The 70,918-nt window shown below is 38.9% G+C and overlaps 2 protein-coding genes and 1 pseudogene across 2 annotated transcripts; 2 read left to right on the top strand and 1 right to left on the bottom strand.

Annotated features, from left to right (window-relative positions):
- Positions 1 to 4,758: 4,758 nt before the first annotated feature.
- LOC137291262 (receptor-type tyrosine-protein phosphatase mu-like) lies at positions 4,759 to 32,071 on the top strand. The gene is made up of 28 exons (XM_067822564.1): positions 4,759 to 4,774; positions 9,017 to 9,061; positions 13,318 to 13,452; positions 14,330 to 14,536; positions 15,198 to 15,425; positions 18,112 to 18,246; positions 18,428 to 18,574; positions 19,975 to 20,115; positions 20,411 to 20,560; positions 21,935 to 22,099; positions 22,328 to 22,403; positions 22,753 to 22,811; positions 23,258 to 23,562; positions 24,371 to 24,458; positions 24,914 to 24,990; positions 25,718 to 25,754; positions 26,017 to 26,114; positions 26,433 to 26,558; positions 27,946 to 28,091; positions 28,271 to 28,406; positions 28,572 to 28,715; positions 28,989 to 29,022; positions 29,144 to 29,208; positions 29,788 to 29,913; positions 29,998 to 30,123; positions 30,548 to 30,687; positions 30,993 to 31,128; positions 31,992 to 32,071. The coding sequence occupies exons 1-28, from the start codon at positions 4,759 to 4,761 to the stop codon at positions 32,061 to 32,063; spliced, it is 3,360 nt and encodes a 1,119-aa protein (XP_067678665.1). The 3' UTR covers positions 32,064 to 32,071.
- Positions 32,072 to 45,326: 13,255 nt separating this feature from the next.
- Positions 45,327 to 60,176, bottom strand: LOC137290337 (solute carrier organic anion transporter family member 3A1-like). The gene is made up of 9 exons (XM_067821186.1): positions 59,561 to 60,176; positions 59,258 to 59,344; positions 58,799 to 58,975; positions 57,003 to 57,167; positions 56,324 to 56,513; positions 52,571 to 52,694; positions 51,144 to 51,298; positions 47,240 to 47,304; positions 45,327 to 46,595 (listed from the first exon to the last, which is right to left on the bottom strand). Exons 1-9 carry the CDS (start codon positions 60,162 to 60,164, stop codon positions 46,354 to 46,356), a joined length of 1,809 nt encoding a protein of 602 aa, XP_067677287.1. The 5' UTR covers positions 60,165 to 60,176; the 3' UTR covers positions 45,327 to 46,353.
- Positions 60,177 to 61,984: 1,808 nt separating this feature from the next.
- Positions 61,985 to 69,356, top strand: LOC137291261 (uncharacterized; annotated as a pseudogene).
- Positions 69,357 to 70,918: the final 1,562 nt, after the last annotated feature.

Raw genomic sequence — 70,918 nt, 5'->3', positions numbered from 1 at the left:
CTTCAAAAAGTGCTTCATCATACAATGTAAATAATTTCAAACGATCCCGCAAATTTGCTGGATTATATTTATTTCCAAAAACGTTTAATTCAGTTGCACAAATCGGTCCTTGCGCTGTGACGAGGAAAAATACAGTACTTTAACGTACACTTAATAAAGTCTTTGCGCTAAGATGGCTTTGAACATGTGGGCCCTGTACAATTAACATACTTTCCAAGGTTCAGCTATTTTGTGCATTTGAGCAATGTCAAAAGTCAAATTCGTTGAGTGATCATTCCCCACTTTGTTAGCTGTCGATTAAAAACTGTTTCCTGCAGTATATAATTTACATTTAGAACGTAAGCGTGCAACGTTAGACTAATATATTGTCCGATAAGACTATTTTTTCTTCCCTGAACATCCATGCATGGTTCAACCTAACTTCTAATGTGCTTATGATCTGACAAACGAGGCATTTCCAATTAACAAAAGAGTCCATGACTTTGTGGCCTTCAACTTTTGTTTTGTTACTGTGATTTCAAAACTGGCCTGTCAGAAACAACTTGTTACTCATGGGAAACCTGTGTTTACGGTTGTACGAATCAGCTTTGGCAATAAACATCATAGAGTTTGTCACAAATCATTGGAGTTTATGTTTGTTACATTAACAATAATGTTTGGTCACAGTACAAAACCTGTATTTTTCCTCGAAGCAAAATATCATGGATTATATTGTAAGACCTCAACAAAAGTCAAAATATCCATTTTACCAATATAGGCCTCAGCGTTTATATATGTACAGTAAGATATGATATTATCAGTAGGTAATAAACATCCGTCATTAGAACTATTTTCCTTCTTTTTTCATAGTTGTGGCAATATTTGCCCACACCTATCCCCGATATACCCTTTGGATATGATATGAATGGTTTTGACATCTTCCTGAAGACGAATTAGGAAGAAAACGGATGGTGAACTCAACCCGACACAGCCATGATACATATCTCTTTTTGTTGATAATGAAACTAACATGTACATAATCACACAGGAAATGATTCTGCCATTGTAATCATGTATTTCGTTGATTTAAATTTAAACGTAATAATCTGGTATAGTGTTATGTGACTTGCAGCTATGAAATGAGTGCAAAAGAATAACTAGCTGACTACCTGCAGAAATGTATGTCACTGGTCATTAGGGGCTAAATGACTGGGAGAATGATAAGAAGTATGTATTAGTGATGACACCAGGTGCTCGCAAAAACTCGTAAGCATGTCCATGTCCACCACATAAAATCAATAACAAGACACCAAAGGCCTCTTCTTATGACAACACTGCTACAAGCAAGGAAGTCAAGATAATAAACTTATTGGTCGTATTATAAAATAAGAAAGGCTTTTATCAAGTAAGGAAAACTTGTCGACTATGTTATTACAATCATGGGATCATACGTGACGATAGCAGAGTTACCTGTTTGCCATATACAACGTTACAATGCATGCACATGTAACACTGACACATGGTTTCCACAAACGATTTAAACTATACCAGCCTAAACGTAAAGGACCACCCATGTCTGATGTACCCCGCTGTAACACTGCAAGAATATTGCTAAAAGCGGGGTAAAACAAAACTCACTCGAACTCACTCATATAACCGTACATAATGCCGGTGAAGATGTGAATACATTTCGATGTGTATATGAAACGAAAGCTGTTGTCATATTCACTTGTTCAACAGCAACTGATCCACTAACATTATATATATATATATATATATACATACACACACACATATTACTCGTAATCCTACACAGTGTCTAGGATATAGACTGACAAGTTTAGTCGAAGAAATTTAAGTTGCAAAACTCAAACAGCGGTTCACGGTTAGCTAGTATTTCAGATAATATTATAGAACTGATGTCTTCCTGTATTAAGTACAGGGATATTTACCCCGCCCTTGACAGTGCACCAAGGAAACCGAATATGCAGGAAGCTGTTTGCATTTAAACCGTTTGTTCTTTATCACGTCAGGTGCATAAAAAGAACAACTTTCATTGGCAGTTAATGCTGCCACAAAAGTCATTCAGTGAGGGCTGTTCACCATTACTGGCGCATAGATTAGCCGTCATGGAATGGGTGCGACTGATTGTCCTGCTCTCTGTACATGTGCTACACATTACATCAGGTTGGTGTTCATCTTATTACTTTGGGTTTGAATCGCAAACACTGACATTTGGTAGGGTTCATTATTGGGTCTGCATCTGTGCAGAATCAAATAAAATATGCCATGCTTCTTTTATTACCCAAAACATATCACAAAAGCGTGATTCAAAGAACTTAACACTAAAATTTATATTATATGTTTCATAACCTACAAAAACAGCGTTAAAAAAATACATGACGATGCTAAAACAAGCTTGTGAATATATCGTGATAGCATGTTGTGAATATGTGCCCTGCTATCTTGCACTTAGCATGTGTCATGATAGTCTGTAGCGAATATATCCCTCGATATCTTGCAGTGAATGTGTGCTGTGATAACTTGTAGTGATTATGTGCCTTGATAGCCTGTACGGAACATGTGCCGTGATAGTCGGCGGTGAATATGTACTGTCATAGCCTGCAATGAATATGTAACGTAATAGCTTGTAGAGATCTACACTTTTAAAATCTTTCGCCAATACTGCGGTGGTGTTGCGCAGAGGTTAAAGCGTCACGATGAACGCCCGGAGTCAATTCCGCTAATGGGTAAAATGGTGTCGTGATATTGCTGGGAGTTAAACCATATTCACTCCGGCAATATATCATGAACGCGCATGATGTGATATTGCTGGGAGTTAAACCATATTCACTCCGGCAATATATCATGAACGCGCATGATGTGATATTGCTGGGAGTTAAACCATATTCACTCCGACAATATATCATGAATGGCGCATGATGTTTACCAAATGATGTTTCATATATTACCTTACATATACTTCCAGTATAATGCGACATAATGCGATACATTCTTTCCTGGGTAACTGACTTTATAGAATGAAATTTGTTTAGTCTAATCGCCGAGTGCCACGCTACATCATTTATTATGATCTTAGAGCCATCATTTCTGACCATAATTACATGCATTTTATACGACAGAAAGAAGTCACTGAGTATATGGATACTCACCATTAAGGTGACAGTGACAAATCAAGCACCTTCCAGTTGGGATAATCAGTTGTTTAGAACACACTGGCATCAATATTATATCGGGTCATGATATGAAACAGAAAAAATACATACCTGGCAGTTTAAATCTATAAATGCATTTTGTGCAGCTATTGTCGGCATTACAATTGTTCTATCTCTCCTTATTGTTACTCTGTATATTGTTTTAGTCTCGATATGGCTGAAATATTGCCAAAGTGACTTTTACCTCTCTCACACACACATTACAATTGTAATACTGTAACTATAACCATAAACTACTTCCTGGGAATCTTTCGAGCGCAGATGAATTGACAGGTTAGAGGAAGAGGACGTGATATGGATGAAAGAGCAGGCCTGGTGCAGGGGTCATTACTACACTTTGTGCATGGAGAAAACAGATGTAGCAGTTAGCGATAATGTAGTTTCATACTAATATGATCATTTAAAATACATTTTGGAAGAGCCTAAACAGGTTTAAGAACACTGTAGATTACGCCTGACTCCACAGTATTTTAATTTACAAACCAATCACTACGTTGGACAACCAACATTTGTCGAAACAAAAATCACTTCCACTTAGGAAGTAACAGAGACAATACAATCAAATTTCACAGTACATATTTCACTTCAGACGAACCAGCGTGGCAGTCAATCCTGAAGTGTCGACGTAGGTCGTCAATTACGTTGCACTAATGTTTATAACAAAGGCTCACATAATCGTTTGTTCATTCAGACTGAATCTCTTAATTACTATGCCCAGTATAAGATATATCACTTGCAATAATCAGAAGAGTAAATCCGATAAACGAGAATGTTTCCATTTTGCATCCTTGAAGGCAGTGGAAATAATGTGAAATGGTTATTACCCAAAGAGTAGGTGTGAGCGTCGAAGGTAATTAATGTTTTATATTTGGGACTATAATTGGCCAAATATATTTATCGCCTCAAACGATTGTGAAAATCCTGCTTGTATCCAAGCAGAGAGCAAATGTACTGTCCTAACCTTCAAATGCCCGGTTTATTCCAGTATAGGTTTGTTTAGTCATGTCCTTTTACGGTCACATAGTTTCAGGAAAATGTCTGTAATCGTCAAGTGGTTGTGCTTTTATTTGATAACAAGTTTTATATGGTTTATATGTATATTTGGCAATGTATACCCTTCATAGTCATGACTAAATACTTTCGATATGAGTTTAGATTTTAATTCACTTGCACATATATATTTGTCAATAGGTAGTGTGCAACTGTGTTGCTACAAGTGAAGCTTTTGTTATGTACTGATTACCTGCAGCGCAGAAACGCGCAGGCAGCAAATAATCAGCTGTTTCAATCTGCGAGAGGTACCAAACCAAGGGCACCAAGAACAATGGGGACAGTGTCTTGGGATGTAAAAGAGACATGTCAAAGGCGAGATCCTCATATCGAGCATGCTGTTTCTGCATCTAGCCAATTGCACTGCTGTCAATTCATTGGTTTTATCAAAAAAGGACAAGATCAGGTTTGCTAGCTGGAATTCTATTGAGGCCATACGTAGGCCTATTCGAAAGAAGTTTGGAATTCTCTATGACACCCTAGACGTCGTACCATGGACGGACTTCGTAGTCAAAGCCACAGGCATTTCGAAGATGGCAGCAGAACAAACCAGCCATGCCATCATGTGATTTAAGATATGCTCTTTGTGCGAAGGAATGGCGTCCACTGACAAGATTTGGACAGACTCTGTAAAGCTATTACACAGTCGGCATTCCATATTAATATTTTCTATAAAATCACATTCTAGCGATTGCAAGTGGGAAGTGACTGGTCCTGAGCAGTAGAAAATAAAGCCTTCACTTGGACATTTAAGACCAGCCGACTTCATCCAGACGATTGAATCGGTTCCATTGCTGGTCTTTTCCAAACACCTGATATGGACAGAATTAGTGAAGGACTTCATCTGGTTTAGCCCAATCGCTGTACCGTCCAGCAGCACATCGCAATCATAGCCGGGTGGACTGGGACACCAAGGTTTACTGCACATTTACTGTATATTACAGCCAGTTCCCTTATGGGACTACTGATGTCATTGTCTATCTAAAATATAATCCATTCATATTAAATCAGATACCCCAATGGTAAATGCGACTGCCAGTATCATTGTCTGTCTGTGGCATAATGCCTCTATATTAAGGGCAGCTACCCGGATGGGAGTGAGTGAGTGAGTTATAAGTTAATGTCACATCGGCAATATTTCAGCCATATCGTGACGGGAATAAACATGATTATACAGAACATGTGGATATTATAAAACCCGTCATCAAAGTACGCTACCCGGATGGAGCATGTGGCTGTTGGTGACACTGCCTATTTAAGCTATAATGTTTATATGTTACAGTGAGTGAGTGAGTTAATATTTAACGTCACATCGGCAATATTTCAGCCATATCGTGACGAGAACAATTTAACATGAAATGGAATACATTTATATCATAAAAAACTGTCAACAAAGGACAGTAAAACAACTAGAATATCACAGAGAATATAAAACTAGTAATTAGATCTAGAACAGTTCAACTATAAGAGGACAATACAATATAAAACTGGGCTATGGATTGCCAACAACTGAAGGTAGATCACCATGCTAGGGACCATGGGGACTTACATCACTTTTGCTACCTGCATGGACCCTAGCTGGATTCACATAATCCCTTCAGTCATTGGCTTTTATGCGGAGAATTAGCCATACATTAAAATAACAAAAATACTGCGATTAAAAACCTGGAAACCTTAAATTTAGATCAAATGTTTCGGGACTTACGTACCCTCTCAGGAGGACAATAATGTTACAGTACTTTAACACCCTTTGAGGGTACAGCCACTAACAATTTGAGTTACTAATTTAAACTTCCAATTATAAAATATATATTTATTTACAAATCAGCTAATAGATCTAATGCTTTTAAAAATCCTATGATTAAATGAGAACTGGTACTGTTAAAAAGATCCTTCATTGTTCTTGAATTGAAATAAGTGTCCCTTGTGATGGAATACTCAACACAGTCAAGCAGGATATGCTTGACTGTGATTCTTTCATCACAAGGGATACAAAACGGAGGATCCTCACCTTTTAATATATATTCGTGCGTGTATCTCGTGTGGCCAATGCGACATCGTCGCATAATGACCTCTTCAAATCTGGACTGACAACCCAAGTAGGTATAACCAACAGTGGGTTTTATCGCATGTAATTTGTTTATACCCACTTGGGTGTCCCACTTCTTCTGCATCAGATCACGGATATAAGATCTAATGGTGGCTTTATAATCACTGTAAGGAATAAGAAGTGGTGTCACAGATTTGTTGAGTGCTGCTTTAGCAGCAAGGTCAGCCAATGTGTTACCTGAGATTCCTACATGGCTGGGTAACCAACAGAAGACAATGTCGTATTGGCCAGTAGCAAGATCATTACACAGTTCAATAATTTCTACTAAAAGTGGATGTCTGCAAGAAATATTTTTAATAGCCTGAAGGCAAGAAAGAGAGTCTGAATAGATTATGTATTGTTTGTGTTTAGGATGTCTTTGAATATATAGAGCCGTTAATATGGCGTTAGCTTCAGCAGTGAAAATAGAGTTGTTATCCGGTAATCTAGAAGATATTGTTCTGGATCCAATGACAGTGGCACAAGCCACTGTGTCACCGCCCTTGGACCCATCTGTGTATATAGATTTATAGTTGCTGTATTTACTTTTTAATTGATGATATTCTTGTTTATACTGTAATTCATTAGTTTCTGATTTTTTAAATCCAGTTAATGTTAGGTCAACTTGTGGCCGAACCAATTGCCAAGGAGGAGAAGAAAGAAGACGGGAAGGAGTTATACTTTCCAGCTCAATGCCGGAAACAGCAATAAATGGCTTAATTCTCAGTCCAAGAGGCGGAGCAAGAGAAGATTTTTTGTTTTATAAGTCCTCATAAAGGGGATTGAAAACACAGTTATAGGCAGGGTTAGATTCATTTGAGTATAATTTGGTAATGTATTGTACAGACAATTTTATACGACGTTGTGTAAGAGATGGTTCATCGGCCTCAACGTAGAGACTGTCAATAGGTGAAGTTCTGAAAGATCCAAGACAGAGTCTTAAACCTTGGTGGTGGACAGGATCAAGAAGTTTAAGGTTGCTTTTACAGGCTCCACCATATACAATGGAGCCATAATCAAGCTTTGACCGGACCAATGATCTGTAGAGGTGAAGGAGGGTAGCTTGGTCCCCTCCCCATTTTGAGTTGGAAACAACTTTTATTAAATCCAGCGCCTTCAAGCATTTATATTTTATATATTTAATATGCGGAAGAAAAGTTAAACGAGAGTCGAAAATTATACCCAAGAACTTGGCCTCCTTGACCACTTTGATGGGAGTGCCATCTAGAAACAGTTCAGGGTCCTTATGTGGCTTATATTTTCTACAGAAGTGTAGACAATTAGTTTTTGACCGAGAAAATTTGAATCCATTTTCGAGACACCATTTATTTATTTTGTTTAAACATAACTGTAGTTGTCGTTCAATAGTGTGTATATTTTTACCACGACAAGAAACATTAAAATCATCCACGAAAAGTGATCCATCTATTGAATCATTTAAAACCTTGGACAAACTGTTAATCTTAATACTAAACAGTGTGACAGACAAAATATTGCCTTGTGGGACACCCTGATCCTGATTATAATGGTCAGATAAGGTTGAACCCACTCGGACTTGAAATTGTCTATCGTTTAAGAAATTTGATATAAATTGAGGCAAACGGCCCCTTAATCCAAAATCATGTAAGTCTCTTAAAATACCATATTTCCACGTCGTATCGTATGCTTTTTCCAGATCGAAAAAGATCGACACTGCATGTTGTTTATTAATGATGGCATTTTTAACAAAAGATTCTAAACGTACTAAATGATCAATGGTACTTCTGCTTTTACGGAAACCACATTGTATATCAGTGATTAGATTATTTGTTTCCAAGTACCAAACTAATCGGTTATTGATCATGCGTTCCATGGTTTTGCAAACACAGCTAGTGAGTGAAATTGGTCGATAATTGGAAGGATCGGTATGGTCACGTCCAGGTTTAGGAATTGGAACAATTATAGCATCACGCCACGAAGAAGGAAATTTACCAGATGTCCAAATACTATCAAAAATATTTAAAAGGGTCTCTAAACACGATTCCGGTAAGTGCTTCAGAAGTTGGTAATGTATGTTATCAGCTCCTGTAGCAGTATCGTGAGCCTGGTCAAGAGCAGTATGAAGCTCATGTATCGAAAAAGTTTCGTTGTAATCTTCCCCATTATCTGAACTGAAATTAATAACCTTCTTTTCTTGCTGATTTTGGTATTTTTTAAATTGGGGTACATATTGTGATGAGGAAGAATGTTTTGCCAATGTCTCACCAAGTTTGTTCGCAATGTCTCATTTATTAGTCAATAAATGGTTCCCATCTTGGAGATGGTGAATGCTAGATTTAGAACCCTTACCCTTGATTTTCTGGATCATATTCCACACCTTTCATATCGGTGTGCGTGAATTTATTTTTGATATATAGGTTCGCCAAGAGTGGCGTTTACTTTGCTTGAAAGTACGCCTTGCTTTAGCATTTAAAATTTTGAATTTATCTAAATTGTGGACCATAGGATGGCGACGGAAATAATGTTCCGCTCTCTTCCGTGCTTTCCTAGCCTGTTTGCATTCATCATTAAACCATGGTTTTCGCACATGTGGAACTGCAGAGGACTTTGGTATACACTCGTCAGCAATATTATTCAATTCATCAGAAAAACATTGTATGGCATCAGGAATATCATTAAAAAGTTCAGGTTTTAGTTTGTCTGCACAGAGTTTTTCATATAAAGGCCAGTTAGCTTTTTTAAAATTCCATCTTAATGATGGTGTAACGTCAGATGGCATCACAGGGTTTAATATTGTTGGGAAATGGTCACTTCCACATAGATCGTCGTGGACTGACCATTCAAATTCACTCAATAGGTTTGAATCAGTAATAGACAAATCAAGAGCTGAATAAGTACCTGTGCCAGGATGGAAATATGTATTTGAGCCATCATTATATATGCATAAATCATTATTTGAAAGAAATTCCTCTAGTAATTTATCTTTGGTGTTTGTATTAATGCCACCCCATAGTGGACTGTGGCCATTTAAATCACCCATGATTATACAGGGTTTAGGTAGTTGATCATAAAGGTCTTGCAGATCAGTTAGTTGGACAGTCGATGAAGGCGGAATATATAAAGAGCATAAAGTAAAAGCAACTTGTAATGTAAGTCGGACTGCAACAACTTGAAGATTTGTTTTTAGTGGAACTGAGCTATGGATAATATTGTTCCTCACCAGGATTGATGAACCACCAGAAGCTCTATCACCCGGAGGAGAAAAAGAGTGGTATGCATTGAAGGGACGGAGCTCAAAATTATCTGTCTGTTTCAGATAAGTTTCTTGGATGCAGAACGCCGACGGTTTAAAATCTTGGTTTAATAAGTGTAGATCATTTAAATTAGTCCGGAGTCATCTACAATTCCACTGAATTATAGCAGAATACATTATTTCCTTGGTGGATGTACAGGAGATCTACCCCTCACTTTCCTTGTGGGTGACAAGCTATGAGTCCGACCTTGGATGTGGTCGGACACATCCATGGCCTCAAGTGATCCAAACTTATTATATAGTTGGGCCTGATCATTAGACCCCTTAGGAGGCCTGTTACGTTGATTTTTCTTCGTGATTTCATTGCTCGATCTGGATGTAGTGTTCACTTTTGACTTCACATTGGAGTCTGATTTAGATGCCTGTTTCTGAGAAGCAGATGAATCCTTCCCAGAGGATACCTTAGACTGAACAATAGTTTGTACGCTGGAAGTTTCGTTTGAAGAATTCGCCTGTATTTCAGCAGACAGCAATGTTGGAGCTGATGTACTAGCCCACGTGTAATCCGTTTGACAACCGACTGAACTGCATGAAACGTGTTTTGGTTTAGAGGCCTGAACAGAAGCAGAAACAACAGCAGCATAACTCGGGCCCGACTTTTCTTGTGCCAGAACGATCTGTTTTGCTTCAAAGAACGAAACGTTTTGCTCATGCTTCACCCGTGAAATCTTTGATTGTAACTTCCAGGAAGGACATTCCTTGGATGAAGAGGGATGGCAACCAGAGCAGTTTACACATACAGGTGTGTTATCACAAAGGGTACTATCTTTGCACGCTCCAGCGCATCGTTGGCATGCAGCTGGATTGTGGCATGACTTGGATCCGTGCCCATACTTTTGGCAATTATAGCACCTCAAGGGGTTGGGGATAAAAGTATCAACCCTTAAGTTGCAGTATCCTGCTTTCAGAGATTTTGGAGGCATCGAGAGACAAAATGTAAACAAGTAAGTATTTGTCTTGAAGACATCATTATTCTATTTGACTGTAAAGCGTTTAACATGAGTAACGCCGTGTGATTGTAGTTCAGTAACTATGTCAAGTTCACTCATGTCTGTAAGGCAACGTCCAGTATCACGGACGATGGTATTTAGTGTCCTGTGAGGGGACACCTCTACAGGAACATTTGCTAGCGACTTTGTTTTGAGCAGAATTTTGGATTGTATTTCTTTCCTGCATTCGATTAGCAGGGAACCAGATCTCAACTTTTTAATGTCTTTCACCTCCCCAACCAAACCTTCAATGCCTTTTGACACAGCAAAGGGATTTAACTTGAGAGGGCCCCCTTCAGGGGCACACATCACAATGAAACGAGGCCAATTGTCAGGGTTACTGGACGTTGTATGCAACTCATCATCTGAAGATAACGAATCATCAGATTCGTGTGATCGTTTTTTAAGTGGGGATGCCATGGTAGAAAAATATATGATTCACCCTCCTAGCTCCCCACCCACCATGGAGTGTCAACAAGGACGATGCCTCATGCCTGTGGATCTCCTGCAGACGGCACCAAGGATACTAGGAGGGTATACTCAAGCAGAAAATATATTAAAAAGATATATCCCACCAGATTGGCCCATGAGCCACCGCCTTCTGGGCATAAGACTCTAGGCAAAGTTCACAACATCAGATTTCAAAATCAATAAACAATTTAGATGAGCAATTAGGCCAAGACCGACAGTAAAACAAGTTCAAATCAAATTTGTGCAATGACATATATAGAAAAACCATGCACAGGGCTTGGCATGACCAGCCGATTGGTCGAACCGGGCCCATTCGACCACCCGTCTAGGCGAAGTCAGGGCCAAAGTGGTGTATTGAGCAACAGGAACACGGTTGCAAGCTCCTATTGCCCTCAACCACCAGGGTCCCTTCCTCCGCCGACACAGGGCCGCAACCCACGGCAAACGGGTTGGTGGACCAAATATGCCCCCGGGTCCACTACAGGGGTGTCGGCGAGCTCTTAGCATTACCCAACACCCACCACGAGGAGGTGGCTCGCCACGGGTGCCTTATATGTTACAGGCAGTTATCCAGATGATATACAGTATGGTTCAAAATTATTGAGAATAGCTAAAGCATTTCATATTATTAAACGAGAACAAATCAGATAAAATTGAATGTATTGTGAAAGTGAACTGACCTTTTCATGTTGTGTAGGTAACAATTTAATATTTTATCAAGTCTCCTTGAGCTTCACGGCACAGTCTAAGACGGGTAGGCATACTTCCTATCAGAGAGGTTAGTGTCTCGTGAGTTATGCTGTCCCAGTATCGGACCACTTCTCTCTTCATGTCTTCAGTTTTTGTCAACCCCTTTTGATTCACACATTCCTTCATCATCCCCCAAATGTTCTCAATGGGATTTAAGTCAGGACTATATGCAGGAAATGGTAATGCAGTCACATTTTTCTCCTGAAACCACTGCTTGGCATGTTTTGCGGTGTGTTTAGGATCATTATCTTGCTGCAAAATCCAGTCATTTCCATAAAACACATGTGCACTTGGAAGCAGAAAATTATCTAATATGTTAGTGTAGCGTTGACTTGTCAGATTTCCCTCAAACACACACAGTGGGGTCGTTCCTAATAAGGATATCCCTCCCCATACATGAAACTTTGGGCTGTATTTAGGTCGTCGATACAACGGTGCTGACGCAGACTTTGTCAATATTTTCACATTATTGGGATATACCCATATTGAGCTTTCATCAGTAAAAATCACATTTTCCCAGTCAAAGTTTTCATGTACCAAACACCACTCAACACGCCTGTCTTTATGTTCTTGTTTCATGAGAGGAGAAAGAATTCCAGTCTTTTTCTCCCATCCAAGATCAATCAAATTTCTTCTAACTGTAGATTTTGATACAACTGTTGATCCCCTTTCTATCATTTTATACCTGATGTTGGAGATGCTTGCCCTTTGCCCGACAAAGCCGGACGCGATCTGAGAAGTCCAATTTTCTGGGTCTCCCTGCTCCTTTCTGATGCCCAAAATCCTTTCACTCTTTAAAATTCTTCCTAATCCTATACACAGTAGAAAGAGGAGTTCCTGTTCTCTCTGCCAGTGTATTTACATCATCAATTCCTTGATTACACAACTCAAAAATCAACCTTCTTTTATCTTCAGCAGACATTGTTGACAGTGCTGAGGAAAATGACGTCTGCTAAAAATTCAGGGGAGGTAACTCTAATTGTAATATACTCAGTAGGCCAAGATGAGTTACCTCCCTTACACCATTACTTAGTTTTAAGTATCAGTGAATCAGTTGAGGTGTTAGGATAGCTCAAAGTAAGAAGAAAAATTCTCAATAATTATGAACCAGACTATATATGACTGCTACTATCACTGTCTGTCATATAGTCCATAATCCTGCACTCCTCCCTCGTAGGAAACAGTGAACTGTGTCCGTATTTTCTATTGATAGTTTGTTAAACAACTTAATTATTATTACGACAAAAATCTGCAAAATACCAAATCTGCGTTGGTATGATGTTTTGATTATGATTAGCGTTTCATTGAGTATGTTATGCTTTTAGTTTTCGAGTTACATTACAATTCATTTTCCGCGGTTGCCTCAGACGGACTAAACCTGCCAGTGTGGCTGTCTGTTCACAATGGCCAATTATTACATGCAGCTAGAATTCCCGTTACCTTAATACCTATGTGTTACAGGCCGCTGTCCTCAAGGTAGTTACGGTTTCCAGTGCGGATACAGCTGCAACTGCCTTGATGCTGTGTGTAATTCTACAGACGGATGCACATCTCGGACATGCAGCAGAGGATGGTCCGGACCGACATGCCAGAAACGTAAGACAGTGTCATTTAAATTTCAGTGAATGTGAATTTCTCCCAAATCATGAAATGAACGGCAAATATGTTTTATATAAATCATTAATTCAATTACTTGGAGTCGTCCTTATCGATAAAGTAACCGTACAGTGCTAACGTCAAATTCAAAAGTAATCCATTTACATCGTTACCTCAGCGTATATGAGGTTTGGAGCGAGAAACACCAACAGTGTGGTCGAGCAAGTATTGGTACTTATCTGGCCCAACATAATTATCAGGGCAAGTGTAATTCAACCCAACTGTTAATGTGTTTGGGCTATCGATGCTGCAATAGCATCTATGATCAGGATAGATGATACTCAGGCAGTCCAATTGTTGATACATTGCCTTGTGTTTCCTAGTCTTGATAGTTGTTCTTATGTCTTCCACATAACGCTAATACATCGCATATGCTCCCAAAATTCTGCACTTCCTTAATGAAATTATTACAACACATAACTGTCTCAACAAGTATCGCTCATGTATTCACTTGACATTCACTTGAATTCCTTATGCTGATCATCCAGTGGTGAGGTCTATGTTTTGCAACTCTCTACCTTCTGAACAAACAAACATTGCATCTAAAGATGTTTCCAAGGCTGCTCTGAAAATTCATCTCTTCTATTTCAAGAGGCTTTCATGATTATGTGTAAGTGTGTGCACTAGTTTTCATGTTGCCATAACATATGCGGATAGATACAATGTGCTTAAAAAATCTGTTAATATTTAATATCACATCATTATGTAAATGCTCCGTGTTTTACTTTCGAAAACGAACGTCTCCTAAAATTTCCATATCATTTCTGTTTTGAATCGTGAATCTATGTCTGATCACTGACTTGATATTTCCTGACAGATAACAAAGCGCTCGGAAAGTTGGCATCGGCCAGCGGGGTGAATATTGCAGCAGGTAAAGCTGTCGACGGAAACGTAGCAGCGTCTAACTACAGCAACTGCTTTCATTCAGCTTTCCAATACAAAAGTATAACAGAGGCTTGGTGGAGAGTGGATCTGAATGAGAAAACACTGATACATGACGTCAGCATATACTTCAGGACAGACCGTAAGTATCATACATCCTATTAGTCCATTGTACGCTATCTCCTAACATAAGGGTACACAGAAACAGTGCTCAGTTCGGGACATAGTCTATGTCCGACAAAAACTGTTATAGATGACATCTTTACTGTCTTGCTTCAGTGTACCTAGATTGTTTATGCTCTGTTCAGGGATGTGTGACAAATGATCTTTGAGTATCTGACACTAGCTCATACATTTACACCTGCATCTACTTTTGTTCAAGGGTTCATGCAAACGTAGTATACGACATGGCAGCTTCTTTCCGTAATAATACCCGTAATATGTCCTTACTTAAAACGTTATAACGTAAGTTGGTATTTGCATAATATGCAGTTTGAAGTAATTGTGCACATGTTGAAGGTTACATTTTAATACGTTTAAACTTTCAAGGTCATTACAGCGATGGTCCATTCAAGAGTGTCCGCCGTTGTAAGTGGTCAAAAGCAATGCATGGAGTTACAAAAGTGGTGTAGAGTCAATCGACGAATGCAATGACAATGAATAACCCACCTGTATCCTCCTTATTCCCAACTCCATTGCAGCCCACCCGTATCCTCAGCGACAGTCAGATTACCTATTTGAGGTATAAACGATGTATGATCCTATTCTGATTAGGACACTTCATATATTCTGACATTTTACAGATAAGGTTCGTCGAAATGGTATCCGGATCTACATTGCTGACACTGTCGCCTCCCCAACTGATGGCGTCAACTGCTACAACGTGACAGGGAAAGGAGACGGGACAGACATACCAAATGTTTTGAAAGTCACGTGTTCTGGCAAAGCACAGTATCTGGTCCTGTACACCAATACAAAAAACAATGGTGAAGCAGTACCCATTTTAGATTTCTGTGAAGTGGAGGTTGGAGGTAAGAATTATGTTTGATACCACATATTGATCATATTCAAGTTTGATCAAGAACCTTAAAAATAGTTTTCTTGTTAACAAAAAAATATTTTGGGTTAATATTTAATATCAGATCAGCAGCGTTTCAGCTAGAGCGTAAACGAGCACAAATTTGACGTTGATAAAAAAATAGGCATTTATCATAGAATCTCTCGTCAGTGGACAGTAAAACAACTAGATTATCACAATTAGAGTTAAAGGATTTGCACAAAGGTCTCTACACATTGTTTAAATTCAGTGACCACTTAGATACATATATACACAAAGTACAGTTATAACCAGTAATGTTTCATCATAGGGCATCTTTTTGGGATCTAAAACGCACGTCCCTCGAGAGCATTTCGCCATTTCGAGAAGATAATGGTGTAGGCGGTCACGTGACGTCATACCCGCGAGTGGCTACATCAACAAACGGAAACTACAGCTGGACCGAGCCAGTTCGCTTACTGTGCTCTGCTTCTTGTTTAGCAAATAAATCAATCCAGGAAGTCAAACCTGGATTTTGATGACATACTGGACACAGACAATATCACACACATACCACCTTTTCAATTTAGTGTTGTTTCTAGCGGCAGTTCTGACATGAATATTGACGACGATTCAACCAGTTGATAACATACAGTCGTGGGCCGATCCCGATCTTGATTAGACCGACGTTTTGAATAGGCAGCCCACTTGCCTGTCATATGTCTATTCAAAAGCGATCAGATGCAGAATTAATGCTTCAGCAGTCACGGGAAAAAAAATTGCAGCCATGATAACGGCAATGTTCGATCAATGTGTAAAGCCTGTCTTCCGGTACTACAACCAGTATACATCGGGAAGGTAAACAGTGAAATAACCCCGATGGCGGGTCATGATTTTAAGGGTTTTTGAAGGAACTTTAGATATATTACATAAACTGCGTTTCCTGATAAAATCTATTCGTAAAGGTTTTAGTATATTGATAATCTTTACCGTTACGGAAGTCGACACGTTCGATCTCACTACTGTAATGTCGAGAAGTACCCTAAATTCGTTAGTGTACGTTTCATGAGTAAGTCGATAGAGACTTTATATTGGTGCATCAAACATCAGGTTTATTACACTTTAAATTTCAATGTACGTGTAATCTGTAAAATATATCTAAAATGTAAAATGATAAGGACCTGTAACCTCCTTAACAGCCGATAATAGATTTAATGAAGAAATTCAGACAAATCCTTACAGTACTGTATCGTTCTCTTCAACCGTCAGCTAGTGAAAAAGACGTATCTTCATTGTGTTCTTGTAGTACTGTGTAAAGTGAGATCAGTCCCAAAGAAAGACCACCAATCATATCAAGAAACAAACACACAAAAAATAAAGCAAATAATTTATATACAAACAAACTGTGTATGACAAAATAATGAATACTGTGTGTAGACCAGTATCATGAAGGCTGAGGCGTGCTTGTATAATAACTGGACTGACTGATATAAGCCTAAGAAAACAAGATTGTTCTCCAATAACAGGTGAAACAGTGGTGACTGCAATTTGCAAACATTTACCATCTGAACAAGTGACAGGATTCAAACAGGGAAAATATAGACTTTAAGACATCTGTCACAGTTGGTTTAAGTTCACACCCTAGACACACATATATGATTTCATTTTATGTCTTTATGTCAGTGAATTCATCAGTTCCTGTTTACTAGTTATAAATGAAAGTGTCTGGCAGAATATCCTGGAAAAATAGCCTATTGTGTCCTGCAAGTCTGTAGGAAGTTAATGTGTTTCTTCTCGAGAATGGTCCTGAGTAGGAAATCCACACACTCTATGAATACTTTTTTGACATTCTCTTAGAGACATTTTGTCACCCTTCCCTATTCCTCCAGACGCACAACACACCCGCCTAGAGAAATAGATAACTAAGTATATATATATATATATATATATATATATATATATATATATATATATATATATATATATATATATATATATATATATATATATATATATATATATATATATATATATCTGATCGAAAATAGGACAATTAGCGCTAATCATGACGTACTTTTGCATCAACTATTTCTTCATATAGCAAGCTACTAGAGAGTGTATATTGTTCCAAAACAACTACATCTAAAACTCACCTACAACCAGCATCGCTTCCGGAATGCAACTCTCTCAGTCTCAGTGTCTGTTTAGAATGTCGAAAGGATATATAGTATCCTTCCACAGTTTTGCCTATTTATATCCTTTAATGAGGTTAGGCGAGTGAGTGAGTGCCTTTAGGTTTACGCCGCACCCAGCAATATTCCAGCTATATGACGGCGGTCTGTAAATAATCGAGTCTAGACCAGACATTCCAGTGAACAACAACATGAGCATCGATCAAGGGAACCAATGACATGTGTCAACCAAGTCAGCGAGGCTGACCACTCGATCCCGTTAGTCGCCTCTTACGACAAGCGTAGTCGCCTTTTATGGCGACTGGGTTGCTGAAAGCTTATTCTACCCCGGGACCTTCACGGGTCAGAAAGAACATAAGGGAGCCTAAAATCACAAATAGCAACGTTACAAATATAATCGTTCTACACTTCCTCCTTCTATCATTTTTTGGTAAGAGTAAAATAGTATGCTTGAGTATTTGCTTAATCGACATATTACATTTGAAACAGTTTGTGCAACTGGTACTTTCGGCTCCGACTGTGACAACTACTGCCACTGCGCTGGTGATGTCTGCAACCCCGTGAACGGCGTCTGTCCTAGTGGCGTCTGTCTACCAGGCTGGCAGCACGACGAGTGTGACACAGGTTCCTGTTTATTTTTGACCGATAGTTGACCTGTGGTTTTCTTTTATATAATCTCAACTTCCAGCATCGTACATGAGGCCTTGGTTTCAAACACATATAATCCAAATATACAACAAGGAGGAGGATAACAAGCAAACAAAGAGCTCAAATGAAATTATATTAAGAACCTTTATGCTTTCAGAGTGTACCCTTGACAGCTATGAACAAACGTGTAGTCAAAATTGTTCAGATAGGAATTGCAAGGACGACAACTCCATCTGTGACCATGCAGATGGGATGTGTGTCGGAGGTTGTAAGGCAGGATGGAATGGAACAGACTGTACACAAAGTAAGAACTTATAATATACTTGTAACACATTCGTACCTGGGACAGGATGCTGATACATGTCACCATACATCTCAACCACAAACTGATGTACCAAACCATAGCACAATTTGACTTTCTAATATAACTTTTCTCTGTATATAGGCATTAAATAGATTTGATAAGCTAGTTAACGGCTCTAGTTTCACAGCAGTAGCTAATGTCACATTAACAGCTCTTAAATATGTTTAAATACATCGTAAATATAAACAATAGACAATCATTTCCCATTCTCTTCCATGCTCTAAAATGATATTGCTACTGGTCAATGCGACCTCGTCTTTTGTTAGTTACCCAGCCATGTTGGAATATCTGGTAACACAATGGCCGATTTTGCTGCTACACTTCTTATCCCTTATTCTGATTATAAAGCTGTAATTGGATCATATATCCGAGATTTAATGCCAAAGAAGTGGGACATCCAAATAGGTATCAATAAAGTAAATGAAATATAGCTCTATATCGGTAATACCTGTTTGGGTTGTGAGTCCAGATTTGAAGAGGTCATTATGCAATTACTGGCCATACGCGATATACTCACAAATACCTGTTAAAAGGTGACGATCATCCATTTTGCATCCCCTGCGATGAAATAATCACGGCCAAGCGTGTCCGGTATTAACTTTTCCATCACATGAGATAAATATCAATGATATTGTCAAACCTGTAATGGTTATTTTTAGTAGGGTTTATTATGGCTTAATCATTTAGTTGTAAAAAGAAATAGAGCTCATTACAAATACACTTTGAACGATATGGTTTCTGAGTATATAAATATTTTGTAATCGGTAAGCTAGATCGGCAAATGCGATAGTTAGTGGCTGTATCCTCGAAGGGGGTGAAAGCATTGTAACATGATTGTCCCCCTGAGAGGTCAGTCTCAAAATATTCAGTCCGTTTACCTCTACACACATTTTTAGTCGTAAAATATTTGTTTGTTTGATTATGGCTAAATATCTGTACACTCGCCAATGACTGAAGGGATGGTATACATCCAGCTAGGGTCCATGCAGGAAGCCGAAGTAATGCAACCCCCATGTTCCCTATACTGGTGATCTACCTTCAGTTATTGGCGATCCTCAGCCTTCTTATATGTTGTATTGTTCCCATTTGCAATTATATTTGAGAGTTGTGTGCTAGTTATATTTCTTGATACTGTCATATACTAGGTGGTTTTTGTTGTCCTTCGTCGACAGGTCTTTACAATAAAACATTAATTACTATGTCTATACTTAATTGTTTTGGTCACGATATGGCTGAAATATTGCCGATATGACGATAATGTGTAACTCACTCACTCACTGATAAGCTAAATGTCTTACATATTTGATGATTGGTACTAATATATTCAGACATCGCTTTAGAATGCATAGATTCTTACGGAGATGGTTGTGCTCATCGGTGCTCTGACAGAAACTGCAGTGGGACATCGACATGTGATCATGTTACAGGGAAGTGTGAACACGGCTGCAATCCCGGATGGAAGAAAGTTGACTGTAGACAAAGTGAGACATCAGTTTTGGTTGTCGTAGACGATGTTGTGTGACTCTGGCGTCAGAGTTGAAAATGTCTCAGCTGCTTTATTTTCCACAATACCACAAATACACACATTCAAACGTGTAGATGTTAGCATGCATACCTTAAATGTAATGATGATAAGATAATATGTTAATGCATTCTACAATCCAGGATCAACCCATCAATGTCAAGGGAATTTATTTTTCAGACAAACAGATAACGTAGCGTGCGTGCACTCGAGTCTAAAACCAGATGGATAACGGGAAATTCCTTTATTTACAGAATGCATCAAAGGCGCTGAATATGGATCTGGCTGTGTTGGTAATTGCAGTACCCGGATGTGTGATGGTGGTACAGACCCTTGTCCCCAGGACACAGGCCAGTGTGAATCTGGTTGTCTACCAGGGTGGCAAGGAGAGGACTGCGCACAGGGTAAGAGACAACTTCCGTTGTGGTCAAACATCTGAATAACAAAGTCTGTAAGTGCCCAAAGCTTTCAAAGTCACATTTGTTCAAGCATACTTGATAATCGTCTTATTTTTGTTGTTTTAAATTCTGGCTAAATCGCCCGAGGGATGGTGTAAATCCAGCGAGGGTCCTTGCAGGTAGCGGAAGTAATGTCAGTCTCCATAATCCCTAGTTTAGTGATCTACCTTCAGTTGTTGGCGATGTATAGCCAATGTTTTACATTGTTTTTCTTTCATATCGTGTTATTAATTTTATCTCTCCTCACTAGTATTAATTGAAATCGTTATATCCTGGTTGTTTTACTGTCCTTTGGGAACGGGTTTTACAGGTTATAATTTACGTGTCTTTATTGTAACTTTATAACTTGCTTGTAGTCACGATATATTACCGATGTGATTTGAGATCTTAATTCACTCACTCTGAATAACATTGTAGCAGTAGATTGGCACTGATCTACTGGCCTCAATCTAGCTATCTCGATATTCAGTAAGGACATTAATAATGCCATGTCACTTGAGGCCATATTCCAACCCCCAGTATGAAGGTGCTACATTAGCGGCCACTTAGGTAGAATTCCATGTACAATTATTCCCTGTAATACACAATACATATCTATGATTCACACTGTTACGAAGTTCAATTCATGTTCTCATAATATAAATGAACCTTCAAGTTTTTCAGGCAACGAAGGATCCGTGAAGATCCAGGACAGAATAGGTCTTCAGCAACCGATGCTTGCCATAAAAGGCGACTAACGGGATCAGGTGGTCAGGCTCGCTGACTTGGTTGACACATGTCATCCGTTCCCAAATGCGCAGATCGACGCTCACACTGTTGATCAGTGGAGTCTCTGGTCCAGACTCGACGTTTGTTTTTTTTACCGACAAACTAAACTCACTCACTACTAAGTAGCATAAAATACAACAAACTACCAGTCCATAACTGGTATTTTAAGCATGTTATATATTAACTGATTAAGTAAAAATGCCATTCATTTCACACATTAACAATGTTATGGTGAAACCTTTAGTTGGTCAGTAACAGTTTCAAATTGTGTAAACGAAAAAACTTGGTGTCACTCCTTTTACCGATGTTACTCACAAAAATTCTTCTATTATAGCTTCAAGACGAAATTGTGATTCTCCTTTGTTGACAAACCTGAATATACCCCTTTATACTCTCTCAAATACCCTGATGTTTGGCGCAGCATGGATCATGAACCAGTCGAGATTTCCGGGATATTCGGGCATCCTCGAGGCGTCTTGTCGGAAAACTTGATGTTCCTGTGATTGGATGGGTGTCCGATTCCCTTTGTAAACAAACCAACATTTGTTTCAGTATGTAGTCTAGGTTCATTCGGTGAAAACTGTACGGAAGACTGTGGACAGTGTCTTGACGCCAGGGACTGTCACCATGTCAACGGAACCTGTCTTGCTGGATGCATCGACGGGTGGACGAAGCACACGTGCCTACAAAATAAGTTCTTCCGCGTTAGTTTCGATCGTCTGTGCAACCGTCCCTGGTCTGGGAATGAACCTTAATTGATTTGCGATCTAGATCCCGTGTTTATATTGCATTATATTGCATTGGTCTGATGGAAATATAATTTTAGGGAGTTTTTTTCCATAACTGTCGCAATCCCGTGGCAGAATACACTGAAGAACGATGCTACTATCAATAATACTTGTCCTTTTCTAGAACAAACTGGGGGGCCAACGTCCAATGCTGAAGTCTTTACCTTAGCTGGTGTGGCAGTTGCCATCATCGTTGCAGCAGCCGTCGTTGTTATCGTAGTTGTTTTGGTCAGGTAAAGACATAATATGTTGTTACATTATACGTAAGACCATTTGTAGAAGATGACAGAAAGAAACAAGATACACACACTTCAATTGAATGCGAATCGAGTATTGTCAGTATCGTGATACTTTATAATTTAAATATACACTTTCAGGTATTTCGTTTGACAAATCGTTTTATTACCAATACACAAAATACTATCCAGAAGCAGCATGATAGGTCATGGCAATGTAATTCACAAATAAATATTTACGTTACTTGTGTAGTTATGTACTTGGGTTGTCTTGAAACCTATTCTTTCCTGATCTGTGATTGATCGATAATATGGTAGTAATGCAAACCATTCTTATCTGTTGAAGACGACGTCAAGCAGCAAAGAAAACAGATGATAGGGCAGATATGTCCTTAGAGCAGATAGGTTTGTATAAAAATGACGTACACAATAATGCACTGACATATCGTAAAGTCCACAAATAAGTGATGATTGTGCCGGTTATCCATTTCGTTGGAATTTTATCTAGAGATCAAGAAAATTGAAAAATTCCTCTCACTTGAAGTATCTTTGTTTGTTTAAGGGTTTGTTTTTGAAATAAATTAATTTTGTCATAAAGCTTTGTAAATCAAAATGAACCCCAAGCTTTGGGATAAAGCATCACCAGACCAGTGATTCATCATTTTGTATGTCACAATCTGTGGTACCACTGTTTATGAAGATATTAAGGTCATGTGTGTATAACATGTTAAACAGAGCTGCAAATTATAATAACCTGTACACTTTTTACCACATGCACTTGTTTTCACGAGGCTTGAATGTGGGAGGTAAGAAGCACGTTGGCAATATGTGTGCAAGTGTCCTGTTGGCAGATACAAAGGACGACCCTGAGTGTACCAATGATGTGGACTCGAACGATTACGCCAGTCCTGTATATGCAAGTGGAGTGGTGTCAGATAAGAAGGACGGCCGTGTGCCTGTCAGTGTTGTGGATTCTGACGACTATCTCAACCCCGAGTCTGCTAGTTCCGTCGTGGTGGATGTAGATAAAGACGACAATGACACGTACTATAACACAGCACCTGTCCCTGCAGTTACATTGGTGTCTGTAGATCAACTTCAAGAGCGGATTCTGGAGCTACAGGTGCCCGTAGGGGGATTCCAAGCAGAATATGAGGTACGCGACGTACCGTATGGCAGTTGCACATTAATATGATTAAAAGTGGCGACCCTTGAAGGTCCAGGGTAGAATAGTCCTTCAGCAACCCCTGCTTACCATATATGGTGACAAACGGGATCGGGTGGTCAGGCTCGCTGACTTGGTTTACACATGTCATCGGTTCCCAATTACGCAGATCGATGTTCATGCTGTTGATCACTGGATTGTCTGACTCGATTATTTACCGACAACCTCGATATAGCTGCATTAATGCTGAGTGCGGCGTAAAACTAAAAAAACTAAACTCACGCTCTCAGACAACTAAGTAGCAAACAATCCAACAATGAGTTAGTAAGTTCAGTGTTACGCTGCCACATAGCTGGAATATTGCTGTGTGCAGCTTTACACGGAACTTACTCACTCACTCTCTCACTCACTCACTCACTCACTAAGCGTCTGTTAGTATCCGGGAGAAGATGAATCTAGAAGCATGTACTTCGATCAAACCCATATTTAACTAAGATAGAGCTCGAGCATACATACGTATCTAACATGGAGGAAGGTATAATGGAGTCGACTCTCGCCAGTATTATCCAATGATCAAGGGGGAAAACAGCACTTGAACATTACTAGTAGTTTCCGAAATAATAACACAACACGGATCTTCTCCTACATGTTTCAATCGTGTATCTTCAGAGAGAAGTGATTTCAGTTAAACATTATATCATTAGTCTGTTTGAGATCTGTAAACTCTTCGGTTGTTCAAGTGCCTGGTTTTGCATTTTATTTCCAACCTGTCTAAATCCTGCGGACCGATACACTACAGAAACTATCTACTGACTTCACCCGTCCTTACAAAGACTCCCAGCTACCGGAGAACAAGAGGAAAAACAGGTTCACAAATTACTACCCATGTAAGTCTCAATATCCTCAATATCACATACGGACACTTACGATACAAACAAACATAAATTGCATCAATTTAGTACTTCTAATTATGATATTCAGATGATATTAGGGAAAGGCCTTTGTTATATCGAAATTTCAATGACTTTTTAGTCTGGTATTGAAATCTGGTTTCAGACTGGTTGTAGTTCAGGTGACTGACTGGAGTGTAAGGCATCTACATCAATACTTAAGCACAAAGAACCATTTGCTAAATGCACAAAAAACGTGTTGGGACTAAATGTGGAATAATTAATCAAGAGTCTGTTGAGATCTTCCACTGAAGAGAGTACATCAAGTCCAAAGTCCTCATTTGTTTGAGCTAAGTATGAATATGAGGACTAGTTGAGCGTAATGCCGTATTGTTCTTTATTAATTACCAAACAATACATCTCTTTTCATGCCCGTGCTTCCTATGTTGCAGATGATGACACCCGAGTCAGGTTGCAGACACTGCCAGACAAGCCTGGTTCTGACTACATACATGCCAGCTACATAGACGTTAGTATGAGTAGGTTTGACTGGTGGAATTGTTGGCTCTGTAATGACACCGACGTCGCCAGTTGCTGTACGATGGTCTCGTGAGGTTTGACTGGCGGAATTGTTGGCTCTGTAATGACACCGACGTCGCCAGTTGCTGTACGATGGTCTCGTGAGGTTTGACTGGCGGAATTGTTGGCTCTGTAATGACACCGACGTCGCCAGCTGCTGTACGATGGTCTCGTGAGGTTTGACTGGTGGATTTGTTAGCGCTGCAATGACACTGGCGTCATCGGTTGCTGTACGATGGTCTCGTGAGGTTTGACTGGTGGACTTGTTAGTAATGTAAAGACGTCGTCGGGTGCTGTACGATGCTCTTGTGTGGTGTGACTGGTGGGCGTGTTCGTAATGTAATGACGTCGTCAGGTGCTGTACGATGCTCTTGTGAGGTTTGACTGGTGGATTTTTAGCTCTGTCATGACACTGTCATGCTATGTGCTGTAGGACGTAATGCGATGTCAGTTGTTTGCACTGTACGTGAAACACTTCGATATCACTTTTTTCACTGCTGCTCTCAATCTAGTTCTGATTCCAGAAATGACATCAATATAGACGCCATAAGATAAGTATTGGTCTTGTGACTATTACTTGGTGTGCTTTTTCAAAGAGGTTGGACACCACAAAATGTTATCCAGTATAGCGTTGGCTGTTCACACATACAACTTTACAAGATCTGCTCATATTTCAGGGATACTCTAACCCTAAAGTCTACATAGCAGCACAGGGTATGTTTCCGTCTCTAATGTCTTGTCTTATTCAATGTACTGCACAAACCTATAAGTAACTGAAAAATAAAAGAACTGAAATGAAAGAACTTTCTTTCTGAATGCATTGAAATTATCAAATGATTCCTACATATAATCGCCCATTCCATACCGACAAATGTTCTTGTATATCCTCGGCTCAATTGTTAGTTCATATTTCAATTGTATGATAAATATTCCTAATATTTAATCATAGCAATGCCCGTATGAATCCACCGTGCAGGTCCTCATACGAAAACTCTGACTGACTTCTGGAGGTTGATTTGGGAAAAGAACTGTACAAGAATCGTTATGCTGACAAATCTCGTGGAGATGGGGAAGGTCTGTATTTCCCAAATTCATGCCAAGTTACAGTAAACATATCCTTCATGATAAATATGCGTTAAATAAGAACACTAAAGATGAATGAGTCCCACATGTGAATGTTATAATCAAGGAACATCTGCCTAGATGTAATCAGTAGGTGTGACCTTGAAGGTATGGAAGGAACACCAGGGGCTCCTTTCACGAGGCAGCCTTTGATGAGGTTAACCTTAGCTCCCATTCTTTGCACTAATGTTTTCTTGATGATTTACGATCACCTTAGTGCTTTGTGAAAAGAGACCCAGGTAGCTTAACAGCATTTGGACATTTATGCAGACGAAGTGTGCTGCATACTGGTCGGACAAAAATGATTTGACTGTGGGCGACTTCAGAATTGCTGTAATCAGCTCAAGTGAGAGAGCACACTGGGTTGTGAGAGAATTACAAGTTACAGAGAAAAAGGTAAATATGTCCTTACGTTACACGTACAATCACCGAATATGTATACATTTACATTAGGGTACAGGACAGACAAGCGTGTTTCCGTTATAATGTACAGCGCCACCAGTGAGAATTACTGTAACATTCAAAATTCAGTAGAAGTCTGTCTCACGTGAGGTAGTATTCTTTATGAGCTCAGTGGCATATTTACAGGTCACATGCAACCAAAAATTCAAACACTTGCAAGCACAGTTATCACTTGTTCATGATATGTAAAATACATTGCTGATTTAGACAAAAGCAAATGAACAAAATAATAAGCATCTAATCGCAAATCAAAAGTGCAATATCTTGTACTTGGGTTTACCTTCCTCGAAACGAAGCAGCAGCGATACCGGGCCCAATTAGAGCCGGTGGGTGGCGACGCCTTGTCATTCTCCACCGGTATATTTCCGAATACGCTTAGCCGGCTTTTGGTTCATGGCTAATAAGCCCGATAGGTGTTAATTTCAAATTGCAAATAGTCATTGCAATGGCCAAGTTGTGCATTGCATGGCGTTATTAGCAGACAGGCAGGCAGACATATAGATGTCAATAAACCAGAAATTGAGTTTTCTCTGAGACAGAGTCTGCTGATCACAATCAACATTGTTTTTTTATTTATTTTTTTTTTTTATTTTTTTTATTGCAACGAGTAGATTATTTGCTTGTTTGTGCACACAACCAAGAATAGAATACTGCTCTGGGCCTCACACTCCGGATAGACATTCTGTTTCAAGCTGCGCGAACATATTCACTGCGCATGTATTATGAGCGCAGCGGAGCATAGCTGTTGAAACCACTTTTTCCCCAAGCACTGGGGCGAAATTAGTGACTCGTTTGAACTCCGATTTCGCGGGCTTTATCATCAAGGGTTTTTTTTTTCAAAAATATAGGCTGAACTAGCATTTTTTTATTTGTTTGGGTAAGTGCATACCGAAAGGTATCCAATTTTGCAAGTTTGTGTTCTACGTTGCTCGTGTGCTGCTTCCAATACAAAAGGAATGTTTTGTACAGGACACTGAATTCTCAAACGTTTTCTTTGCTTATACGCATCGGAATATCTGTACTTATTCACATCAGTCGTAATTCAAAAGACGCAAAATGCAGTTTTCCTCTTCATCGATATTTTGATTGTTTATTCGCTAGTCGCATGGCAGTGTGCTGTGAGCAAAATATATTTCAGTTTATAGGCATATTTTGTCGCTAGTGTCATCACTGTTTTTCAGTCAACCATTCATATTTTCACAGCTTTTTTCCGACTTTGGCCAAAACGGATTTTGTTTCTGAGAGAAGCCCAAACTGGGTATTCCTTTGCAATCAAGTCAAGCAATATTTATTAAATTTATGTTATTCCATACACCTTTAGACAAGAACTTGTAGGTGCTTCCATCATTTCCACTTCATAACATGGCCTGATCACTGGATTCCCGAGGAGACGTCATTGGCTGAGTTTCTGTGGCTGGTGAGGACTGCAGCTAACACCCATGATGGTCCTTTACTTTTGCACTGCAGGTAGGAGAATTTACATCCAACTTGGGGTTTCCAATAAGGCATTTTCGAGACGGTATCATCTGTTTATCCAACACACATGTTGGATGTTATGTAAAATTGTACACATTGTACACCTATTGTGGTTGGTTACAGTTAGTATTTAATCGAACAGACATTAATTAGGACAATTTTATCCCCAGCGCTGGGATCGGCCGGACAGGAACGTACATCGCCGTGGACTACCTATTGGACCAGGCTCTGGCTGACGATAAGGTCGATGTGTTTGCCTGTGTCTCAAAGATGAGAGACCAAAGGAAGGGCATGATACAGACCAAGGTGATATCTGCAGTTGGTATTGCACGTTTAAAATGTGTATATATCGACGACGGGCCGTGATGGACAAACACACCTTTTCATATCCCTTTCGTTTGCATGAAACACAATTCTGACATCTCTTCGCCTTTTTCACGAATGTCAACTTCGTTTCATTTGCAACCTCAGGAGCAGTACTCGTGTGTTTACCTCACACTACAAGAGGCGCTGGAGTTTGGAAACACAACCATGGACATGCAGGAGTTCAGTCAGAATCGAAATGAGAAACAAACCTTCAAGATGGGATGTATGGAACCCACACAGTTAATAGAGGTAGTTGTAAATATATTCATATGGTAGACAATACCTGATAGACCGTGACATGTATTTGTTGCACATGCATGTCATATGTTTGTGGTGAGTGAGATTAGTTTTACGCTACTTTTAGCAATATTCCAGCAATGTCACGGCGTGGGATACCAGAAACAAGCTTCACTCATTGTACCCATGTTGGATTTGAACCCGTGCACACTGCAGACCATTAACCAATCCTCTTCCCACCGCCCCGTCATGTGTGTAACTGATGCCTGTCTTAAAACGTTTTAGATCCTGAATGTCAAGAGAGAGACTTCAAGAATTGGTGAGTAAACGTAGCAAGTAAATTCATGATACATCTAAACTGACTCTTTCAGTTGTGTCAAATGTCGTCACTGCAATGCATTTGAAAAGTTAATGCGTTGGTAATAAAAACTATGTTTCAGAGACTAAGCTCAGAGGACGTCTGTACGTTGATGGGCGCACAGACATCGTAGCTCTAGAGTTAGAGGTAAGCATTGTACTAGTGAGTAGTTTCGAAATCCTGAACTGTTGGGCTTGTAATCCATTAATAGCTGAACATACCAAGATATATCACAACCTGTGTCAAAGGCACTTGAGATGCCAGGTCACCCTGAATCCGACGGATGAGGTCGGTTCTGGAATGTTATGCAGTGTTTTGTGGTATCTTTGCAAACCAACATCATCTATTGGAATGACTGAGCTGGATTCGTTCTTTGAGTTTTCTCTGGTAGTGTTCAAATTATTACTGCAGTCAGTACTCATCGGTAGGAGGATTGTCGTGGACATTTTCAGGAGCATTCTTCCTTCTCAAGTGGTTAGAAGCTTGGTGTAATTACTATTGTGTAGTAATTCATAAGCACACATTCGTGTTATACTTGCGTTCTCAGTGATTATAGCAATGGTTTCGTGGTTTATTCATTTGAAACTCGACCTTTAAAAAGCGCAGTGATCAAACAAAATCACCCAATTCATTCAGTCGAATCATAGGCCAAATACAGCTAGTTTGTACCTTTGCTCCATCCCATGTTTATACCACGGTGATGTATTTATACCTTTCCTCCTTCAGTCCCACCTGTCCATGAAAGGCTATCTGCTGACTGAAGCTCCCTCCGTCACCACGGCGTTACTGTTCTGGAAACTCATGGAACAACAGGAGTCTGCTACAGTCATTGTCCTGCCAGACTCGCACCAGGTGAGGGGTTGTCTTTGACTTACAACCGTTTCACTCAAACAATCACACTCGGTGTTTCATTTGCACCAATGACTTTATTTTCAGAATCTCTCCAGCTATGTGCCATCTCCAGGAAACAGTCTGAACTTGAGACCAATCACAGTGAAATGTTCGACACAGAATACAATCAACCACAACATCGTGCTGAGGATCGTACACATGCAGATTGACGTAGGCCCTCAGTTACTATATGTTAACCAGGCTGACTTCATATTCAGTTATTAAGTCAACATAAACCACAAAGCTAGAATATGACATCTAACAAACTGTTCACTTTATGCAAGATAAGTATCTCAATTTTGATCACAAATACCCAGAAACCTAGTCGTAAATCAGATATTACAAAATCATATGCAATGCCTTTAGAATTATATAAATACAATGCTTTGTGTGGTGACCGTTAAAGAGACTTGTGATGAAGTACCTAGGTATATAATAAATTAATACATGAGACAGCTACCAATTTCATCCGGTCTTAGCTAGCACTTGTTATTTGAATATCTCAGACATTTCCCCAGTCGACAAATGATCCACTATACCATACAATGTATCGTTACAAACAATACTATAAGTCTTTCATTTAACCGTTCACCAGGGCCGTCCACCAGTTCCAGTGCATGTGTACATAATGAACCAGTTTCCAGACGAATCCCACTCCACAATGCTAGAACTCCTGGAACAAGTAGATCTTCACACGACTGGGGTTGACTCCCAGCCAGTTGCGGTTATCTACGGGTATATATTTTTATAACTGATGAGATTTCAGCGCCCACCCGTTAACAGCTGTACACCATCTAGCTCTTTGAATAAAACAGCAAACCATCTTGAACCTCTGATATAGCATGTCAAAGAATGATCGGGATCCGTCGTTATATTCCATGTTACCACTTAGCAGTAGAAGCATCAATCAAAGTTTTTACAGACATGCTTTCCGCACAGTTGAAAGCTGTTACAGATCTTGAGGTTTGGTAAAGACAAACTATTTTTTGAAACAGTTTATTTAGTTACTTGAATTGATATCTACATATTTTATGTTAAAGCGAGTCTGACAGAAAGAGAGGGGCAATGTTCTGCATCCTGGGCAATATTGTTCAAGGCATGAAGTATGACAAAACAGTAGAAATCTACAACAACATAAAGACTATGGCCCACTGCCTGGATCAGGATATTACACAGGTATATTAATAGTGAAGTTTTAGTGTAATTTGGTGTAACTCCACAACATCCATATAAACTTTACAAATCCCCCAAAGGCAAACCCAGTATTAATTGGAATGAACTAGAATTAATGTTTAATTCAGGATTAAATCAGTGTGAACAATGTATGCCTCCAATTATGTTATACCTAACACTGACTATAAAAATCGAATATGAAGAAGAGCCCCTTGAGGGAACATTAGTTTGGAATGTTTGGAGATGAAGTTATACTGATTAAGATTAAGTGTTGAGAATAATGATGGGAATGTTTCGAATATATTTTGGAGGATATGTTTTATAAACATGTATGTGTACAAAAATGCTTATCATAACGAAAACGCATTTTGGCGGTTTTGTGCCTACATTCATCCCTATTGTACTTATTATACAATAGCACACAGTCTTCTTAAATTAGGAACTTAATTATTTCTTGGAATGTGCATTAAAATAAATCGGATTTGTTAAATATCAACTCTTCTCATCTCAACATCGAAATTCCTTTGAACTTGTCATTGTATCTTCAATTCGGATGTACATGTTTTAGGTGGATTGTAGTTAATGAATTGTAATTAAGTCAGATTTGAAATTGACATTCCTGGCCGTGATTTATTCCTGCCTTCTCCTATTACCTGCCGGATAATATATATCATTACTAACACCGGAGATGTTGCCCATCCTATCAGTATAATAACTAATAAGTAAAACCTAAGAGTTGGAACTTTTTAGTTCCACAGATCATGACACCCAATTACATTCCTTGACGTGCAGAATTATATTTAAGTCAGATAATATTATTACCAAAATAAAGAATATCTACTAAGATCCTTTTTTTTATTGTACAGGCTGACGTTACTCTTTGTTATGACGTAGCTTCGGCGTTCATTGAGTCGCAGAGCATCTACGCAAACGTGTAACAAGCAACCATTCTCCTTCATGGACCAATAAACCTCCAGTCGTCGAATTACACGATCAGATCTGATACCATTAACTCTTACTTTCGTATCGAACCTATATTTGTGGTCTTCGTAATTTTCTCTTACAATTGTCATCATATGATTGATTTTACATATGCCCTTCTCTTATTCACACGTCGGGAAAATGATAATGGATTGATCAGTAAAGTGTTTATTAGGTGTTCAGGTAACTAGACCCATTTTCAAATTGCCCATCATAAAGGGCTGTTAAGATAGATTCTAATAGTTATATTGAGTGGTAGAGCTGCCACGCTTTAACCATAAGCAAGAACTAAATTCTGAACTTTATTTTGATCACTGTTCCTGGTATTCTTTTGTTTTGTATCTGAATCATATTTCAGAGGGTGAAGTTTGTTATTGTGTTATACAGACTGGCAAAATGCATGTGTATACTGCGGGTCAAACCAAGCCTCATATCTTCTGGCATAATTTACGTTAACTTGAATAATGAATAATGGAAGTACCCTTAAATATGTAAGTAATGTCACTGTCACCATAATGCGACTAACGTAAAACCATGTCTTGTTTTATTTATAATGCTAACATTATTGATAAGTTGTAACTAATTTCCATTTATCACCAATTTTTAACTTTCTAAGTCGCGATAAGGAAATATTGCCGATCTTAACTCACTCACTATTAGCGTTAGCGCAATATGATTGCACACATGTTGATTGCTTTTATTGTTTATTTTCTTTAAAGATCTTTTCACTACTAAGCGTGTTCACTATGTTGTAAGCCATATATTTGATATTACTTCATCTTTATTTACACTTATAATTCTAGCAATGAACGATATTTCCACAGTTATATATAACTGACTATATATATATTGCATCTAATATATATTGCATCTAAAACAGTTTACCTATAGAGGGCGATAGAATATTAAAACAGGCTATAGATGACCAACAACTTCAGTTCAAATTAAAATGAAACCAGTTGGTAAATTTAAATTTCCTTTGATCGTTTCATGAATTACGTATCCTAAGGAGTGGATGATCGCATCGACTGGTAAAGCTACATATATCAGTAAGTTTGACTTATCAAAAGGCTTCTGGCAGATCCCCATCACAGACCATGCAAAGAAAATATCGGCTTTCGCTACACCAGAAGGGTCAGTGTGTATATATTTGGATTTTGCAATAAGGTCAAGATGTGCTTCCGTTTATTTAGGCATTGAAAAGCCGTCAGCTCAGTAAATGATTATGTTGCCAGAATTATTCAAGTACACATTGCTCACATTCTGCTCACAAGTGCATATATTTTACTAACATTTCAGAATGGTCCTCCAATGAAATCTATCATGTGTATAACAAAATTATTTCTTGTTTGTTGGTGTTTGTTGTTTAACATAACCTTCCACTACACTAAATCAGAATCACATTGCCGTTTGCAAATATCTGAAGAGATAAAGACATGGGACAGCTGTGATTGCATGAAATAGTGCAAAATGTTTGGGTTTTTTTTTCAAAAGCGCTTCCATCCCGTAATAAAACTGACAACAAATTTAAGTGAGTGAGTGAGTTAATATTTAACATCACATCGGCAATATTGCAGCCATATCGTGACGAAAAGATTCTTGGAAGAAGGAATTTATGTATATGGTAAAAACCTGTCAACGAAGGACAGTAAAACAACTAGAATATCACAATAAGAAATAAAACTAGCGTCAAAAATTAAAACCAATATCACTATTCAGACAATACAATATAAAAACAGGCTATAGATTGCCAACAGCTGAAGGTAGAGCACCATACTAGGGGCCATGGGGACTTTCAGTACTTCTGCTACCTGCATGGTCCCTAGCTGGGTGTACACCATCCCCTCAGCTGCTGGCGATTGTATGCAAGCTTAGCCACAAATTAAAATGACGGAAATACTGCGGCTAAAAAGAAATGGAAGACTAAATTTGACTTCAAATGTTTTTGGACTTACGTACCCTCTCAGGACACTAATTTTACGGTACTTCAACCCCCCTCGAGGATACAGCCACTAACAATCTCAGTTACTAATTCAACTTCCAATCATAAAAAATATGTATTTACATGTCAGTCAATAAATCCAATTCTTTTAAAAATGCAATAATTAAATGAGAACTTACGTTACTAAAAAGGTCCTTCATAGTTCTTGACTTGAAATAATTGTCCCTTGTGATGGAATATTCAACACAGTCAAGCAAGACATGCTTAACCGTGACTATCTCATCACAAGGGATGCAGGACGGAGGATCCTCAACTTTCAAAAGATATTCATGTGTATACCTGGTGTGGCCAATACGACATCGTCGTATAATGACCTCTTCAAATCTGGACTGACAACCCAAGTAGGTGTAACCAACATATGGTTTTATTTCATGTAACTTATTGATATCTACTTGGGTGTCCCACTTCTTCTGCATCAGATCACGGATGTAAGATCTAATGGTAGCTTTTTAATCAGTATAGGGAATAAGACGTGGTGTCACAGATTTGTTGAGTGCTGCTTTAGCAGCAAGGTCAGCCAAAGTGTTACCAGAGATCCCAACATGGCTGGGTAACCAACAGAAGACGATGTCGTATTGACCAGTGGCAAGATAATTATACAATTCAATAATTTCAATTAAAAGTGGATGTTTACATAATAGGTTTTTAATAGCCTGAAGGCACGAAAGAGAGTCAGAAAAAATATGTATTGTTTATGTTTAGGGTGTCTTTGAATATATTTGAGAGCTGTTAATATAGCGTTTGCTTCTGCAGTAAAAATAGAGCTGTTATATGGTATTCTAGAAGATATTGTGCTGGATCCAATGACCGTGGCACAAACTACTGCACCACCGTCCTTGGATCCGTCTGTAAATAAGGATTTGTATTTGTTATATTTGTTTTTTAATTGATGATATTCTTGTTTATATTGTAAGTCATTAGTTTCTGATTTTTTAAATGTATACACCTGGAAATTAATCAAGCAACACCCCAATTTTTTCTATTGGAGCAACTTTGAAGTGTTCTGACAATCAAAATATGCCGGGTTGATATAGTTTGACACTTTTTTATTCAACAGACGATCTCTGACAAACAACTTAAAGGGAAAAAGTATCAAGACTTTGCTTTATTGCAACGAAATCCAAATTCTTAAAACTGTCTTAAATTCATGAAAAAATGGACACAATTTACTATTCATCCACAGACGTTGTTGTCAGGTGTATTAACACAAATGTCACATGGAAAGAAAGAACAGTCATCTGAGAGTCTGCACACCGACTTTCATCAATATCTAGTGTGTCCTCCCTGCGCACGCACCACCGATTCCAGACGCCTCCTCATTCCTTGGATGAGTCTCCGGATCTGATTCTGGGGGATCCTGTTCCACTCCTCATGCAGGGCAGCCGTCAATTCGTTGAGATTATGGACTGGTGGGTCTCTCTGCCTCACACAACGGCCAATAAAGTCCCACAAATGTTCAATGGGGTTGAGGTCAGGGCTCATGGCAGGCCATGGAATTCTGTCAATTGCATTTTGCCGCAAAAAATCATTTACAGCATGCGCCCTGTGAGGTCTAGCATTGTCGTCCATAAATATGGGTCTCGTTGCCAGAGGATGGTTCTCAAAATGAGGTACCACAGCCCTGTCAAGAACCTCCTGTTGGTAACGAACACCGTTAAGGTTGCCACGGATGGTAATGATATCCAACTTGCAGTTCATGGAAATGCACCCCCATACCATAACGGAACCTCCCCCAAAGGCCACAGTCTCCTGGATGTTCCGTGGAGCCATTGCTGTGTTCCTCTGCCTCCAGACCCGAGTACGACCGTCCACCATGTGCAGCAAGAACCGGCTCTCATCTGAGAAATGGACCTTCCTCCAAGAGGCAATGTTCCAGTGCAAACGGTCATTACACCAGGCCAGTCGGGCTGCCTTATGGGCTGGAGACAGTCTGGGTCGCTTGATTGGCCTCCTTGCCCGGTATCCTGCAGCTTTCAGACGATTCCGAACAGTCCTGTTCGAGATGGGTCTCCCTGGAAGCCACTCCTGTCTCAACCGAGAGCTCGAGTCGAAGGACCTGCGCCGTACAAGTCTCAGTAAAGCTCTGTCCTCCCGGACTGTGGTCTTCCTGGGTCTTCCTGGTCTAGGCAGGTCTTTAACTTCATTAGTGGCCCGGTATTTTTTCAAAAGTTTTGAAATTATGGAATGATGTCGTCCGATTTGAGTCCCGATTTGTCTTAGAGACATACCAGCATTCCTCATGCCGATTATTTGCCAACGAGTGGCCTCTGATAATTTCCTACGTGCCATGACATTGAAATGAATGAAAAACCGAATGCAATCGACAACCTGCGCTTGTAAACACCCCAGGGAAAAAGTGCATTTTTCGAAAGTTGAGGTTAAAGCAATGCACGTGCGCTGTGCAAGCTTCACGCGCGTCATATCAACCCATGAAAAGCTCATGCTGTATGTCAATACATCAAAATTGAATAATCAATCATCAAAATTACTTCGTTAAACTTTGTTAAGTTTTTATGTGTCTTTGAATTTGGTGTTGCTTAATTAATTTCCATATGTATAGTTAACGTTAAGTCAACTTGTGGTCTAACCAACTGCCAAAGAGGAGAAGAAAGAAGACGGGATGGAGCTATATTATCTAGCTCAATGCCGGCAGCAGTAATGAAAGGCTTAATTCTCAGCCCAAGAGGTGGAACAAGAATTGATTTCTTGTTATATAAGTCTTCATAAGTTGAATTAAAGACACAGTGAAATGCAGGATTAGACTCATTAGAATATAACTTTGTAACATATTGTAAGGATAATTTTATACGACGTTGGGTAAGAGATGGTTCGTCTGCTTCAACGTAGAGAGTGTCGATGGGTGAAGTTCTGAAGGACCCAAGACAAAGTCTTAGACCTTGGTGATGGACAGAATCTAATAGTTTCAGGTTGTTTTTGCAGGCTCCACCATACACGATGGAACCATAGTCAAGTTTTGAGCGGACAAGTGATCGATATAAGTGTAGGAGGGTAGCTTGATCACCTCCCCACTTTGAATTAGAAACTACTTTTAATAAATCCAGCGCCTTCAGGCATTTATTTTTTAAAGATTTGATATGGGGGAGAAACGTTAAATGTGAGTCGAAAATCAAACCCAAGAACTTTGCCTCCTTAACGACTTTGACGGGAGTGTTATTTAAAAACAATTCTGGATCTTTATGCGGTTTGTATTTTCGACAGAAATGTATACACTAGGTTTTCGATTTAGAAAATTTAAAGCCGTTTTCAAGACACCATTTGTTAATTTTGTTTAAGCACAACTGCAGTTGCCGTTCAATAGTATGCATATTTTTTTCCACGACAAGAAATATTAAAATCATCCACGAAAAGTGATCCATCTATTGAATCATTCAAAACTTTGGATAAACTGTTAATCTTGATACTGAAGAGTGTTACAGACAAAATACTGCCTTGTGGAACACCCTGATCCTGATTATAATGGTCAGACAGGGATGATCCCACTCGGACTTGAAATTGCCTGTCTTTTAAAAATTGTGAGATAAAATGAGGCAAACGACCTCTCAAACCGAAATCATATAAATCCTTTAAAATGCCATACTTCCAAGTGGTATCATATGTTTTCTCCAGATCGAAGAAAATTGATACAACGTATTGTTTATTTACAATAGCATTCTTAACATAGGATTCTAATCGTACTAAATGATCAATAGTACTTCGGTTTTTCCGGAAACCACATTGAATATCCATGATAAGATTATTCGTTTCCAAATACCAGACTAATCTATTATTTACCATTCGTTCCATGGTTTTACAAACGCAACTGGTTAACGATATAGGGCGGTAATTTGAGGGATCTGTATGATCCCGGCCAGGCTTTGGTATGGGGATTACAATGGCATTGTGCCACGACTGAGGAAAATTTCCTGAAATCCAAATACGGTCAAATATTTTCAAAAGTGTCAAAAGACATGTCTCAGGTAAATGTTTCAGTAACTGGTAATGAATGTTGTCATCACCAGCTGCAGTATCATGTGCTTGCTTGAGAGCAGTATGTAGCTCATGTAATGAAAATACTTCATTATAATCTTCACCGTTATTGGAGTCAAAGTTAATTCTTTGTTTTTCTTGTCGATTTTTATATTTCTGAAATTCAGGTATATAATTTGATGATGATGAATTTCTGGAAAGAGTTTCACCAATTTTATTGGCAATGTCACCCTTACCAGTTATCAATTTATCACCTTCTTTGAGATGTTTAACAGAGGATTTGGAACCTTTGCCTTTTATTCTTTGGACCATATTCCACACCTTAGACATGGGTGTGCGCGAATTAATGTTGGAAACATATTTCCTCCAAGAAATGTTGTTTTGTTTATAAGTTCGTCGTGCTTTGGCACTCGTAATTTTAACAGTATTTAAGTTGTGGACGGTAGGATGTCTGCGAAAGTATTTTTCTGCTTTCTTCCTACACTTTCTTGCTTGTTTACATTCATTGTTGAACCATGGTTTACGAAGGTGTGGAATTTCAGAGGACATAGGAATTGATTGGTCAGCGATTTCATTTAACTCAGCTGAAAACAACTCTATCGGATCTGATACATTCATAAAGTTTTCCGGTATTAATTTTTCCATACACAGCATTTCATATAAAGGCCAATTGGCTTTATTAAAATTCCACCGTGATAAAGGGGGATCATCATCGGGTTTGATAGCTTTTAGGACAGTTGGGAAGTGGTCACTTCCGCAAAGGTCATCATGAACAGACCAGTCAAATTCGTTGTAAACATTCGAATCAACGAGGGATAGATCAAGTGCAGAATAGGTTCCTGTTCCAGGATGTAAATAGGTGTTTGATTCGTCATTAAAAACACACAAGTTATTATCAAATATAAAATCCTCAATAATCTGACCTTTATGGTTTGTGCTTGTACTTCCCCATAGAGGGTTGTGCCCGTCCAAATCGCCCATGATGATACAGGGCTTTGGTAATTGATCATAGAGATTTTGGAGATCAGTTTGTCGGAGAACAGATGAAGGTGGAATGTACAAAGAGCCCAGAGTAAACGCAATGTGCAGGCTGGGGCGAATAGCTACCGCTTGGAGATTGGTATTCAAATGAACATCGCTGTGAATGATGTTACGTCTAACTAATATAGTTGAACCTCCAGTCGCTTTATCCCCTGGAGGAGAAAAAGAGTGATAACAAGTGTCATGCCTTAAATCAAATGTATCAGTATGTTTGAGATACGCCTCTTGGAGACATAGTGCTGACGGTTTAAGGTCTTGCACTAACAACTGTACTTCATGAAAGTTATGTTTAAGTCCTCTGCAATTCCATTGTACTAGATTAGCTGAATGGCTCATGGAGGGATAAGTATCTAAGGAGCAGTAACAGGAGATACTGCTCTACCTTTCTTTTTGGGTGAGTGACCATTTGAATGGCCACCAGCGCTCACACGGGTGGATACTTCAGTATCCATATCTTCGAGCAATCCATATTTATTATTGAATTGCACTGTATCTTTTAGTGCTTTTGGCAATCTGTCAGACTGAATATGTTTTTTCTTTGTATCCACTTTGGTAGATTTGGACGGTTTGATTTGATTTGAGTCTGTCTGTGTAGAAGATGTTCCTTTCTGTTTTGGTGATGGATCTGTGACCGGTTTGGAACTCACGGTTTTTTGTAATTGATCTGAAAGGGATTTGGGATGGTCGGAATGTACCCAGGAAAGATCTGTCTGACAGGGTATAGACACCGTGACCTTTTTAGCTACTGAAGCATATGATGGACTTTCTGAAATAGGTGCAAGAAGTCTGGCTTGTGTTCTGGCATCAGAGTAACTCAGTCGTTTTTCACTTTTTAATCTCTGCATAGTGGCCTCATATTTCCAAAGAGGACAGTCTTTAGAAGATGCCATATGGTCTCCTTTGCAATTTAAACACTTGATGGTGTTGGTACATGTTTTCCCATCATGGTCAGGTTCTTCGCATCTAAAGCAAGCTATCTTATTCCTACAAGAATTTTGCCCATGGCCGAACTTCTGACAGTTAAAACAACGAGTAGGGCGTGGGATAAACAGATCTATAGTCATGGAGAAACATCCAACCTTAATAGAAGGAGGCAGAACTGGGGTGTCAAAAGTCAAAAGATATGTATTGGACGGGAATACACGGTCATCTTTACGGTATGTGAATCTTTTTGCCTCAATGACACCATGACTTCTGAGTTGAGAGACAATGTCTTCCACAGAAATGTCAGCGAGACTTCGATCTCTGTCACGGATTAGTCCTTTGGAAAAGTTAAGTGTCTTGTGTGCTGAACATGTAATTGGACTGTCAGCTAGTTTGGTTGACGTCATGAGATTAATGGCCTGTGACTTCCTGACACATTCTACCAGAAGACCCCCAGACCGTAATTTGGAAACATTCTTCAACTCACCAGCTTTACCTTGTAGGCCCTTTTCTAACAGAAATGGGGAATAGAAAGCAAGAGTTCGTTCACCATTTGCTTCCAAAACAAGAAAGCGTGGCCAAGTATCCCTCTCAGAATATAACAATAACAATGAACGCTATTCATCGCTCCCATGCCCTCAGCCACTAGGATCCCCTCCTCCACCGACACAGGGGCGCAACCCACGGCAAACAGGTTGCCCAATTTAGTCGCCTCTTACGACCAGCAATGGGGTGCTGTGGACACATTCTGCCCCGGGTCCACACGGGAGGAGAGCACTTAGCGTTACCCAGCACCCACCACGAGGAGGTGGCTCTTCACGGGTGCCACAAATTTAAGTATTTAGTATTTAATACAAATTTAGTATTTATTTAAATTTTCGTAAATGTTGATAAAGCTAACAGGCAAATGATTATTACCACGGATAACCCAAACTGCCCCAAACAACGTTAATGAACCCATTTTCGGCTGGTTATTTTTAACAAACCCGCTTAATTACCTACGGTGAGACCACGTGTATGTTCAAGCTGCTAAACACGATTACCCATGCAAGACCTCTCCGCACCCAACGTTGCTTAACACTTTCTGGTACGTAGGTCCCAAAACATTCCGATGTAAATTTAATACGGCCAAACTTTTAACCATAGTATATTTGTTGTTTTAATAATGGCTAAATTTCAATATAATGGCCAATGACTGAGGGATTGTGTGAATCCAGCTGGGGTCCATGCAGGAAGCAAAGGTACTGAAAGTCCCCATGGACCCTAGTTTTGTGATCTACTGTCAGTTATTGGCGATCTATAGCCCGTGTTATTTATCGCATTGTCCTCTTTAATTGCAATGTTTTAGCTCTCAATGCTAGTTTTATGTTCATATCAGTGATAGGGCAGTTTTTCTACAGTCCTTCGATGGCAGGTTTTTACGTTTTCAATTCAGTTTTTAATATTGATATAAATTAAATTGCTCTCGTCACGATATTGCTGCAATATTGCCGATATGACAATAAATATTAACTCACTCAATCAATCAACGCTGCCGATCGAAATCAGGCAATCGGACGAATCAAACAGTGAGGTGGCAAAGATCTTCAACGTTCATCCCAGCACCATAACTCGATTGTGGGATCGTCAAACAAATTCGACAAATGACCTTCCAAGACCAGGAAGACGTAGAGTCACCACACCTGCCCAAGATCGGTACGTCCGGATCAACATCCTACGTCACCGCCATCGTACCGCCCGGGACACAGCACAAGAACAGTTAAGAGCCCGAAGAGTGTCCGATCAGACAATCAGGAACCGTCTCCGTGAAGTAGGAATACGTGCAAAAAGTCTAAAAGTTGCCCCCTCCTTGACACGACTACGTGGACGTCGACGAGGGAGATGGTGTGACACAAACTAGAGGCGCATATGGTTTAGCGATGAATCCCGTTATCTCCTCAGGCGACGTGATGGCAGAGACCGTGTCTACAGACGACGTCATAAACGTTTTGCTCCTAACTGCATCGGACAGGTGAACAGATTCGGTGAAGGGAGACTCAGTGTTATGGTGTGGGGGACCATCTCATACACCCGCAGATCGGAACGTGTGCTTGTCCAAGGCAATCTGACGGCCAATCGATACTTCGACCATATGCACCTCGTTGACCGTCAACGGCAGCTCTTTCAGCAGGACAACGTCAGGTCAAACAATAATAACATTATAAACATCTGTCAACGAAGGATATACAGTAAAACAACTAGTATAGTTGTTCACAGATATCAGATATCACAGATATATACAGTTAGAAAATCAGTCATGGTGAGGAAAATGTTAACTGCCGCTGACAGATGGGATGTGATAGGCCTGAAAAATGATGGCATGCCATGCAGGGCCATTGCAAGACAAATGGGTCGTCATCACAAGATCATCGCCCGTTTAGTTGCCAAACATTATCAAACCAATGATGTCAATGACAGGCATACATCTCGTTATGATAGATCACAAAAATAGAGTGGCGCTTAACTTTAGCGCACGTGTATATTTACATTTTTCAGTAGGCAGGTATGCAAGTAACAACCACTGCCATTAAATAAAATAGAGCCACACGTACATTAAATGGCAGGTTAGAACGCAAGTGTTCTGAAAATATATTGACTTTAATATTGATAGAAATGAAATTGTTCTCGTCACAATTTGGCTGCAATATTGCTAATGTAACGCTAAATATCAACTCACTCACAAGAGAGAAGTGGTCACTCAGAGTAGCACTCGCTTTGTGCCAGTGCATTGCATGACACGGTTATCTTCCGTGGACGTTGGTACCAAAGCTTACTATACAATTGCATTTGGTGATATGCACTTATCTTACCTCTGATTGGCTGAGCGATCTTCTAATATTTTCAATGCACCCAGTGTACAGGCGAGGTGTACTGCAACACACGGTACCACGCTCCCAATAGCTACTCATTCGGCACTTCGTGGTAGTTACCTCGAATAACATTCCATCACGCATGATGCACAGAAATTACCGATGTTTTAAGAATGCAAGTCGATGGAAGGGAGATAAATCTGTTTTTTTCAATAGCAAGATGCAAGATTCGTTCCGCTTGATTCACACAGGTTGCCGGACTTGTACGATCCTGTACTCATGCTTTAACAGTTCAAAATTAACATTGAGGTGTTCGGTAAGATGAATACGTTGTTCGCTGGTCCCTCGGAAACCATGGGTTGAGGTACCTTCTATGTTTGCTTCCATGAAGGGCTCAGGGACCATAAACAAACATCGAGGGTGCCTCAACCCATGGTCCTCTCATGACCAGTAAACAACGTATAAGTGAGTGAGTTTATATTTAACGTCACATCGGCAATATTGCAGCCATATCGTGACCAGAACATACATGACAAAAAAGAATATATATGCATATTATGACGACCCTGTCTACGAAGGACAGTAAAATCACTAGACTATCACACTTACTATTAAAACTAGCGTGGAAACTTACAAAAATATAGTATGACTATTTGGACAGTACAATATAAAAACAGGCCATGGATCGCCAACAACAGAGGGTATATCACCATACCAGGGACCATGGGGACTTACAGTACCTCTGCTACCTGCATGGTCCCTGACTGTATGCTATCCCTTTAGCTGCTGGCGACTGTATGCAGCCACAAATTAAAATGACACATATTCTACGATTAAAAAAGTGGAAGATTCAATCTGACTTAAACCGTTTTTAAACCGTAATGTTACCTCTCAGGAGGACAATGATTTTACGGTACTTCAACCCCCTTGGAGGATACAGCCAATAACAATCTTAGCTGCTAATTCAACTTCCAGTCATAAAATACTTATTTATTTACTTACGTTACTAAAAAGGTCCTTCATAGTTCTTGATTTAAACTAATTGTCCCTTGTGATGGAATATTCAACACAGTCAAGCAAAACATGCTTGACCGTGATTATTTCATCACAAGGGACGCAGAACGGAGGATCCTCACCTTTCAAAAGATATTCATGCGTATACCTAGAGTGGCCAATACGACATCGTCGTATAATGACCTCTTCAAATCTGGACCGACATCGCAAGTAGGTGTAACCAACAAATGGTTTCATTGCATGTAATTTATTGATACCTACTTGGGTGTCCCACTTCTTCTGCATCAGATCACGGATGTAAGATCTAATGGTAGCTTTATAATCACTGTAAGGAATAAGAAGTGGTGATACAGATTTGTTGAGCGCTGCTTTAGCAGCAAAGTCAGCCAATGTGTTACCAGAGATTCCGACATGGCTGGGTAACCAACAGAAGACAATGTCGTATTTGCCAGTCGCAAGATAGTTATAAAGTTCAATAATTTCTATTAAAAGTGGATGTTTACACACTAGGTTTTTAATAGCCTGAAGGCAAGAAAGAGTCTGAATAGATTACGTACTGTTTATGTTTAGGATGTCTTTGGACATATTTAAGAGCTGTTAATATGGCGTTAGCTTCTGCTGTAAAACTAGAAGTATTATCTGGTAATCAAGAAGATATTGTTCTGGATCCAATGACAGTGGAACAACGTATAATGTTTACTTTACTTTTTATGATGTTGTGTAACAAAATACTGAACAAGAAACGTTATCGTAGTTCTGGCCATACACTGCATCTTCAATGTTTGTCTCCATACCAAAGTCGAATATTAAACTCCATGAATTTACAATTATCAGGTTATGTGGCACTACTTGGGTAATAATATACATTGTAAACCAAAAGTTACTGTGTTCTGTAATCTGATTGGTTGAAAAACATGATTAAATGGTATTAGATTCCCGGAAACTGAAAGACTATTCACCGCGTATTGACACGTAAACAATTGTTTTGTTGTGTCATCAACAGTGATGACGTCATTCAAATCATATTGTGACGTAAAGTTAGAATGACGTCACAAATGAGCAGCTCCAGATGCTACCATGAGAACGAGCTGAAACGGCCAGCTGATGACACTTCACTGCTGTGTCCGTATTCGATGTAAACGAGTGCTGACACTAAAACCCCTTTGTTTTACTTTTGTGTTTACAATGTCGATAAACATCATGTGTTGGCCAATTTCTGGGTGTTATTGAGTATTTGAAGCACGGGAATATTTCATTTGAAACCTCCGGCTGACGCCGTCGGTTCCAAATGCATTCCCGTGCTTCAAATACTCAATAACATCCGGAAATTGGCCAACACATGATGTTTATCTCCTAACTGAAACGGTAACATCAACGCTGTTAAGGACGACTAACGTAGTATCACTGAATGATTAACAAACATTCTTTAATAGATCTATAGCTCCCTAGAGTATACAGGAACCTAGGTGGTATATGGGCTGCTTGTGCATCGAAACTCATTAAATTGGATTGAGTGAGTGAGTGAGTGAGTTAATATTTACCGTCACATCGGCAGTATTGCAGCCATATCGTGATGAGAACAATTCACTTATGACGAGAACAATTCACTTAATAAAATGAAAACATCTGGAAGAGCAAAACCTGTCGACAATGGACAGTAAAACTACTAGACTATCACAGATATGAATATAAAACTAGCATGTAAACCTAAAACACTGTAATGAGAGAAGACATAAATTGGATTCAGTGATTACAATGACATAGTAATGTGAGTGAGCGAGTTAAGATTTAAAATTTATAGTCATTTAGGCAATACTTCCTGACTAAGGAACCGTTCATAATTCATGGCTGGAGTTGGCGTGCTGTGATGATGATTTTAATGGAATTTCATGTACACTGTGAATGCCCCAACCACCATCCCTTTAATTATTGCACAAAGTAAGCACCCCTACCACCACAGAACGAAATGGGTGATCCCAACCCATGACCCCCCTTAAAATCATCACCACCACCCCTAGCCATAAATTATGAACGGTCCCTAAAACAGTAAATACTTTATACTTCTATTTGACAAAGTCCGTCGCCAAAGACACTAAAACAATTATATATCAAAGCTAAAGATTCACAACTAGAATGTAACATGAAATTATAAACTATTTAGGACATTACAAGATAAAAATGGGGTATAGCCAAGTGAGGAAAGAGCAAAGTCTTTCAATTTCGGACGTGAACTATTCCATGGTCGCCTTGGTACGAGGGAATCTACTTTCATTTCAAACATGAGGCTCAAACGCGTCAGTTTGGGGTCAGTGAAACGTGATCAAATTTTACACATGACCTCAACAGACTATCAAAAAGTATGCGATGTTCAATATTGTCTTGAACGATTGTACATTGATTTTGGAAACTGATTATTCATTGTTCGTATTGTTAGACATGGTTAACATCTGAATCCGCAAACTCCTCAACAACGCCATATTTCAATAATAGGAAAGCGGCAAGGAAAGCAGCTGACGACAGCAACTGAAGTCCAATGTCCATCGACTTCACACGATATCGTAGGCTGGGGAGATCATACAGTGCGCATGCACCGACTTCACCACAAGCTGTTTCCCACAGAGCACACGTAGTGTCAATGACCATCCCGTACACGATCGGTGAAGGCAGGAAACCTGGATAAAAGAATTCTTTCAATGTAATTTATCACTATCATTAACACACTCCCACTATACATTTAACATACAATTCTCGAATCTCTAAGCATTTGTTTTTCATCTGTAACAGTCTTACCATTTTGTAAACTATGTACATCTGCTTTACCTTATGTTATTCTAAGACAGATACGAAAATGCAAAATGTGTGAAATCACATTAAGATTTGTTTCGTTGTTGTGTAACGCTACACTCAGCAATATTCCACCTGTGTGGCAGCTGTCGTAAAAACAAGACATTTATTAGTTTTTCACAGTCTCCACAAATCGAAACGTGAAACTGCTTTTTCACCTGTATGTAAAATGCAGTAAGTGTTTGACGTCCGATACTTCAGTGGTATCAGCCCCGGGGTAAGGTTTCGCAGATAGACGAAACAGTAAATTGCAGCAAGAAGTACAAAACGTGTCACACCATTATTCCCCAACTGAAACAGTTTTCAGCTGCTACCTTATTAATTACTAAACATCCACCCACATTACACATCCTTCTGCAAGGATAGAGACTCTATCCCGTTTCATTTAGTGGTTGTTGTGACTGCCCAAATGGAGTCCCTTACACAAGACTAGTAATATACCCCTCCTGTACAGATGTAAATTAATACCTACCAACAAAACTGTTCAGGAAAGACGACATAGCGAGAGACATGGACTTGTCCCTCGGATGCACGGTCCTTTGAATGAAAATCAAAGCAACCAGTCAGTTTTTACAAACATATAAGTTAGCATACCAGGAGCAAAACTGAGATATAAATTATGGAAAAGCTAATATCATCGAATTTGTCAGTCGGAATTTGACAACACACAGACGACGAGTTAAGGAGCGTCATGAATATTTTATTGAGAAATCCAACCTACAAAAGGCACTATCAGACCTATGTCTATGCCAGGTTTGGAAAAGAGCACAGCACCCAATTCCAAAGTTAAACTTGTTGTCATGGATACCACTAAAAATATATTTCACACACTGGTATAACCCCCAAAAGGCACATATTGGTATCATGGTGAACATGGCAGACATGTGTACCAAGTTTGGTTAAGCTATCACAAATAGTTTAGGAGATATGCTTCGGACAAAGTATGGCCGGACGAATGGACTGACGGACGTACGGAACCCGTTTCTGTATCCCCCACAACTTTGAATTCGTTGTTGCACAAACAGCGCAAATCGTATTATAGACGTGTTGAAAACCGTGGGTACCTTTTGGAAGGATATGTTCAGGGTGCTTCGTATTAATACCATCACGTAAAATAAGACTAATACTGAGTTATAGGATATATTTCTACTTAGTTTTATGACACTTTTAGGTAAACAACTCTAACAACAAAATGCTAACATATTGCTAAATCCTGACATCTGATCGGTGGATTTAAAAGGTTTACTCAATAAAGCTGTTATAGGCCCCGGTTCAAATGGATCGAAACTGATGTAAGGTCCAAATGCGTTGTAGACAGAATCTTCCTAACGTTAAAAATGTTTATCAACGAAAATCCTTTCGGTCGGTTTGGACTGAGTGAGTTAATATTTAACGTCACATCGGCAATATCTCAGCCATATCGTGACGAGAACATTTAATCCTAAAATGAAATATATGTCTATTATAAAACCTGTCAGCGAAGGACAGTAAAACAACTAGGATATCACAGAGTAGAATATAAAACTAGTAACTATACCTAAAACAATTTATCTATACAGGACAATACAATGTAAAACTGGGCTATAGATTGCTAACAACTGTAGGTAGATCACCATACTAGGGACCATGGGGACTTACAGTACTTTTGCTACCTGCATGGACCCTAGCTGGATTTACATCATTCCCTCAGCCGTCAGCAATTTGTGAAATCTAGCCATACAATAAAAAGACGCATATTCTACGATTAAAAACCTGGAAATTTAGAATTGACTTTGACTGTTTGAGGACTTACGTACCCTCTCAGGAGGACAATAATTTTACAATAATTCAGCCCCCTTTAAGGGTACAGCCACTAACAATTCTAGTTACAAATCTAAACAACCAATAATTAAAATACATCTATTTACAGAACACGTTATTCAAAATTCTACCAAAAAATCAATTTCTTTTAAAAAACCAACGATTAAATGAGAATTAATGTTAGTAAAAAGATCCTTTACAGTTTTGACATTAAAATATTTATCCCTTGTGATGGAGAATTCGACACAGTCAAGCAGAATATGCTTGACCGTGACTCTCTCATCACAAGGGATACAAAACGGAGGATCCTCACCTTTCAATAGGTATGCATGAGTATATCGTGTGTGGCCAATACGACATCGTCTTAAAATAACCTCTTCAAATCTGGCCTAACAGCCCAAGTAGGTGTAACCAATATACGGTTTTATTTCATGTAATTTATTGATACCTACTTGGGTGTCCCACTTCTTCTGCATCAGATCACGGATGTAACTTCTAATGCTAGCTTTGTAATCAGTGTAAGGAATAAGAAGTGGTGTCATAGATTTGTTGAGTGCTGCCTTGGCAGCAAGATCGGCCTTTGCGTTACCGGAAATACCTACGTGGCTGGGTAACCAACAGAAGACGATGTCGTATTGGCCAGTAGCAAGAGTATTATACAATTCAATAATTTCTATTAAAAGTGGATGTTTACAAGAAATATTTTTAATCGCCTGAAGGCAAGAAAGAGAGTCTGAATTGATTATATATTGTTTACGTTTAGGGTGTCTCTGAATATACCTATGAGCTGTCAATATGGCGTTTGCTTCTGCAGTAAAAATAGAACTGTTATCTGGAATTCTAGAAGATATTGTTCTGGATCCAATGACAGTGGCACAAGCCACTGCGCCACCGTCCTTGGATCCATAAGTAAATAAGGGTTTGTAATTGCTATATTTATGTTTTAATTGATGATATTCTTGTTTATATTGTAAGTCATTTGTTTCTGATTTTTTAAATGATGTTAATGTTAGGTCAACTTGTGGCCTAACCAATTGCCAAGGAGGAGAAGAAAGAAGACGGTAAGGAGCTATGGTTTCCAGCTCAATGCCGGCCGAAGAAAGAAAGGGTTTAATTCTGTGTCCGAGAGGTGGAACAAGAGAACACTTTTTGTTGTATAAAGCCTCGTAGAGAGGATTGAAAACACAGTTATATGCCGGGTTAGATTTGTTAGAGTATAGTTTTGTAGCATATTGTAAAGATAATTTTATACGTCGATGAGTGAGAGATGGCTCATCTGCCTCGACATAGAGACTGTCAACGGGAGAAGTTCGAAAAGATCCAAGACATAATCTTAGACCTTGATGATGGATAGAGTCTAACATTTTGAGACTGCTTTTACAGGCTCCACCATATACAATGGAACCATAGTCAAGTTTGGAGCGAATGAGTGATCTGTATAAGTGAAGTAGGGTGGTTTGATCGCCTCCCCATTTTGAATTGGAAACAACTTTTAACAAGTCGAGTGCCTTCAAACATTTAACTTTAAGGGATTTAATATGTGGCAAGAACGTCAAGTGCGGTCGGTTTGGAAAATATAACGAATATGGAGACAGAAAGTGCCTGAATTAATCCGCCATCGACGAATGAAAGTGTCGATTGTATATATATTCTATCGGATTTCTGAATCAGTTTGAAAATAGTGATGACACTACATGAGAAATACAGTTTGTGTTGCAATTTCTTGGTAAACCGCAAATTCACCGAAAACTACAATTGAATTTTCTAAAAGTGAATGCACTTTCATCAGTATGTTCTGATTTTATACATATAATTTATAATTCCATCTCAAGACAACCGAAGCCGACAAACCAGAGACTGTAAAGACGAACAGACTAAAACCATGTTTACAGATGCCAGCGGATATACTTGCCACTTTAATTTATGCAATATGCAATATGCAATATGCAATATGCAATATACAATATGCAATATGCAATATGCAATATGCAATATGCAATATGCAATATAAGTGAAACCATAGCTTCATGGAAAACTTGCTAAGTATCTTTTACCAGCGTTAGTTCTCATTTAATTATTGTTTTTTTAATTGTTTGGTTGAATGGTTGTCCTCCTGAGAGGGTACGTAAGTCCAAAACCTTTCAGTCTGTGTGAACTTTCCAGTCTTTTTAATAGTAGACTTCATGTTATTAAAATTTTGGCTAACTTTCGTACAATCGCCAGCAGCTGAAGGGATGATGTAAAGCAAACTGGGGTCCATGTAGGTGGCAAAAGTCCCCATGATCCCTAGTGTGGTGATCTACCTTCTGTTGTTGGCGATCTATAGCGTGTTTTTATATTGTATTGTCTAAATAGTGATATTAGTTTTAACTTTCCATGCTAGTTTTAATTCCAGTTGTGATATTCTGTTTGATTTACTGTCTTTCGTTGACAGGTTTTATAATGTACATACGGTCTTTTTCATTGTTGAATGTTCTCGTCACGATATAGCTGAAATATTGCCGACGTGACGTTAAATATTAACTCACTCACTCACTCACTCATGTAAAACTTGCAGATGTGTTGTAAGCACCTACTTCATTAACGTAACGACGACAGGGACCATGGGAATTGTCGCTAAAGTCCCGCAAACCATGTCAACGATGACGTACGGGTAAAAGTAGGGACAGTCGGTCTGACATCTTCCAGCTCTGCCCTCGTTACCAGCAATCTCGGTACATCCCTCGTATGCCTGAAATATCTCTACTTTATAAAGAGACAGGAAATACAAACAAATTGCAAATTGAAAGTAGACAAATGAAAGAAAAGGAAAATAGGGCCCTAAGAGATTAAACCATCAGTGTATTCCTGCATATATGTATGATACTGTCATTCTGGTGCGTAAAGCACTGCAGTACCATTTTGAGACGGACATCCCACCTCACACAGATTTACATACTTATAACTGAATTGTTAGGCTGACATGCAAACATACAGGCAGTCACATACTTACTGTTCCATTGTGAGGCTAAGATTCTGTCATACAGGGGAGCGACATACTTACAGTTCCATTGTGAGACTAAGATCCCGTTATACAGAGTGGCATACTTGATGCTCCAATGTGAGACTAAGATCCTGTCAAACAGTTGAGCGGCTTACTTACTTTTCCATTGTGAGACTAAGCTCCTGTCATACAGGGGAGTCATATAATTACAGTTCCATTGTGAGACTAAGCTCCTGTCATACAGGGGAGTCATATAATTACAGTTCCATTGTGAGACTAAGATCCCGTTATACAGAGTGGCATACTTGATGCTCCAATGTGAGACTAAGATCCTGTCAAACAGTTGAGCGGCTTACTTACTTTTCCATTGTGAGACTAAGCTCCTGTCATACAGGGGAGTCATATAATTACAGTTCCATTGTGAGACTAAGCTCCTGTCATACAGGGGAGTCATATAATTACAGTTCCATTGTGAGACTAAGATCCCGTTATACAGAGTGGCATACTTGATGCTCCAATGTGAGACTAAGATCCTGTCAAACAGTTGAGCGGCTTACTTACTTTTCCATTGTGAGACTAAGCTCCTGTCATACAGGGGAGTCATATAATTACAGTTCCATTGTGAGACTAAGCTCCTGTCATACAGGGGAGTCATATAATTACAGTTCCATTGTGAGACTAAGCTCCTGCCATACAGGGGAGTGACATACTTACTGTTCCATTGTGAGACTAAGATCCTGTCATACAGGGGAACGGCATACTTACAGTTCCATTGTGAGACTAAGATCCTGTCATACAGGGGAGTGGCATACTTACAGTTCCATTGTAAGCCTAAGATCCTGTCATACAGTTGAGTCACATAATTACAGTTCCATTGTGAGACTAAGATCCTGTCATACAGGGGAGTGACATACTTACTGTTCCATTGTGAGACTAAGATCCTGTCATACAGGGGAACGGCATACTTACAGTTCCATTGTGAGACTAAGCTCCTGCCATACAGGGGAGTGACATACTTACAGTTCCATTGTGAGACTGACATCCTGCCATGCAGGGATTGATATACGTCACGCCATCAACTCCACACAGAGGCATGAACTCAGTTGCATCGCAGTTACAAGTGGTATCATTGACCTTAGCGTATCTGAAATTAAGACATCGTCAAGGTCAGAGATATACCTCATGATAGAAATGATCTTCCTTGGATAATGCCTTACTATTCTGTGTGACAAAGGAGACTCGTGAGGCCAATTTCGTGTGCGTCAAAACTAAGACCAGGTTGCACACTTGCATGTCCTGTAAAAGTGTTTTATTGTTGTTAGTGACCAATTATATGTTATCTCCTACAGTTCCGTCTGAATACCAAAGTGATTTCAAACAAATTGAAGTTTGGTAGTATTTACTCCTCTTAAATGTGTCATTTTTTATCGTTTTACATAAACATAAAACATTAAACCATTCATGATAATTCGCCAGCGCATTCCTTTTATTATTAATTATTTCATGTCATTAATGGGTGTTTGTCTTAAACAAGAACAAAGATGGTTAATAACATTGTGGGTTAGTCATGGCAAGCCATTGATCTATTTCTTTTAATAAAAAATCTGAAGATTTATTGAAGATATAAGTAAATGGTTGCTGTTTATCATGTGCCGAATGCAACAGGTCAATGTGATATAACGTGTATATTAATGATGTGCGGATATACAAATACTTCTTTCAAATTGCACATTTCTTGCCGCTATGTTGTAGCGTCAAAACAACTGATAATTACCTTACGTATAATATCAAACCAATGATTGCCTCGTTTTAAGAACTGTGTGATTTTAAAAGATTAACCTGATTTTGGATTACGAGGCTATTTCCCCCACTTATATCTGAAAGACTGCATGTTTAATCAACAGGCCAATTCAAATTCGCGTAGGTTCTTCACTGTCTCACCAGAATGGCCCACAAGGAAGTATTTTGTCCATCGTTCCATCAGTTTAGGTGAATCAATTGATGGATCATTGTTTGTGGATGTTTTTAATATTTCTTGATGTCTTGAAAACGGTTTTAAATTTTCTAAATCAAAACCTAAATGTGCACATTTCTGCCGTAAATACAAACCGCATAAAGACACAGAACTATTTCTAAATCTTACACACTTCACAATTGTTAAGAAGTTCTTGGGTCGCATTACGACTCGCATTTAACGTGTCTGATCCATATTAAATCCGTTAAAGCTAAATGCCCGAAGACTCTTGATCTGTTAAAAGTTGTTTCTAATTCAAAACGGTGAGGGGACCAAGCTTTCCTCCTTTATTGGCCCGCTCGAAATTAGACTACATCGTCTGTACATTTGGAGCCTTTGTCGTGAGTTCCTTACAGTCCTTGACAGTCTTTACGTCGAGACCGATGAGTCATCTTTTAACCAACGCCATAAAAAAGTATACTTACAGTACATTAGAAAACTCTATCAAATCTAACCCTGCATGTAACGTCAAGCCCCGCTATGACGATTTATACAACAAATCATCTTCTCATGTTCTACCTCCTGAGCTCAGAATTACACCATTCATCTCTGCTCCTGGCATTGAGCTGGTTAATACATCTCCTTGGCAGCTTGTTAGCCGACTTAACATTAACCACATTTCTAAATCAGAAATAAATGAATTACAATGTAACCAAGAATTTAATAAATTAACAATATATAGTACCTACAAATAATTATTTACAGATGGATCTAATGATGTTTGTGCAGTGGCCTGTGCTACTGTCATTGGATCCAGAACAATATCTTCTAGATTTAACAGTTCTATTTTTTATATTAAAATATATAATATATAAAAAACACCCTAACAATAAACCATCTATTCAGAGTCTTTTTCGTACCTCCAGGCTACTAAACTTTCTTGCAAACATTCACTTTTCTTGGAAATTACTGAATTACATAATGATCTCACTACTAACGATGATGGAATATCTGCCATGGTGGAATATCTGGTAACACAGTGTCCGATTTGGCTGCTACAGCAGCACTCTGCAAATCTGTAACACCACTTCCTGTCCCATACTCCGATTGCAAATCTACCATTAGATAGTACATGCGTGATAGGATAAAGAAGAAGCGAGACACTCATGTATGTACATGATTAATATATTACATGCTCTAAAAGTCTATATCGGTTACCCTTACTTGAGTTGTCAGTCCAGAATCATGCGACATCATCGTCGTATTGGCCATACTTAACAGACCAATGAATAGCTGTTAAAGGTCCTACAGTTTGTATCCCTTGTGATGAAAGAATCATAGTGAAGCATGTTCTCCTTGACTGTACTGATTTTTCCATCACAAGGGATAAATCTTTCAATGTCCAATGAAATATCTTTTTAACGTTAATTATCATGTAATTATTGAATTTTTAAAAGACATTTTGATGTTTTGTAAATAGATCATAGTCTTATAACTGCTAGTTTAGATTATCAACTGAGTGAGTGAGTGCGTGAGTTAATATTTAACGTCACATCGGCAATATCTCAGCCATATCGTGACGAGAACGTTTAATACTGAAGTGAAATATATTAATACTATAAAAACCTGTCAACGACGGACAGTAAAACAACTAGAATATCACAAATATGATTAAAACTAGTGTGGAAAGTTAAAAATAATATCACTATTCGGACAACACAACATAAAATCAGGCTATAGAAAGTTAAAACTAATATCACTATTCGGACAACACAACATAAAATCAGGCTATAGAAAGTTAAAACTAATATCACTATTCGGACAACACAACATAAAATCAGGCTATAGAAAGTTAAAACTAATATCACTATTCGGACAACACAACATAAAATCAGGCTATAGAAAGTTAAAACTAATATCACTATTCGGACAACACAACATAAAATCAGGCTATAGAAAGTTAAAACTAATATCACTATTCGGACAACACAACATAAAATCAGGCTATAGAAAGTTAAAACTAATATCACTATTCGGACAACACAACATAAAATCAGGCTATAGAAAGTTAAAAATAATATCACTATTCGGACAACACAACATAAAATTAGGCTATAGATTGCCAACAACTGAAGGTAGATCACCATACTAGATTATCAACTGATTGTACCTAGGTCTACACTGTAGTTAAGGTATTGAAAAATATTGAGAGGATACGTAAATTCCTTCAAAGTAAATTTAAACATATCAGGATGTTTACACGTGGCCTTTTTTGTGATTTCCAGTTGGCAAAATCTTCCTACAATCGTCAGGATAGTGTAAATCCAACTAGAGTCCATGCATGTAGCAAAGGTACCGCAAGTCCCTCTGGTCCCTGGTATCGTGATCTACCTTTTATTGCTGGCGATCTATAGCGTATTTTATGCAAACTTTTGCACAAAATATGCAGTCCTCTATAGTTAAACGGTTTTAGATTTTTCCGATTTTTAAATCTGTGATAATCTTCTTGTTTTGCTTTGTTTTTGTCTTTTATTGACATTTTTTAAAATTTAGCTTTAATTATTATAAATCTGTAACTTGAGTTAGTAACGATATTGCTGAAATATTGCCGATGTAACTTAAAATTTTAACTCAATCCCTCACTCAGAACTGCGTATACAGGTAACTCAACCACTGCCTGTATGATTACAATTACTGGTTCCGTCCAACCAAACTTCAAATGAAGTTCCAAATGGACACTCTATTTTCTGATTATCTCAGACTGGGCTCTAACCTTCCATAAATCGCAACCTCCTTTGGGAGTAATAGCTGTTACATACCTGCCATCACCCAGGCCTATGATGTGTTGGTTCTCACAGCCTAGGACCAAACTGAGACAATACAGGAGTGTGCCAAGGGTTATCGATGTAGCCGTGAGCTTCATACATCCCACACTGTTCAGTCGAAGTCGGCTGGTAAGAATGCCTCCCAGTAGTGATCCAACAATCGCCCATATCAGCTCCAGTATACCTTCAACACACAGCATGCAGCTGCGAAAGGTAAACAACATTCCGTCCATTTAACTTGACTGGAAAGCTTTCCTTTTATTGTATTTGTTCAGATCTACAGAAAGGGTAATCCCCAGCCAAGGTACAAACCATAACAGTCAACTGGAAGTTCCACACACTTGTCTTAACCATACGGTTTCCTCTGCACCTATGAGCGCAATTACAAGACAGTCCTTGTATATATCCTACGTTTTACTGTAAATAATCACACTATTAGTTGGTTGGTTGGCTGTACACAATCACATTATAGATTGGTTGGTTGTTTAACGCTGCATTCGGCAACGTAACAACCATAAGGCAGCAGTTTGTAAATAATCGAGTCTGGACCACTCAACCCGATGATCAACAACATGAGCACCAATCTAAGCAAATGAGATGTCTCTCGACCAAATCAACGAGCATGACCACCTGATCCCGCATGTCACCTCTACATCAAATTATTGAGACTTACCACATATGAAGTTCGCTTCGTATGCTGACGTCGCAAATTGACTCTCGATGTATTTCGGAGTGAAAGTCATATAACCCCCAACAAAGAAAAAAAGGCTAACGCTTCCCAAAAGGATACAGGCTACTACTGGGTTCTTCAGTATCCGAAAGACTGACTTCGGAAGGTCTGCGGGTAAAAGAAGGTATCAAACAAAAAGTTAAGTTATGGAAAGACAATGGTATGTACATGTATCAAAAATTAAATTCTGTTCGGAATGGCCTTTACTTGTACGCGTGAGGCGTAATGAGCCGGAATCTTGTCGGACTGAAAATTCCTAGAAATTCGGACTGAATTCTAAAACTTCTTACCGCATTCCGAATGCATTTCCATTATTTGGTTCAATTCTTGTAACGTGCCCGAATGTTTTGAAAATTTTCAGAATGTTTCAGGTACATTCTAAGTGAAATGAATATGCATTCGAACTGCATTCGAAGTATTCTTACTGCATTCGAAGTATTCTTACTGCATTCCAATTACATTCTACGTAGTCTTGTTGCATTCCTAACATATTCAGAACACATTCAAGGGGGAATAGGAAAGAAAATTATGTAAGAATATCTCGAATGAGTTTGAATGTATTTCCATTGCAGCTGGACTTTATGTGGAATATTCTTCAAATGAATCCGAATGTTTCGACTGAAGTTTGAACACAGCTCGAATGTATCTCGAATACACCGTGAATAGAATCAAAACGTCCCGAATGCTCTCCAAATGACAACTGTTTTCACCAGAACACCGCTGAATCGCATAAAGATGTGCCTACCTGTCACTGAAACGTCAGATAGTGTTTGGGCCTCGCGAGTCAGCTAGAAAAAAAATATTTCCCGAATGCGGTACGCATTCGGGAAATATTTTTTTCTAGCTGATTCGCCTTGATTCCTGTCAGTTCCTTTAATGTGTTATAATCTGCTACGAAGCCATGATGAAGGATGCACAGAAATTTAACTGAAGGACATGCATCAGTACAGGCATACATTCACATCACCATATTGTTCCTTAAATGAAAGAAAAGTTTCGACTATTAATTTTGCACGGGATCGAACTGACATCTGCGACCATCTCCAGCTTCAGACAATCTCACATTCAAACTCTATGCTAAGAAGATGTTCACCCACTATGCACGTGTACAGACAAAAGATGGTTGTGATTCATTTCATATATTTGGTAACTTTATGTTTGGTTACTTGTCTCGTAAGCCTGTTACTAAACAATAATGTGCATTCAGAAATACATCCTCAAATATAATGTCCACATCCTACTTAGTTCCTCTGAAAATCCGGCAATAAACGTGACCATCTGTTGCACGACAATCAAACTATTGGAGAGTGAACGTGACAACTGAATAACTGGATGCGTTCATTCTGAATTATTCTGTTTTTGCGTAACATTCAAGCACTAATGTCACGCCGCACTTCACGTGTATACAGCCAGGGTGCATGCTGGTATGAAAGGCATTGGAAGTACCTCAGGCCCCTTGTTTGGTGATCTACCTTCAGTTGTTGGCGATCTTTTGCCCTCGTTTCATATTGTATTGTCGTCTTTGACTAAAATGATTCAGTTTTAGATGCTAGTTGTATATTTGTATCTGTGATGCTCTAGTAATTTTACTTCCCATCGTTGACCCGTTTTACTCAACACGATGTTTTCATTTTTGTATTGTATAAATTGTTTTCGTCATGAAGATGTCAGTATGAAGTTAATTCTTAACTCACTCACTGATTTCACCTTTAAACTAAGTTGACTCAGTCCACACTTACCCACTATGTCGTCTTTAAACGACTTCCTCGTGGCAATGGCACGGACAGAAGGTTTCTTAATATGTCTTGGAAAGCAGCCCAAGGGTACGGAAAGAAGGATGGCAGCACACCCTATGACCAGGAACCCGATCCACCACGCCCCGATCCACTGAGGGTGATGAACATCCAGCTGGGATACTTGAAATCGAGGCATACTCATAAAATATGTCATTGATAACTCCTTGTTTTAGTTTTGCATATTTTACAAAGATCAGTAATATGTTTGGCCGTAGTTATGGGGGTACATTTACAGCTTTGTTGACATTTGCAAACTTTAAAGTGTAATAGACATATATCCTTACACCCATCTGTCATTCTGCGAATTTGAGTGCAATGTTTCTTCTGAACCATTTTTGTGAAGCAATATTGAATAGGTGTGAGTTATGTTCGGTTCACTTTAATTAGCACTACACAACCTACCGCTGCTGTCTACAGGAATGGAGCTAAACCATGCACCAAGGTTAAGAGCAACACATGGTCCAAGGAACGACGCAGTCATAATGATACCTACAACGACACAACAGAATCATCAACCTACCTTGTCAGAAAAGGATTTCATGTCGATTAGACGGAACAAAATATAATACAACTTGTTGATGTGTTACTATGCTCGATACGTCCTTCATTGATATCAGTAGCCTTGACACTAAACGGGTTTTCAACCATGTTCTCATCATACTTGTCACTTATATGATCAATAGCTTCTCTCGTAGGAGGACATACCTGTAAGAAAGCTCGACTGCTGTTTGTCACGGGAGTTGTTGTCAAGGTATGGTAAACCCAGGGAAAATCGTGGTGATTTACCCATCCCAAGTAACGCCATGCACACTGCCAGAACATTATACACCCAGTGACCGTTATCAGCCACAAGGTCATTCATAGTTGGACATTGCTTCAATTCCTGCAACGAATTCTGACATAATATGACTCTTTGGTCAGAGGAATAGTTGAACGATGCGTCCTCTACTCTAGGATGGGATACAGGGCTCGCGAAGTGTAACAGGCCTGCAATTAAACTTGCAACACCATACAAAGCCATTGCACACGAAATGATCCTAGGTATGAAATGCCTTGCCCCAAAATGACTGAAGAAGAAAATAGCTGAAAGATAACCGATTTCGTTGCAGCTCAGTAGTAGGCCACTTCTTGTGCTGCTAAGACCAAATTGCTTCTCCAGAGAGGTGATTTGGGACACCGTGTAGGTCTTGACTGCCTCGAACACCAGAGCTGATGCACTGAACACAACAGTGAAGCAGAGAACATTGTTGAAACATTGACGTCGGTGTCTCCTTGATCTTGTTTTGCCTCTTGTGCTGATCTGCTCCATCTTCTGGTTAAAGCCCACATATGAGTGCTGTTCTATATTTTCAAAACTGTGGCTGGAAAATAACAGGCTAATTTTCATCTGATAAGGAATGCTTAATTCAATATGTATTTCATGTACACCAATTCATTCATCTATACAACAGCTGTCCTCAAAACGAGGGGTCGCTCGCTCAGGGAATATGTTACAAAGCTGTTTTTCAGTGTCCAACAATGCATACAACTTGGTTTTAATGACGTTTACGAGTATCTGTATAATGAAAACTCTTCACTTATTCCACCACTTGGAATACGAATTAAACCTTCTGTTTCTTCTGGTGGCAATGGGTTATAAAATGAAGCTCCTACACGTCTTTTTCCTTCAAACACTTGGCGAATTAGTAAGACCACAGTTGAGTGCGGGATAACCGCCCTTTTTTAGGGCAAACGCCACATTAACGGCGCTTATATATATTGAGACACCCTTCGTAGTTGCGGTATCCTCAGGGAGCTTAATATACCGTTAAATTGTTGTCCTCCTGATAGGGTACGTAAGTCCCAAAACATTCGAAGTAAAATTTAATCTTTCACGTGTTGCATCGTAATATTATAGTCATTTTAATTTGTGGCTAAACTTGACTACAAACAGGAGCAGCTGAAGGGATGTTGTAAATCCAACAAGCGTCCATGCAGGTAACAAATACACTGTAGTCCCCCATGACCCTTAGTATAGTAATCTATCATCAGTTGTTGGTGGTCCAGAGCCCATTTTTACATACTAGATTGTATTAACTCTTTTTGGGATGCTCTAGTTATTTACAGTCAGTCGATGACTGGTTCTTTAGCTACATGTTTTATTGTGTATCCACAACATTTTAGTCATTATATGGCTGTAATATTTACGATGTGACGTTAACTTTTAACTCACTCACTCTTTTCTTGTCCTTGTTATGGCTTAATAAGACTTAATAAGATAAACATTTCTACACCTATGGTTTTGACTTATATTCTATTCTCCATGGTAATCAAACTTTAAGCAACATCATAAATCAGCTTATTCTTGACTCCGTTCATGAATACATAAGACTTTCATATAGATTCAAGTAATGTAAATGTCACTATTGAATCATTTAATGTATTTTTGTAGGATTTTTGTCTGTTGTTTTGCTTCTCACACCTTTGTGGAAATGATTGCTTCTGCACTTAGTTTGTGATGGATTATGAATACTTTTTTCTTTGGCAACCTTTGTACATTTTTAAATTTGCCATACAAACAAAAGGTATGTGTTTGAACTCTTTTCATATACGGATGTTACCCCAGTAAAACAAGTGAACAAAAACCATTCCACTAAGTGAAATACTTTTGTTCACATTGTCACATATGCTGAAACTTTTGGAATCAAGGCTCCTATGACAGACGTACGTTCCACGGATGAGGGTGTGGCTAAGAAAAATAATGTTACAGAAGCGCACAGCTCTGTTCCCTGTTCCCTGATTATTCAAATGGTCCTATTCAAATATTTTGAGACATAAAAACGTGTCTGTTTGTTTAGCAGAGTGTAGGAGTAATGGTAGAGTCCACATGTAGAGGAGGGTGATTATCAAACTGTTTGGTTATCAACTGTTGGTGATTATAATCCTGCTTCGTGTTGTTTTAAAGTGAGATAATATCAATGTGTCTCGAGTAAAGACTTCAAAAGAAATAATTAACAAGTTTACTGATATAACAAATAAGATTAAAATTACGAGTACGGATTGGATATTCTCAAAATGAATTGGATATTCTCAAAACATATTCTCAAAACAATTCTAAAAGCACATGCGTCTCATAATATGGGTATCAAAATGGCAAATCTTCAGAAAGTCGAGATCGTGACCACACAGAGAGTTGGTCAACAGGTTTTGTATGCAGGCTACCGATACAGACTGATGGTTAAACGTCAAGTTGCTACCCACTGGAACTGGAATGTGGACCCAGAAGGATGATGGCAAAGAATTTCTCTCTGCAAACGACGCAAAGACAACAGACTGGTGGTATTTGCTACAACCGAGATGCTAGAATACCTGGCCGACGCTGATGTTCTTCTCATGGATGGAACTTTCTATGTTTGCCCAAGCTTGTGACTGCAAGCATACATCATTCACTGTCTTGGGAATGGTAAGATGTTACCAGTGGCCTTTGCACTACTTCCCAACAAGACGAAGCATACATACGTTAGGTTGTTTTCATTGCTGAAAGACACCATTGTGACTTGGCGTTGAACTTTCTCCAGAAATGTTCCAGACCGACTATGAGTTATCTCTTACAGTTCTGCCAGATCCTGTCTGTTCCACTACTCGCAAGCTATGTGGCGTCAGGTAGTGAAGAAGGGTTTGTCCCGAGCAGTTCAGGCCGACGTTCGACGAGCAGCAGTGTTGCCACTTCTTCCGCTGAACCAGGTCCAGGATGCTTGGGTAAAAGTGAGCAGATGTCCCGAATATCTCTTCCTTCGACGACTACATTACCAGCACCTGGGTTGAAAATGATGCCATATTCCCTGCCAACATCTGGAACCAACATGAGAACACGGGTCTACGTTCAAACAACCTTGCGGGATTCCACAGTGGACAAAAGAAGCGTATGCCCCTTTTACATCCAAACATATACCAATTCATCAAGGAGCTCAAGAAAATCGAGAAAGCAGACAGACGCACTAGACGACAGAGAAGGCTTGGAGGAGGGACCAGACCACGTGCCCATATCAACCGAGAGCGCGATCAGAGGGTCGAGAGATTGAAGACACAGCTCTCCACCGGAGTGAAATCAGTCATGCAATATCTCGATGCAGCTGGTCACATACTGAAACTGAATTAAAAACATCTGATCATGAACTAGAATAATGATGTGTAACTGACATTTTAAAGCAGTCTGTGCTATGTTCAATGTTGTTTGTTGAATATTGTGACTGATGTGCTATTAAATCACTTCAATAATTGTCAGTGGATAATGTTGAATAAACGGAATAAACATGCTGATGTGCTCATGAATAAAGGTTGACATTGTTAAAACAGCTTGCATTGTCTGTTTTCATTTCTCTCATGATGCATCCCGAATGGTCCAGTCCAGTACTTAATGGGTAAGACAGCATTTGCATAATGTTCTAAGACTTTCATGTGTAAACTTGGTTTGATAAGGATGTAGGAGATATAAGGTGTAGGCGATATGAGGGCAACCCATGCTATTGATGACAGCAGTAGCCACATGTACATACGTGCTTTGGTGTTACCATTATTTCCATCAGCCGACCAAAAGAAATCGCCTGACTACAGACTATGTGTACTGTTCACAGGCGCTCCTGTCATTGCGAGGATTAAAACGTTTTTTTTAAAATATGAAACTTTTGAGATGACCCCCGACTTCAAACGGTTCACAGTACACTATATCTAGTCAAGGTCGGACACTTTGGTGTACCCCACCCACCAGTTCTTTATTGTTATTTCTACAAGTCGACTGAAATCCGATTTTGACCCTCAACTAAATGATCTTGACACAAATGGCGGACGAATAATGTGAATAAGTGTTATAACATCATCATCATCATAATGCTAATAGTATATCTCTCACATCACACATTGTGGACTAAAGTCATTCCAGTTGAAAGAAAAACTGTCTGGCTATGTCTGGGTACACTTCCAAGTGTTGTCTTTATTGCAGCCCTTGGAATACAATGTCATGGCTTCCACAAGTAATTTTACCTCACAAGCGTTGATTCGTACACGTCAGGGCTTGATTTAGAGTTGTTACTTGCAGTTTCATTGGTGCAACCCAATATTACAAGGTGCAACCTAGTCATGAGTCTAACTTGACCAAGGTGCAAGTAAAGTTTTGAGAAATAAATCATCATCAACAACAACAACAGAAACAATTGTAAGCATTACATATTTCAGCTCATTTTTCTTCTTAACTTTACCGTTCATTGACTGTCTCTGCAATGACAGATCTTGTAAACAGGGATCAGCTATGGGTCTGTGTTTCTATGATTTCATGGATATTACATCACGTATGTTTATCTGCACCGGAACTTCAGACATTTCAACACACTATGTTGCAAATGGAATTTGATTGGTACAACTAGGTATTAATCTCAGATTGCACCCACCGCAAGTAGGTTAACATCTCATAACCCAGCCATGCACATCAATAATCAATTTGGTCCGAATAGTTTCATTATTTATGGATATCAATTTTGCATTTGTGATATGTTCGATGGGCAAGGTGCGTTTCAAGTATAAATTTGGCTCTAATTTCTTTATTGATACTACAAATATAAATACAATGATATTCATCCTTGATATAAGGCTTTTGCAAACTAAACACGTTCTGTCTGGTCTGTCCCGCTTGATATATCAGCCCGTTTCTATTGCTGAGTGGTAGGAACCACACATTGGGCGTTTTAAATGAAGAATATATGGATGTTTTTGAAAATGCTGAAACACGGCATAAAGCATAATGCCACTCTAGTTCGCCAGAAACCATAATACGGTTAACAAATTCGGAAAGGAATCGGTTTATATAGCTGACCCGTAGAAATAGAAGATATCGTTGTCTGGGTGCCCAATTTACTTTACCATGTTAAAAGTCGTTTTGCATCATATTTTATCACTTTTTGCATATCTGTCATCAGGTAACCGAATCGGTCCACACCAAATATTTCACAACTCTTTTACAGCAATATATACACAAAGATTATCTACCAAGTTTACAGTGTGGTTGGGTGTACAGCATGTGACAATTTGAGTGTACAAGATCCTGAAAAATACAACAAAAGGCAGCAGGTTCAAAGAAAACAAAGATCAACATATACCATGTAGTGCTCTGCCAGTATGGTTACCGGCATTTTTCATGTTTTGATAGAATCCACACACACACGCACGAAAACATGTGTCGAAAATAGTGTCTTTACAATTTTATTTGCAATGTGAAAAGTTAATCCATAAATTTGATAATTACATCGAAACCTTGTCAGATAAACGTGTACATTATGCATTCGTCTTCAACGGTATAAGAACTTTGATGACAATGCTGGTATGCATTTCATCTGTTTAATGTGTAACAGTAACGTTGTAGAAAATACATACAATGTTTTCCTAGTACCTTCTGAAAATATTGAGCACAAGATATCCGTAATGTAATTTTGGTACAAGGACACCTTTTGTACATCTTAACAACTGTACCATGGGCCATGTGACCTAAAATATGAAAACCACAGTTCATTTACTATCCTGAATCTTGCCCTAGTGGAGACCACATGTTTGTTAGATAGGTGAAGAATTTTGAAATTCGTCTAGCTAGACTGATTGCCTTTACATTCAGTGCGACTTAGTGTAGTAAATGTACTACATTGGCAGTGTTAGAACACTGCGGTTGACGATTAGTTAGTTTGTCTCATTGTCACATTGAATGTAAAGACAATCAATCAATGCCTTACCATTTTCGGTCGTTACAACACAAACACACTTGATGTCTTGAAAGTTCCAAACTTTCGAACTCATGACAGCAGAGAGTCATAATGACTAAGCTTTTATGCCTAGTGCTAACGCTGTCAATGTAGTACATTTACTACACAGAGTCACACTGAATGTAAAGACAATCTCTCAAGCCAGACGAATTTCAGTACATTTACTACACAGAGTCACACTGAATGTAAAGACAATCTCTCAAGCCAGACGAATTTCAACTTTATTAAATAGGAGAGCAGAGAATGTTAAACGACGACCTTGTCTCGCTGCTCAGACATGATGACAATCAACTGACAATGGCGCGTCCCTGTACATTAATAGACCCCACCAGTTGTGTCACGGTTACGCAATTCATTATTATTCACTTGATCTGTTGAAGCTGAAGAAGCTGTAATTAATGCACACCTGTGCACATAGATTTACATTTTCCATTAGAGAACGCGATATCTGGACTGAATAGTGGAGATTATTGTGTTATTTGAATCCTTAATGGCAAAGTCATGTTCAGTCATGCAAATTGCAAATTAATGTAAATCGCATGAAAGAACAGCGATCGCTGTATCAGTCTAAAAACCGTGCCTAAAACTGAACAAAGTCTGCACAAACCGGAACCATTGCCATGTTTATACTGTTCTGCATTTGTAAAATGTAAATTTCATGATTTTATACCTCATCCTGTAAACCTGAAGATGAGGCTCAGGGCCTCCCAAGTTCAACTGCAACAGTAGCGTTCCTCTAGTTCAGTATCCTATCGCTATCTCTTCATCATTACACGACCCTTGAAGGTCCCGGTGGTAAAATAGGCCTTCCGCAAACCATGCTTGCCATTAATGGTGACTATGCTTGTCGTAAGAGGCGACTAACGGGATCGGGTGGTCAGGCTTGCTGACTTGGTTGACACATGTCATCGGTTCACAATTGGGCAGATCGATGCTCATATTGTTGATCACTTGATTGTCTGGTCCATACTCGATTATTGACAGACCGCCGCTATATAGCTGGAATATTGCTGAGTGCGGCGTGAAACTAAACTCACTCACTCATTATTGCACATAACTTAAGTGGATCTCCGGAACATCTGAGTTTAGAGTCTTACTGTATATAGCTTGAGGCTCTCTGTTTATGAAGTGTCTCTATCTCGGTATAAATATTTTCAGCACCAAAATACCGAAACAAAACTAATCTGCTGCTATGTAAGGCAGTTCATAACTTCTATTTTCTCTCAACATAGTTTTGTCGTTAATTCTTTCGTAGTCTATAAACACACCCTATCAACACACAACCCCATGAATCCGGACCTTTTTCATATCATAAGACAAAATGTTCAAATCTTCAATTCTGATATTAAAATGAATCGAATTATATTATGGCAATTGTACCTTTGATAAAAACTAAACGCCAAAGCTTTAACTTAAAACACATATTGACACCTGCCAAATTCGACTCATGTATTAAACAAACAGAATTCAGTGTCTCAAAATGTAAACGGGGAAATTGTGAAACTTGTGAGTATATACTTGAAAGCTCATGTGTAAAGTTCAAAAACAGGAAACAAATATTTCATGTACGCTCTAACATGGACTGCTCCGCTAAACATATTATTTATATTATTATATGCCAAGGGTGTCATGAAGAATACGTTGGACAAACGGAGTACTTAAAGGGGCAGAATGTGTGTCCATAAACAGCAGATTACGGACCCCAAAACCAGGTGCATCCTCTTAAGCGCTCACATCGACAAATGCGCAGCAGGAAAGGAAATAAAATGTAAAATATTCCCTTTTTACAAGATGAATACTGCTGATGGGCTGATGCCATGCACTGTAAAGCTAAAGAAAACTACATTAAAGAATTGTGTCCATCGTTCAATCAAGATACAATATTGAAACATGTAGGAGAAGATATGTGTCTGTGTGTGTGGAACGCCACCGAGATAGATAGAAAGAGATGAATGAAATGAAAGCTGAATTTAAAAAAAAGGTTTCCTCTCTATACTTGCTTACATGTGGGGTACCCGATGATAAGGGCCCGGGGTCAGCCTCCAGGGAGCTATTTCGTGAACTAGGTGCTCTTCCACGCAAGCGTACTGAAACACCCTGTTTTTGAGCAGCGATGTCCAGACGTACGGTTGTTAAATAAGCCTTTTTCCAGTTTCGCGACAAAATTTCGTTTAGAGTGATGTCCGTTTGCAAAACCACGTGACCGCGGGCAAACGGTCAAAACAAACGGCTGTCAAATTTTGTAACGTGTTTGACGGTGCACCGACCACTATCTGACGTGTACACCGAGAGAAGTTGAAGATGCCTTACCACCACTGTTGCTATGGCTTGTGCAAGTCTGATAACAGGTACAAGGATCGCCATGCATATGCTATGGAAAACGTATTTTTTATTCCTTTTATACATACATACAAAAATACATACAAAATACCTGCATATATACATGAAATAACTTAATTATTACACTGATAAATCCTTTGGGGTTTTGCACTGTAAGCAAAATATAACATTCATGTTTAATTTATTATTCAACTTCACATAGTCAGTGAAGATAGATGATCAGTTTACACATTTACAACAGGGCTCAGTATTGCCATGCTCATGTTGGTGTTCAACTGGCTGAAAGACAAGGCTGCCAGGATGACCTACTGGAGAGGACAAAGTGAGATAAAGCAGGATGGGGTGTGGTTGTCATTAGTGCTCATGTCAGACCATATCAAAGGATCTTACATACTATATACACCATTCCATACTGGTTACGTTTTCAGAAACAGTTTACTATGGTCAGAACATAAAGACATATTATTGATAATAAAGAAGGTTCCTAATTAATACATCTCCGAATTTTAGCTGGCAACCAGTGCATTATTTCCAAAATAGTTTCTGAACTATCAGTTCACAATGTAAATGGAGCAGCAGAGTAAATGTTAACAATTTCCTACTTTGTATTGCAGCAAAACTCCAGCAGAGGCCCCTCAAGACTGCTCTCTCTGTGTGAGGAATTCATCCTCACCCTGATGCGTCTACGGCGAGTTAATGATGTGGAACAGTTGTCAGATTTATTTGGTGTTTCAAATTCCCACATACGTAGAATTTTCAACACATGGATCAATCTGATGTGCAAAGAATTATGTTTTCTTATCAAGTGGCCTTCCACAAGACAGGTGAAACATAATCTTCCTAAATGTTTTAAATATTTTCCAAATACCAAAGCAGTTATTGATTGTACAGAATTTCTACTTCAAAAACCAAGCATTCCTTCCAGCCAGAGAGTAGTATGGTCATCTTTTAAGCATAGAAATACCTTAAAGTGTTTGGTTGCTTGCTCTCCAAAAGGTTCATTTACTTTTGTTTCAAAATTATGGTCAGGCAGCATTTCATATAGGAAGATAGTTCAGCAATCTGGTTTCTTAGATTTACTCTCTGAACACGATGACATCATGGCTGACAGCTTCTTTTTAATATGAGATCTGTTAGCCTTTAAAAAGGCAACTCTCAACATACCACCATTTTCTCATGGGAGACAACTCAGTTCAGTAGCAGTTACCAAAACTAGGAGAATAGCAAATGCTAGAATACATGTTGAGAGAGCTATTGGTAGGCTGAAAGAATATAAACTATTACAGGGTGTTATTCCTTTGAAAATGAAAGGTTCTCTTTGTCAGTGTGTGAATGTGGCAGCTTCACTGTGTAACTTGGACAATGTCCTTGCTAAATAGACTCTGGGTTCATTCAAAAGAAATACATGTACCTCATACAGTAAACAGGAAGTTTCAGTCACAGCTGACAAAAGTCTTCATCTATTTTACTTGTTTAAAGCCTGCAGCAATGAAGGAAGCAATTGTTTACATAAATGGATTTGATTTTTCTGATCATAGACTCAAAGAATTGTTCATGAAAAGGTACATTAATAACATGTATACCTTTCTTTGTGTAAATGACCAGATCACAGGACTGAAATCCATATATGCCTAATTGGCTTTGAATTTGATAATAATAATCACTGTCATCTTTAAGGTGCCAATTACCATCTTTCAGGTAACACCCCCTATTTTGTGCAGCACTTTTAGGATCACAGTCTCGCAAAGCCCATGGACATTTAATTTCTAACAGTTTGTCTTGATGATTTTCTTTGCACTGACATTCAACTGTACCATCCACTGAAGTACCAAGGTAACGATTTTCCTTATCAATCAATAAACCTTTTATTTTCACAGATATTTGTTACGTCTCCTTCTTTCAGTCTGTTTGTACATTTCTTTGGCCTTGCTTTCCCTTTTTCTACCCCACACAATAGCAGATGGTACATTGCTAATGTCAGTGCTAAGACTGTCATGGAGCAAACATTTCACTAACTTTGAGCAATCAATGTTTTCGTTCTTTTCAAAAGCATCTGCCCTGGTGCAAACACGTTTAAAATTTGAACTAGTCACCACGCCTTTTCTCATAACTGACCATGTAGGATTCTCACTCTGCCCTGTTGTTTCATGTTCAGTGTAAATAATGTCATCAGGACAATATTTCAGTCTATCAATAATGTCCTCAGAGAACCAGGAGTCAACTCAAGGGCCTCTAGCTTCTTGAGTAGGGACATAGCAACACATTCCTCATTAATTTTCATTGCTTGAATCTGTGTGTCAGTGGGATCAAGGAGGGTCTCCAAAGCACAATCATTAGGATTGATCTGCAAATGTGAAAGTTTTGGATAAGTTACATAATACATATATAATATAATTCACCTGGGTTACATCTCGCGCTGAACACTGAAAACTGTCCTTTTCTGTCATGATTCCACATTAGAAGTGTTATATGCATTAAGTGCATTGTTTCACAGATAAGATATTCACTGATTTCACCTTTTCCAAAACCATTTATATGAATACTTAACATTTTCATGTTTAAGCTACATGTCACATGTTTCAAACTGAAATAGAAATATTTCAGTCATTCTAACCTGATGCAGTGAGGCTGCAAAATTGGCCACCTGTTCAAGTGATGGATTTCATCTGTCACTTATTGGTCGAGGATCAAATGTATCCTGGCCATAGTCACTACTTGTGTCAGCAAGCGTTTGTCCATAACTGCAACACAGTACAGATTGGTTATATATATAGCAAAATTCAAAATATTTCCATTTATTTCCTGTTGTTTGTCAAACCTGTTGTTGTAAAACCAGATTCTGTTATAGATTATTGACCACTTACAGACTAATGTACTGAAAATCCCCATATATCCTCTTGTTTTTCTTTTTGTACCTGATTTTCTTGATTTTTAGGTGACC

Source organism: Haliotis asinina, chromosome 7 (assembly GCF_037392515.1).
Source record: "Haliotis asinina isolate JCU_RB_2024 chromosome 7, JCU_Hal_asi_v2, whole genome shotgun sequence".
Taxonomy (NCBI): domain Eukaryota; kingdom Metazoa; phylum Mollusca; class Gastropoda; order Lepetellida; family Haliotidae; genus Haliotis; species Haliotis asinina.
The sequence above is the reverse complement of the archived record's forward strand: the minus strand, read 5'-3'. Positions and strand labels throughout refer to the sequence as shown.

What these genes read in the sequence shown, in the direction of transcription:
- LOC137291262 (XM_067822564.1), top strand. An exon ending in CTGTGAAGTGGAGGTTGGAG is followed by an intron (nt 15,426 to 18,111) that starts GTAAGAATTATG and finishes CATTTGAAACAG; the next exon opens with TTTGTGCAACTGGTACTTTC. An exon ending in TCGTACACATGCAGATTGAC is followed by an intron (nt 30,124 to 30,547) that starts GTAGGCCCTCAG and finishes ACCGTTCACCAG; the next exon opens with GGCCGTCCACCAGTTCCAGT.
- LOC137290337 (XM_067821186.1), bottom strand. Translation starts at nt 60,164, where the DNA reads ATGGAGCAGATCAGCACAAGAGGCAAAACAAGATCAAGGAGACACCGA. An exon ending in CGAAGCGAACTTCATATGTG is followed by an intron (nt 56,514 to 57,002) that starts GTAAGTCTCAAT and finishes TGTGTGTTGAAG; the next exon opens with GTATACTGGAGCTGATATGG. An exon ending in GTCGTCGTTACGTTAATGAA is followed by an intron (nt 47,305 to 51,143) that starts GTAGGTGCTTAC and finishes TTTCATTCAAAG; the next exon opens with GACCGTGCATCCGAGGGACA.